We start from the raw sequence: 72,089 nt of genomic DNA, 5'->3' as shown, positions 1-72,089 counted from the left end.
AGCAGTTGGCATAACATTTTGCAAATTTGTCAGCCTTAACTCTTTGTAGGTAGAGACCATTGTGATGACTGTGGCAACATGCCATCTGGAACTTTTCTGCACTGTGCACTATGTAAGATAGGGTACTTCTCTCTTACCACGTCTGTTTTGCTTCTCTTTGACCACCTGTAAGTTGGATTCTTGACCTTCACACATTCTAAGGGACCTGGGGATAGTACCCTAGTCTGAAACTGGAAAGTGATTGGTGCTTCAGTGCAGAGGTGGTGATGCTAGCAATCCTTAGGACATCACCTTTGTAACTCTTGTATTTGATAACTATTGGTCTAGTCTCTAAGTTCACTTTTTGAAGAAGATAATAGAGACTGTATTCAGTTTTGATCTGAATCAGAATATAATGAGATTATAGTAATGTCAGTGTCCTGACCTAGGTTTCCTTAGAAAGCAAGAGCAAAGTCTTAGTCACAACAAAATCAAACAGTCTTTCAGAGCAATATTTATCCACACGCAACTTATCTTGTTAGGAGCGCTGCCAGATAACTAGTGTTCAAACACAGAGCAAAGCAAAACTTGGCACAGAGTCTCTCACAAACAGAACTTCCCAGACCAATGAACAAACTGTTCCCTGCAAAAGCCCACTCCCCGTTCATTCCTCTTTTGTTTCCTATGGGAGGGGCCAATCATATCCAAGGTGTGGCTTTACTCCTGAATCAATCCTGCTTTCCTAATGGTTCTTGTCTTCTGGCAGCTCTGTGCAAGCTCACACTGGGAACAGGCTCCAGCTATTCCTCTGCCTCGCTGCTGTCTAGCTCCCTCTCTGCCTTGACATAGAGCCCTCTTCTGAGATTCCCTCAGCCCTTGGGGAGCCCCTGTTCCTCCCTAACCTCCTCACTGTCCGACTCTGCTGCCAGCTCTGCAGGCCGCCAACGGACCACAACAGTCAGATCTCTTTTCTGTTAAGACAAAGCATTGAAAGAACATTATTCATAGGACACAAATAAGTGAATTTATCATAGGGAAACAATGGATGAAACTGTAACAAAATAATTCAAAACTCCATTGTACTATACAGAAATGATCTAGAATTCCAGGAAAATAAGTAAACTGAGTGATCAGGGCCCAAGACTTTAGTGACAAGAAAAGGGGAAGCAAAGGGCTGCAGTTGTGATGCTATTTGGAGACCAAACAAACTCCATAGAGCAGGGCTGTCAAACTCCAGGCCTACCGGCCAAATACTTCATACACTGGCCACAGCCACGCCCAGTTTAGCGAAGGGGGAAAATGTCCTGATACGTCATGTGACAATGCCATGACGATATAAGTTTTTTTTTCTCTTGTAAATGTGTTTTTATTTTCCATTTTCATTTCGTACAGTCACATATATACTGTGCATAACTGGGGCCATATAACAATAAACACAGCCATTCCTCTTGTCAACAATACCCCCCAAAATAGAAACCCAATGTACCTCTTCGACCCTCCATATACCCTTTCTTTCGCCCCCCTCCAACTTTCCATCTTCCCTCCAACATTCCCCTCTACCCTACTTCCCCTCCCCCTCTACCACTCCTCTCTCCCAGTACACTCCCTCCCTTCCTTCTCACCCTCCCTCCCATCCTACGTGACGATATAAGTTTGACATCCCTGCCATTGAGGAAGAAATAAAGGTAGGCTTATTCTAAACAACCTGTGTGCACTTTTCTCCTTTACAGAGAGAAGTAGGGGAGAAACAATCCTTAGGCAGCATTATTATCCTGCTTTGAAAAATATGACTGTTGCCTCTGAGGTAAGTTTCAAAATATAACTACTGAAAAAACAGCCAACCAAATGATCAGCCAATATTTAGGTCAACCTACCCATTAATTTAAAAAAAAAAGTGATTGTGGAAGTTTCTGTTCTGCCTTACCCTCTTGTTTTGCTATATAACTGAAAACTATTTTCCCATATCTGTAGTGCAAAACTTCAGTGGATTATTTCTTTTTGTCTGAATGTTGCAGTTGGTTTATTTTTGAGTTCAAGTCTTCTTGGAAAAGAGAAGCATGTTTACTTAGGATAGCACAGAAGGCTCTGTAAAAATACATTATCAAATGGAGAAAAATATAATTTCTTAACAAACAAGATGTCACTGCAATAGTACAAATGTCATATTTAAATTCATTCTATTAAGATGTATGGCATTTAATGGTGGGGCCTGGAAATGACTTTATAAATTGAACATTATTCTCCTACAAAAGGGATGGTATATTTTTAAATCAAGCTTGTAAAAACTCACTCATCAGTGGTTTGTGAAACTTGAGTACACTGATGCTTTAGTACTCAATTAATGTCAAGCAATATGGATTTCAATCTGGCCTGAATATATTTAAACAAATGAACTAGAGACAAATGTTGGCTCTTCGGCCAGCCAGAGTTAAAAAATCCATTTTCTAGCCCATTTATAATAAGAGCTAATTTGAATGTAATTTATCTGAAGCACAATGGGTTTCTTAATTCTAACGTGCATCTATTACTTACAGTTTAAGGAATGGTTATATTATGGATTTGAGGGCATTTAAATAAATTTCATCGAAGTGAACTGCGTCATCCAACCCTTCAAAAATAAAATGTTAGAAAAAGCTAATTTGGTATAGAAAGCATTTGAGGGTGCTAGAATTTGAAATATGTTCACAATCCATAAAACAGGTATTTGAAAGCATTGTAATGGAGGAAAATATTGTGCTAGTCTAGGGCCAAAATTAGGAGGAATTTGGTAGAGCCTTTTCAGTTCAACCAATTATATTAACGGCATAGGTTTTTGTGAACTACAGCTTATTTCATCAGATGTAGTGATGAAGCAATAGAGTTTGTGATAGTCTTTGACTTTTAATAAAAATGTTCATCTGGAAGGGTACTTACCAGACCTTCTGGTGTTTGAAAGGAAACATTCTCCCTATTCCTATTGTTCTGGAATTAAAATGAAATTGTTCCTTGTTCACTTTAACCTATTGAAATTATTAGAGTTTATGTCTTACTGACATATGTGAGACAGTGGTGGGTTCTGGATTCCATTCCAACTGGTACGGCATCACCCCCATGGACGTGCGCAGCATACACGGACACACGTGTGGTGTATGCATGCGTCATACTTTTCTGTGACGCTTCTGCAAACCTCCGTGATGCTCCAGCTCCTCGGCGGAGCGTCATGCAGGCACCGTACACGCCATGCACGTGCATGGAAGCGCCAAAGGCTTACAGGACAGGTAAGGAGCTTGGGCAAGTGGGTGGGCCCTCCGGAGCACCGTACTGGAATGGTACCCGGTGCTCCGGGCAGGCTCCTGTACGCTCATACCGGGGCGTACCTCCTGCAACCCACCACTGATTGAGATTATGGTCCAGTCCTGGTTCAATAAATCTCAAATTATTATACTGACTTTGGACATCCTTCTTAACATGTCTCTTCTCAGCAAAATGCAATTATTGGTTATTAGTGGTAGAACAATCCTTTCAGATAATAGCAGTCTAAATGAAGAGCGCTGTTCTCAGATAGGTTCTTCTACTGCTTAACTATCTTGTACTCAATAAATCTTTGTTTCTGAACTTTTCCACACATTTAAACTTTGAGGATACAATTCAGATTTAGTCTTATTTAAGAAGAGAACTATTAAAATAAATGGTTTATAAGTTACTCATGATACACTTAGGCTAAATCAAAGCAACTAAACTTGTCCTATTTTGGTTGTATTTTAATCTGAAATTGGCTTATAAACATGAGCTTACAAAAATCATTCTTTGGCCATACGGTAGATGTTCTTTAGGATATGAGCCACGGTAGTTAGAGGGCAGTACTGCAGGCCACTTCTGCTGACTGCCGGCTGCCTGCAATTTAGCAGTTCAAATCTCACTGGCTCAAGGTTGACTCAGCCTTCCATCCTTCTGAGGTCAGTAAAATGAGGACCCAGATTGTTGGGGGTAATAGGCTGACTCTGTAAAACTGCTTAGAGAGGGCTGTGAAAGCACTGTAAAGTGGTATATAAATCTAAGTGCTATTGCTATTGCTATGTGAACATTTGCAGCAATAATGGATAAATCTGGTCATGATACAGTTTTGGAGGAGGAGGAGGAAGAGGAGGAGGAGGAGGAGGAGCGGCAAAATAACTAGGAAACCATATGGAAAGGAGAAATCTAGCACTGGGTTATTGATCTGTGTTCTTTGTCAATAGAAATCATGCATTTTCAGGAGAGAGAAAAAAGACAAAGAAGCTGTTAAAAATTAAGTGTATAAAAACTAAAGTGATTGGGTTTGACTGGGAAGATGGAGTGAACAATTATAATTATACAAAACTCAGTGGATTTTCTACTCCTCCAAGTGTATGAAACGTGAAAAAATATTTAAACATTTAGCCACAAGTCTTGATTCCCCCTCCAAGGCAGAAAAGGGGTGTGCAACAGATCCAACCTAGCCTATCCTGTGACATCTCTTCACTGGGGACTTTTCAGGCAAGAGTTTTCCGATTTGAGAGAAAAGGCTGGAAGTCAGAAGGGATCTGATATCGGCTGTTCTGTGCTGGATGATTTTTTTTCTTTTTAAAATAAACTATGTAGCAGATAAAAGATAGATGACACGAAGCAGGAATGCTTTTTAAAGCACAAAATTGATTCAAATAAGAGATATGAAATCAGCTATTTGCAATGGAAGAAAAATCCTCACTGGTGCTAATGTGAGTTTTCCTTCCATTGTTAATACAGATAGTTACAATGAACCCCCCAAAGGTTCTTACAACCCGATTTCAAAGTTATTATAGTTGTACCCCACTCCCAAAGTAACGTGATTGCATTTTGAGCATTTGGCAACCGACTTACCTTTATAGCCATTTGCAACAGAGGTGGGTTCCGAGGTAATAACTTGGCCACCCATGCGCCCGAACCCGTTCTATTGTTGACGGCGTCATCTTTATTTTTGGTTCTGTGCATGCGCAGAACAATCTCCATTGCACAAATGTAATTTCCCCCCCTTTTCTAACATTCTGTGCACACACAGACCGTTTTAGGTGTAAATGCGCACACACCACATTTACAAAAAAATTTGCTCACCAAACCGGCAGTAATGCTGGTGGCAACCCACCCCTGATTTGCAGTGTCCCACAGTCATGCGACCACAATTTTTGACTGCTACATTTGGAACCAGCTGTGACTTCTGTAAGTGCTCTTGGCATGGGTGATGGTGACAAGTCTCCCAGTTTGGGAGAAGAAATTCTTGCTTGCAATAATATCAGTAACTTGTTCCTCAGTCTAAGCTGCAATGATGGCAGAAGCAAAGAACTAAAACCCCATTTTTCTCTGGTCATGATCTAATTTAAGCTTCCATATGCTGGATTTTTATTTTTTTGCAAATGAGTCATGGAAAGAGCTAGTGATATTTGGAAAAAATTAAAATTACAAGCTGGACAGCATTATGCACTCCTAACATGCCAAGGACATCTGCAAAATACTTTTGAAAAAAATGTGTTGTGTTGCCTTCTTTCAGGGTTGTATTTCTAGTTGATGTTCATTGTGCTACTCAGAGTCACTTTGTTTGAGTTGGGCAGTGATATAAATGCTGCAAATAAAGGAACCAACCAACTTCTCTTATCCTCTGTAATCTCTGGCTACCAGATGCAGTAATCAACGTTTAGATGGCTTTCAAACTCACCAGGGGAGAATATTTTGATCTCTATGTAGAGCGTCAGTATTTATGTTCAGATTAATTGTTTGAGGTTGGGTCTGGCCACTTTTAGAAAGATGGCTGCACTAACCTTAGTCTCCTCTACTCTAAGTCATATCCATGCCAACAGTCTTTTGGTAATTCAGAAGAAATATAAATTATCAAACCCAGCAACTTTGTGGAGCCCGTCTTGTTTTTATATTAACTACAAACTGTATATAAAAACAAAGAAAACAAAAACCCTACATAAAAAGGGTGGCGGGGGGGGGACTGAAAGAAACAAAAACATACAAGATATATATTTAGAGACATCAATAAATTGAAGCCATAATTCACTGCAATAGCTCATAATTAGTTCTGAAAACTATTAAATAGCTGGACCTATATATTTGCTTTTGCAGGGATAAACTGTAAGTATTTTGATCCATAGGTCCATTTTGTTTGTCCAGAATTTAAAATATTGAATCCCAAAGTTGAGTTAATACAGATAATTGCTTTTTAATTTAATTTAAAAATTAAATTTTATATTAACTTATCTACATCTCTAACAATGTAAATGGAAGATATTATTTCTTGCTGGGAATAAAAGATATAATCTCAAAAAATCTATTGCAGTTATTAACATTTCTTCTTTTTTAACTGGTTAAGTAAAACATGAAAGCAAAAATAAAAAATAAAATAAAAATGCACATATACATACCTAATGAGGTGGAATATGAGATATATGACATATTTAATTTTAAATAGTTGTTACACAAAGTTATTTGTTACTTTACAAAAACATTCTGTCTAAATTTGATTTGGACAATTATATTTTGTGGATTGAATGAATTTAAATTAAAAATGGTTTAATTTCTGTTACAGATGAATTCTAAATAATATGTTATTTTTATCTCTTTATTTTAAACCTAATAATGAAACCACGAAAAATACTAATTAAATGTGAAAAATAATCCACATTGCAGTTAAATAAAGATTTTATCTGTGACTTTTGTTTTCCATTTATTAACAAGATATAAAAAGCATTGTTTCTTTTCTTTTCTCTCCTTTTCTTAACAAAGCTGAGAATAGCAGGTTGGAACAAGGAAGAAAACAAGATTCAGAATGTACTTTATGCCACCTGAAACATTGTAATCAGTTTCAATTTTTGAGCCATAAATCTTAATAATTTGTACTTTTTCTGATTTTTTAGCATTTTATCATTTTCATAGGCATCTATAAACTGAAGCAAGCTATGCATTTTACCTGTCAATGTAGCACTTGATTTGTTGTAAGCATTTCCAAATACAGGCTAATTTCTTTTATATGGTAACTATTTTATGTCATTTAAAATAAAACTATTAGGAGAGATTTCTTTTTCTGTCTTCCTGGAAAAGAAAAGAAAAAAAGCCCTCAGGAAATTTCTTTGTAAACTCAACAGTTGGAAGAACTGTTTAAAAATATTCAAAGTCTCCAAGTTATCAGTTTGATATGCCACTCCACCAGTTTTTATAAAAGTAGCTCTAGAATCAAAGGTACTACTGTCTCCTGTCTGGTGGTTCATCTGCCCAGAGGGAATATACAATCTGTACCTAAGTCCCAAAAATGTTTTTCTTTGATAACATTTCATTTCTCATCCAAGAAGCTTCTTCAGTTCTGGCTGAATGGTGGAGAATGGAAGGATTTATATTCTCTACAGTCATCTGGTTGTTAGTACTCTCTGTGAGAATTGTTGAGGACACTTGGCGGTTTAATCCATGTTTTCAAAGTCACCTGAATGTGAGGATGTGAGTGTGGAACTTTCTTGGAACTTCAAAGAGGAAAAAAGAAAATCCAGTTGCCCCAAAGGTGCTTTTTCAAGAGGCAACTGGACTTTCTGGTTTTTCTTTTTCTTCTCATCCAAGAAGCTTCTTCAGCTCTGATCCGATGGTGGGGAATGGGAGGATACATCATCCAGTCAGAGCTGAAGAAGTTTTGAAAGGTCTTCAAAGAAAACCCAAAAAGTACAGCTGCCTCTTGAAAGAGCACCTTTTGGATAAACATGACCTGGATGACTGAGACAATCCATAGACAATCTGTTCCTAAGGTTGGGATGAACTACTGATAGCCCACCACTGCTCATACCTGAAAATTATTTTGCTAAACTTTAGTGGCAAGATTGTATATTTTAAGTTACCTGTGATTTCTCCACTGTACCTGAGAGACCGCCTCCTGCCGATTACCCCCCATAGACCGATTAGATCTCACAGGTTAGGTCTTCTCCGGATCCCATCTGCCAGCCAATGTCGGCTGGCGACTCCCCGGGGGAGAGCCTTCTCTGTCGCAGCTCCAGCCCTCTGGAACGACCTCCCCGTGGAGATCCGGACCCTTACTACCCTCCCGGCCTTCCGCAAAGCCGTTAAGTCCTGGCTGCTCCAGCAGGCCGGGGGGCTTTCGAAATATCCAGCCCCACGGAAACGGTGACTGTTGTGTATTTTAAAGTGTTGTTTTGTTTATTTATCCCCTTCCCTTGTTTATTGTAAGCCGCCCGGAGTCCTTCGGGAGTGGGCGGCATACAAGACCAATAAACTCAAGACCAATAAACTCAAACCCCAAAACAGAAAGCAAACCATGCACATGCTTTCATTCCCACCCGTGAAACCTCTCCATGAAATTATGAAAAATTGACCACATGAACAGCACAGTTCTCATATTTTTGGTAGGAATAGAAGCAATTTTCCTCTCAAAGGATTCTCATTCACATTTAACAAATCTGTCGAATCTCACTGCAGTGATATCCCTGTAGCTCCAGCCCTTAGCAGCTTCCCTGCCCCAAGGAATGTGGCCCAGAAGCCAAGGATGTTCCAATTTCAGATGGGTAGGTGCTCTGGTACGTTCTATAGCAATTGTCTGGGTATAGGCTGCCTTTGAAGAATAGATCAAAAACTTAAATTAGTCCCAAATGCAACTGCCAGGTTACTAAATGAAACTAATTAAAAGGTCTTTAAAGTATCTCATGGTATTTATAGCTCAAAACAGAACCCAAAAACAAACAACTGGTACAGATTAGACAACAAAAAATATCTCAGGTCTAGTTCTGTTGGTCATTGGAGAGCAATTTCTTGCACTAGTTATTTTTTTAGGATAGTTTCACACCACTTGTGTTACTTATATACTATTAAAGCTTTCTTTAACATGATCTTTAAATGGGTGAAACGGTGCCTCATAGGGCAACAATTTTTAAACCAAGGTTTCTCAAATGGGCTAATTTAGGAAATGTATACAAAATCTGGGACACATGGCTTCCAAGGAAAACTGCTCAATGAAATTTGAGGCTGTTGTGGCTGCTTCAGTGCTATTGGCTGCTGCTGTTCTTCATTCTGAATGTTCCATGGCAGTTTCCCAACTAGTCTTGCAATCTTTTGCTCTGTCCCCACCCAGCAGAAGCTACTTAACTGCCTGCGGGAAGGGAAGAGAAGGGAAGGGAAGGGAAGGGGGGGAGGGAGGGAAGGAGGGAGGTCAATGGGGAATCTGGCAGGAAGGTAGAAGTTACTCTTGTTCCCATTGCTTGTGCCAACCTATGGTCATTCTGCTTCTCTGTTTAGGCAAAGAAATATGTCTGAAATGATGACCCAACAGGGGCATAGGTTGTTCAGTAGTTTATCTAAAATTCTTGTTGGCCTTGTGCCAGAATCTCTTGAACCTTGCAGATTTGTACGATGTGCATCAGCACTTGCTCCTGCAACAAAACACAGCATGTTTCATACAAAACAATATTTAAGATTAAGGGAAAAATCACATAATAAAAGACAGGCCAATGACAACAAGGTCGACTTCATTATCCTCCTCTGCCATGAAAAGCAATGGAAAGGTAAAGATTGAACACTTTGCCATGCATAGCAATTATTCGGCTTGATTACCTCCTGCCCAGCAGCACCGAATAGACACTTGCAGAGGTTACATTCAATGTTGATAGATATAGAAATGCAGGGTATTGCTGTTCCCTTTCCAGCTGCATCTAGTGGAAGCTATTTGCTAGCAATCTAATTTTTTCCCTGCAATTTGAAGAAATGTAGCATAATATTTATTTCTCAAAAAGAAAGAAAATGAAACACGGCTCTTTTATTAGCATTATGAACAAAGCACTTTCCATTTGAAAGCTAACTTGTATAAACAACTAGAGATCATTGTTCCTTTACCTGCTATTATGCTCAATATTGTTGGTTATAGTTTATATTCTTTGTAATACACGGAGTTATCTTGCTGATATTTTTCTTTTCTTTTTGCCCAAACAAATGAACTTACCAAATCACGATCAGATTAACCAAATGGCTGAAAGTACAGAAATGTAACATGTTTTTCTGTCCAAGGTATATCATAGTGTGGCAATTTCTATTTCCATTTAAACATGAATTTATATTTTATAACAGATGTGTGTATACACACATATACACACACATTTATCAGGAGTAGTTCTTTCTTTGGTTCCTGTCTGTAGTAAATCTGTATTTCCAATGCCCCCCCCCCCATGAACACACTTTTTTCTATTATGAAGGGAACATTAAAATTGGTTCTTTGAATTGCAAGGTGGAACTCCAAAATTTCTATTAGCAACATTTCCCAGCATGCAATCTTCCAGATTTTCCAGATCGCCTCACAACTGAGGCAGTTTTTATACCCAAAATATCCCAAGTTAGATCAACTTGCACTCCAAAAGCACCAGAGTGAGGTTGGAATAAATGTGGTTTTTAGTGTGCGAGCTTCTGTGCACTGAGCTGAGAGTAATTCCTATTTAATTCAATGGGACTTATTTCCCATAGAATATGCCTAGAATTAAGTTGTAAAGTCTTGCAAAACCAAGAGCAACCAACCAACCAATTTGTCCCAAATCATTAGAGCTTTGCATTTATAGAAATGTGTAGAATTGGTGGAAACCCTTCCCCCTCACCTCAATTTTCCTTATGAAAATCAGAAGCACAAATCAAAAAATCAGAAGCTTAAATCAAAAAATCAGAAGCTTAAATCAAAAAATCAAAATTTGATCTAGGTATCAGAAAATAGTTTAAAAGAAAAACTCCTTGCAGACATCTCTAAAAAGGTTTGTTGCTGTTCAATCGCTAAGTTATGTCCAACTTTTTGCGACCCCATTTCCCTCCTCCCTCTGGCAGTGGTGGATTAAGGCTCACTGGTGCTCTAAGCACTGACAAATCTTGATGCCCTCTCCTTTGTACATAGTGTACAAATCTTCGTTGATTTTTCTTCTTTCTCAACTTTGTGGTGCCCCCTTGGGCCTGGTGCCCTAAGCACGTGCTTAGTCTGCTTAATGGTTAATACACTACTGCCTCCCAGCCTCCACTGTCTCCCAGTTTGCTTAAATTCATGTTCACTGCATCACTGACACTATCTAACCATCTCATCCTTTGCTATCCCCTTCTCCTTTTGTCTTCAAATTTTCCCAACTCTAAAGAGGTAGTATATTCCAAACCTGAAAAAGAGAGAGAGAGCCCAAAGAAGAGTATGTATCATCCCATCCACTCCAGTTGATCCAAGATTAGACTAATAACAATTGTCAGTATACAGAGCTATATGTTTAAGTTGCTATGTTGCTCCTCATCATTGTCCATTCGGCTGATGCTATTGGGAGTTTTCATTCATTATTACAAGGCCATGGGAGTCTCATTTTTACAGAAGATACCCAATGAAGAATAAGTAATTATCTTCTTTCAGTTTACCCATCTCTAACCTTTAATTCAACTGCTGCCTATCATGCAAGGGTGAACATATTGTCCTACAGCTATTTAAGATGATCTATCTGCCAGTAGCCAGTATAGCTATTAAGTTAGTGATTGGAAATTGTAAAAATTGTATTTCCAATTATCTGGAGGGCACCAGATTTTAAAATAGTGGTTTGGGACAACTATTTCATATTTCCAGTTCCCATACTTTTTTTTTTCAGTCCTTTCATATATCATGTATGAACTCTAGCTGAAGTTTTAATTCAAATGAGAAGTTTCCTGAGTTTTCAGATGCATCTATTGGCAGCTCAGGGAATTACTCCTATCAGTATATCACACTTGAAGCCAATTGCAGAGTTTAAAGCTTGATTGCAGAATTTAAAGCTATGCGGAATATGCATTCCCAAATGATTCCTGGCACTTCACAATCGGTGGCACAAGGAGCAACAAAGCAATATGCTAACATCAGGCCAGAACACTGCCTATTTTAAATGACGCTCATCTTACCACCAGCAGCAGGCAAGCAATGCGATGGAAATTTAGTTAATTGCAGTTTTGTCATTTGCCGGTCTTCTCTTAGTCTGCAATGATTTTATTTCAGCTGTTGACTTATGTGACCTACTTTACAAAGTGCGCTTTTACTGGTGCAATTTCAAAGTGATGGGAGCATGTGATGTAATTTGGCCACATGCAGAACACAACGTGGAGATTTCCAACATTCCAGGAATAAAACAGAGTGAATTGCATGCTAACAGAGAACAGGCCTATTAAATTTTAAGAGTTGATAGGAAGCAGCATCATAAAGTCATTATACTTTTAAGAAAAAAAGTGGGCATACCAGCCCTGTTAAGTTTTCCCAGAGTTGCTGCACTTGTACTAGCCAACACAACTGAATTAGTAATTCTATCTTAATGAACCTTTTGTAATGAACCATAATTTATAAATATTTCATGTTTTTGGTCCTTCAGATATTGCTTGACTTTGGAGTAATTAGACTTGACATTCAGGGAGCTGAAGGATCCACTTCCTCTTCTTTTAAAATAATTGAGCTTCAGAACAGCAGTCAAAGCGAGATCCATGTGTGGAACAACTTTATACACAGTTCAGCTTTATTTCCCACTGAACTAAATCCAAACAGAAAGGTAATGGCAAGGAGGTACGTGTGTGTGACTAAAGCCTTCAATTAGAAGTGGTATTCACTACCCACACGTTGTCTACTTCCCTTCTCACCTTAAAAATAGCAAGACAATTTATAAACTAACCACTGCATGATTACTAATTCCATTAGACGGCGCTTTGGATGTTTTTACTAATAATTGTGATTACATAGATAAACTAAAGGAAATACTTTGGTTTTAGCTAGGATCTCATGTATTGGATTTCCTAAACTAACATGCAATTTTATATTCAAAGTGGCTTTTTCCCAAATGAACATAGATAAAATTGCATCCCTGGTTTGCTAAGTCTTTGAACATTTTCAAAGCAACATGGAAAACAGTACTGAAGGCTGCCATTGCTAGTGTTGCAAACATAACTGCTAACTACCATATATTGGCTTTTTGCTTTAATAGCCTTTTAACCAACTTTCTTAATGGACTGAATACAATTTAGATATAGAACTTGGCTAAAACGTAGCTTCAATTGGCTATTAAAATTTAAGAGCCAACTTAGCTAATTACAAAAAATAAGAGGAAGAGAGTGAGCTCTGGTGATAATGCTAAGCAGAGTAAGTAATAGCAAATGACAGTCTGTCTAGTCTTATTCTCAAGAGGAGATAAAACTTTTAACTGAGAAGTCAACCAGACAATACACAACCTTCTCCCTCACCACCCACCCTCCACCAGTTCTAATTGTATTAATGGTGTTATGGCATGTCAAATCTGACAGCTCATTCAAACTTGAATTTTAGTGTATCACTTAAAGTAGCAAACTGAATGAATTTACAAATACAAACACTGTACATGTGTAGTCTGTATATATGCAAAATTACTGTTTGTATAATGCCATACAGCTGTACGTATGTTTTAATAATCGTTAAGAATCAAAAATAAAGAAAATACAATTATAAAGCAAGCAGGTTTGCACATAGTTAAAAAAAAGAAAAGAAACTAAACTATGTTTACAATGAAATTGGATTCTCCCTGCAGATATTTTAGATTAGAGGGTAGGAAAGTAAACAAGGATCTGCTGAATGTTTGTGACTAAAAAAACTGTTGAACGATTCATTATCAATACTCTCATTACACCATCAGTTGAAGAGCAAACTAGCTCTCCCGTGAAAATGTCTTATGTATGGTGACCACTATGAAAAGGGACAAGGGGGAGAAAAATCCCAAGTATGTGGCGTTGTCTTTAATATTCCCTGACTCAAGTGTCTCCCTGCTGTGCCTGTAAATGTCAGTCCGGTTTTTTCATGGCTGCGTGCACAGATTAGAAACAGCAGGAGAGCTTGGGAATATGACTACAATACCGGTAAGGACTCTCGTCTTCATGGCAGTGCTCAAGTAATTCTTGGAATGCAGGACCCTGCTGTTTTCTAATATTTACACACAACTGGAGTCATCAAGAGCAGTAAATGCACGCTATAAGGGAAGCTTACTTTCTTTGTGTAAGGGACTTTGCATTCAAATCAGGAGTCCCAAGAATTGCCACCCCTTCTCCACCCCGCCCTCAAAAATGCCAGTTATTGCAATATTTTTAACATTGTCAAACACTTTCCCATTCTCTCCTTGCTTCTTTAAAGCATCACAGCTCCTAGGAAACATACTTGTTTGTTCTTGAAGCTTCTCTGCAGATAGACAAACTTCCTGGTCTTTATCTTCAAAATCACATTTCCTGCCTGGATCTATATTCTGTTCTGACCCTCCCTCCTGTGTCCAGTAACGACTGCCGAGACAAGCTTAACTGGAATGTACTTTAATAGCAAGAAATCAAAACCTTGGTGGCTGAAAGCCAAGCATAACAAACAGATAAGGACCTTGGCAGCAACTCAGACAAACTCAGGAAGCAAGAAACAGATAAGGACCTTGGCAGCAATCCAGCCTGCCAAGCTCAAAGTTCTCCGACATTCGATTCTGTGTTGACTTCTGCAAAGAGGTGTGTGTGCACAAGTAGCTTTTTATAGTCTGGAGAGGAGCCTAATGACCACCAGCTAAGCGCAATTACCTCCTGTAATTGTTCCTGACGCCTAGTAGCTCTTCGATGGCGTGCATCCAGGAACAACTCACTACTGGCCTCCGGCTCATTCTCCCTTGTCTCCTCCCCACTGGTTCAAGGCTCAGGTGCCTCCTGGTGGCCAACCAGCCTCTCTGCGCCCTGCTCGGAGTCGGAACCCTGTCCAGGGTCCTCCACATCCTCCAGAGCCGACTCATAGGGCCCCTCGCTGTCGGAGTCTGGTGGCAGCTCCAACAGCTCCTGCTGGGCCACAACAATCTTCTATCCCAACATTCCCTTTCTTATGATTTCCACTCATCCAGTTGTAATATAGTTTCCCATCCAATGGTCTTCTGTTCCTTGAAATGATATAGAGATTTGTCCCTTGCTAATCCATGTTTAGAAGTACCTCGATTTCTCTTCTACCAACCCACTACTCAAATCTCACATTTTCAAGGAAGCATTGGGAAAGTTGATGTCCTATTCCAATTAAGCCAAAATATTATCTTTGAACTAACAGTACATTATTCCTGTTCCTCTGCCTCTTATCTAGTTATTCCTTTTTATTACTTTTTTAGATGATAAATATAAGTATAGGTTTGAGCCAGACTGTGATTACACACACATGCACACATATGCGACCAACAATTCATAATTACATTTTCCAAATTTATTTTGCAGACATTATTTCCTTTTTATTCAAGTCTATACAAAATAGCTGAATGCAAGAATGTGCAAAGAAATGCCAAAACACTCTCAAAACATTTGTAAAATTATACTAAACCATACATTCTACATATAAGATTTAAAAACTTTTTCAAGCTAGCACTACATGGCAAATTTAGATGTATGTTTAAACAAAGGTACAAAAGAGGAAAAAGCAAAGTGCTTCTGTAATAAGGTAAAATTAAAAAAAAGAAAAAAAAACACCATGGACCCGCTACTCAGTGCAAGTAGGAAACTCATTCTGGGCTTTTTAACTTCTGAACTCTCTTCCTTGGTTTCAAGTTTGTCTTGGGTTTGGGTGAGATCTTCTGTAATTTGGGTTTGGTGGCTCCAATCTCTATAGTTATTATGAATAAAGACAATTTCATTATTAAAGACAGTTCAGAGAAATTCTGAATTTAATCAAATACTTTTTACTTACTAATACTTTACAATCCACATCAAATTCAGGACATTAATAACTCTGAAAATGGTATCCCTAGCTGCACAAATTATAATTGATTGGCGCATATGAGTTTCTCCATTCCTTCTTGTACGTCTTTGCCTAAAGAAATTTGCTGAAATTATTACAAAATAAAATTGCCTATGGGTATACTTTATAAAACTAAAACTGAATGCAAACATTATTGGGTGTATGTTACAATGCCATCCTCCTGAGAAACACTCGTGAGTGTATAGTTCCAGCAAATGGCATCATCAATTAGAGAGGGCCAATTTCTTAATATCCCATATAATATCCGCTTCTGCCCACATTCCCAGGAAATTATAGAAGATTTTACACAATGTTTATTGTACTGTACTATTTCTGCTTCAGCATGCAGAAAATTTTTGGAGCCCCTCTTGATAAAAAAATGATTTTGGCCTGAGTCACATCAAATTGAATATTTAATGAATTTAGACAAGGAACTATCATTACGGAGGCTAGCAAGCTTTAAACAGGCTGCTGCTAAACAGAGATGGTTTTATTAAAAGTTCCCAATGTTTCTTCATTTTATCTGCTATAATAAAGATTTAATATTGGCACTGGTTTTTGCACATTATAATGTATATTATTAAAGTATGGATACTTTTATGTAGGTTTTAACTTATTTGGTATGGCTGGCAATCAAAACTATAAACATATTGAATTGAATTGAATATTTGATTGGAACAAGGAACTGGCAACCCATCTTGAGTAAATATCTAGCCAACTTTCTCTGGCTCCAGCAAAATAAATTTCCTGAAGGGACAAAAAGTGTGAAGAAGGAAAAAATGATTTTGAAGACAGAAGCAATAGTGGAGTTGCTTGTTCTGACTTACATTGTTTATACTCAAGTTTTAAGTCTTACTCCAGCAACTGATGTGGAAAATGAAGTAAACAGCTGTGCTTTCAATTTGATTGCTCAAATGGAAGCATAGGGAACATTTGTCTTTAGCCACAACAACAAATGTGTGCTTTCCATGCATCCACATAAACTACCAGCCTTGAAATTGAGGGGAAGATACACTTACTGAAAAAGTATAATCCATCCTGGAGCAATGCTGAAATACTTCAGTTTAGCTTGCTAGCCTTAAGTGACCTTTGCATCTAGTCAGAACTGTCTAGTTTTCCATATTTTATTAACATGGGATAAATACAGAAAAATATACATTTTACTTGTAGCTAAGAGAGATTCTTCTTCAATCTGATTTTAACCATAATGTACTTCAATAATAGTTGTGTTAACTCAATATCTAAATTACTTTACTATTCACTAAAATTCACAGGCCTTTCATGCTGCCAGCTATGAGTTTTACATGTAATTCCAGACCTTAATCGGAGTCCTAAGTTAGAATCCAGTTCAAATAACATCTTGGCAGTTTTTGTATAACTTGTGACTAAAGCATTAAACAGTTTATTCCTTATGGGTTGGGAATGAAATAATGCCTTGATAATATATTGCCCAAGATTGACTATTAAGGTCAAGCAAAAGAGGACTGATTTATATCTAGAGTGTGATAAATTTCTCATTTCACCAGGGGAAATTTCCATCTGTTGAAAGAAACAGTGCTATAATCCTAAAGAGAACTTGCATCGTGAAGTATTTTAGAATGATAACCTAACTATACAAATATGATGGATATGACTGCTAAACTGACTCTCTGGGATTGGCGTAGAAGGTGCTTTTCTTCACTGGTTGCACTCATATTTATGATCAACTCTTGAGAATGGCTTTCAGGAGTTTCTACTTGGTCTCATGGCTGCTGAACTGTGAGATTCCACCGGGATCCATCCCATCATGTTCAACATTTTTATGCAACAACTCCTTGAGTTCATTGGATTCTGGGGTTAAGTGCCACCAGTAATATCCATTTGAGCCAGCTGATTGCCAATAAACTGAAGATGTTATGCCTGATAGACAGTGTTGTGCCTGGTGATCAGAAGGGCAGAAATTGGGAATCAGGGTAGGGGGAGCACCTATCCTGTAATTGTAATTTCAACTTCAGGTGGGCTGCTAAGCAACCAAATTTTGAACAGTTGACCATTGGGGGAGGGGGAGGAGTACAACAGCCATAACTTTACATACCAGTCATTCAGCATTATTAACTACAAATGGTTATTGAACAAATATTGTTAAGTGAGGACCATTTATTTTAAATGATATTCAAGGGCTTTAAGGCAGGAGTCACCAACCCCTGGGCCACAAACTGATAGCAGGCTGCATCCCGTTCAAAATCAGGCCACACAAGTGATGAGTGAGTGCATGCAGCACAGAACCATTCCCTCTCCCCCCCCCCCCCAAAATGCTACCAGCGGTCTGCAAAGCCGGAAAGGTTGGAGACTGCTGCTTTAAGTGTCAAGTGCTGATACTTGAAAGAGCATATCTCCCAGTTTCTAAATGTTTCTCTCTCCCAGTTTCTAAATGCTCAAATGTTAAGACCTGGATGAGGCATAGTGATATATGGCTACAGGTATGCAATGCCATTTCCCTTGAGGCTAGGCTTGTGCTGATATTTTGTGTCTTTTAATATCAGTTGCCATTACTATCACAGCCTGTTTATGCCTTCTGACTATTAGCTGTATCTTTGTCTTGGTTATTGTGACTGTGTCTTAACTGGGCTATAGTTATAGTTAACTTTGTGTACTATTTTTCCTTGTTTCCTTGATAAATTGTAGCTTACCACAAGATGTTCTGAATAATAGGTTGGCTATAAATGTTTTTTAAAAATAAAAATAAGAATGCCAATAATATTTGCTGTCCAAAGCAACACAGCTTCATTTTGTGGCGCCAACTCAGTCAGATCAAAGAAGGAATATAATTCAAGACAAGCTTTAACTCAGGAAAGCAGGACGCTATACTTCAACATTTTTAATAGAAACATTGAGGTGGGCTGGAACCGCCAATCCAAGTGTCTTCTGGGCATGAAAATTGTTGCAAGCCTTTGAAGTGATTGTTTTGATGTATACCAGGTGCCACTACATTTCACAGAACTGCCTAAAAAGTGCGCCTTGATTGAGGTTTCTTTCGAAGAGAAGCAATCCTTTGATGCTCTGCACAGTCCTAACTTGGAAATTATACCATCTGCCACAGTGCCTTTTAGAGACGGGCTATAACTCACAGGCAGCGAATGTGTGAGGTCCAAACTAATTCCTGGCATTTCCTGCTAAAGAATTGGCAAGCCTTCCTTTCAGTCGTCCTGCTGATGTGCATCTGCTGGTCATAAACTACACATTATGCCAAAATACTACCAAGATTTTATAGTCTATCTGCATAACTCCCTTTTCTTAAAGTAACTGCACTCACTGTTGCAAGTGACTGCTGCTGTTGCTGCTGCTGCTACTACTGCTATTGCTGGTAGCCTCTGGCTGCAACCTGCTGTGATGAATTGGTTGTGGGGAGTCAGCACTTCCTGACAGTGAATTGGACAAGATAGGTGAGGATAAAAATGAAAACAGAGAGGAAAATAAATGGTGGGAAAAGGGGTAGGGAGCCGCCGCCAACAACTTTCATCAACTAACTGTCATCAGTTTTATATGATGAGCAATAAATATATTTCACATTTGCTACTGGCAGATAGCTGACAATCTTTTCTTTTTCCATGTTACCCAACAAAATAGTTAACATTTATTGTACAATTTAAACATCTTTGAATTTTTCTACAGCGATAGATCAGTGACAAATACTAATAAGAATCTTTGACTTACTCGGTGATGCAGGCTTTCTTTTTTTGGCATTTTTCACACCGTCAACAGCTATTTCGGCATTGTCCTCATCAGCAGTAGCTGTCCCTGATGCAGCAACTAATTTTCTTTTTGTCTATCGTCCAAATCAAAACAGAAAAAGTGCGCACAGGCAAGTTAAACAAATGATAACGCCATACATAAAATTGCTAACCATATTTCTCTATCAAAGTTTCCTATCTTCAGAGTAATTAACTCAAAAAGCTTTTAACAGAAAAAGCATGTTATCTTAGGAATCATGCTATGATTTTTAATATCTTATTTTGTACAGGTTCCTCCATGAACCTATTTTAGTATATTCAGCAACAAGAGTATAGTTTACAGTAATCAGGTACAATTACAACAGCATATTGAGTGTGGGGGCCTTACATACAACAATATTTCTTATGCATACAAAATTTACTTCTTGAAGCAGCTCTCTTTATATTGAAATTTTACTTTAAGTGATTGGAGAGATTCTTGTTTTGTACAAATTGCACTTCTCTGCTAAGAAATTCAGGTTTTGCACACATTTCTGTAAGAACTTAAGATATTCATTACATTTCATATTTTCATAATAGTGAAATATAGTGCTAAGACAATGAAAAAATACATATTCCAGTACTATTTTGAAATTATTGTTAAAAGAATACAGATTACTATATAATTAGTGTAGAATTATAGCTCATGTAAAAATCATAGAAATTGGAAGCATTCATTTATTATTTAAGATCAAAATTTAAGCTACAGCCAGTGAACCCCAAAAGTTGAATTTCAAGCAGCCACCATTGCCAGCCTCCTTTCCATTCTGATTTAGAATAGTTTGAAAGTATTCCAATCAGAAAAGAACATAAATAAATAAAATTCTGACTCTTCCTTCTAGAAGTGATTTCTAAGAGCTTTCAGACTTATTTGGTTAAAATGTTGTTGTTATGCCTCTATCCTCCACAGCAAGAACTGCTTCTCAACCAGACATGCATCAGATTAGACCTTTTATAAATGGTGCAGCGAGGACAATATGCTTCAAAAGAAACTGGAACTGTGTATATATTTCCCCAGTTTTACTATGAATGTTAAGAAGCCAAAATATTTTTCAATGTTCTTAGCCTATCAGCACAAAAATTACTATTAAACTTCCGCTCACTTTTTTGGTAACTTTGATCAACGTATATCCAGAGTGAAATAGCTCAAGTGGCTACAAGCTTGTATAGCCAACGAGAAAAGGGGAGAGTGCATTACATCTTTCCAAAGTGTTGCTTCATGATTACTATCTAAACCCTGCTGGGCTGAACAGATTGGTTCGATAATTACATACAATAACTGCAGTGGGCAGGTAACCCTCAGCTGGCACAGGGCAACTCCCCTGGGAGAACTTCCATATGCAAACGGCACTGATGGAGTGCATTAGGTACATCTTTCTTGCCGGTGCATAGGCCTGATTAACACCAACCCAAACTCCAAGGTTAGCATGTCAGCAGATTTGTGATGCATTAGGCAGGAATAAACACAGACATTTTTTTCACGTTCTGTCCAAAATTAAGACGGAATAGTTCACCACTGTATTGCTTCTATATACAGGATATAAATGCATTCTTCCTGTCTAACTGAAATAGAGCTGCTCTTTTTTAAAAGACTTACTGTTAAAGCAGCTGCTCAATACTTTCCACACACTAATATAGTTTCCCAGCTTATACACTGAAAGGCACATTTTTAATCTTGATCCAGCCAGCTAGATAGCAAGGAAAGTCAGGTATTGTTCTCTGACAGAGGCAACACTGAAATATTTATTTCAGTTCAAATGTTTTCTAGCTGTTATCAAATGTCAGAAATGGGCTCATCACTAAGCATATTCCATGGCTTGAGTAGTTTACAAGCTCAATAATGAATATTTTCACTGCATGAAAATGAAGGAAACTTCTTTTTTGGCAGAAATTAGCTGAACAAATGTAAATGTTACAGTAACATCATCCATTTCATATGAAAGTGAATTAAATTTAAGCCTAGTAGGGAATGCTCTCTCATTAATAAATCCCAGAACCAGAATCACTTAAAATGCACAATAGAGAAGATGAATAACTCCCTCTGTAACCAATTTCAATTAGCTGGGCAGCCACTGTTTCTACTATTTCTCAATTTACTAGCCATTATGATATGGCATCATCATATGTCCCCAACAGAATGCAGTTTTGAGGTTCAACTTGGAATCAATTCCTAGCCAATATTGAAATTGAAAAATGTATTGTGCAGTTCTATGCATAATCAAAAGTATGTTGTTACTGGAATTTGTTCCCTAGCAGGTATGCAGCTGTACCCCAGTTAAAAACATAATGGAACTCATTTGGAGGAGGGGGGGAGAGAAGGGTAGTTCATCTTATACTTGTCTGAGAGCTAAGAAATATGGCAATCTAGCCAATCTCTTACTGAGTTAGGAGCCTGGGCATCCTTAAACCTGTACACTCCTACCCTTTCCTTCATATCCAGCCATTGTTTGAGAACTAATTAGTTTGAAAAATGATGGCATACACATATAAAACTTTATACAAGATCTTCTCCAAAAACAAAAGGGACGAGACCTTTGTTCAGGTAAGGAAAAGAATATGGGAACAAACCAGAGAATTGTTATGCAAGTCTTTATGGGATCGCAACAGATTTAAGCAGTAAATCCTTGGAATCATCAGAATCATCAAAATAATTCTTTCTAATGAAACGCTACAAGGTTTATCAATCCTTTCTACATACCTTTGTAATAGCCTGCCTCATTTGAAAAGGAACATTCATGACACATAAGGCAGGTTTTTACCAATGCAGCATCATTGTAAAGAGAGTTACATTTTATGCATTCAGAACTAAAGAATTCTACTCTATTTTTATTAATTGAGTCTCTTTTCCAATTATAAACTAAATAAATGCTTTTAGGATTTTTTTTCTACAAAGCACTACTAAACTGACACAGTAGAAATGAAAACCTCAGTGCACAATATCTATCAAGTTAGACCTTGGAACTATATTAAGACAACCATTTCTATTTTTTTTTCATTTCACATGCTAATCAAAAAGCCCAAAGCATAAAATAAGAATAGGAAGCAAGCTGCAAGTTCCTTGAAATGTTCAAAAGGATTCATGTTTCCAGTCAGCTCCTTGTAAATCAAATTTTCATCTGAAAGACATTCTATTCATTTGGCTGCAGAGCTGCAATCCCATTAGGCTCACAAGGTCCTCCTTGCTTTAACACCTACAAACAGTAGTCCTTGACTTACGAGCATTTTGTTCAGTGACTGTTCAAAGTTACAGCAATGCTGAACGCAGGGACTGAGAACTGGTCTCCAAAGTTATGGCTGTTGCAGAGCCCCTGTGGTCACATGATCAAAATTCAGGCACTTGGCAGCCTGCCATGCTGACACAAGGGTGCTTCAACTCTCCCACCTGCCTATCTCTCCCCCATCTCTGCTCTCTTGCCCCCTACACTCTGCAGCCTCTGCCATCCTAGCTGACTTTTGCCATATTATTGTCATTGGCCACATAAGACTGTTGTCCAAGTTACTGTTGGCAGTTTCCTTACGGCACTTTGGGGAGGATGGGATGGCCTTGTGTGGCCAGCAGCTGCCTCATAAAGGGTCAGGCTGGGAATACTTTGCCAGCAGCGGAAGCAAGAAGATGGCAAAGATCACTTTGGGTGGCAGAGCACAGAGCAACAGGGGCCTCAGAACGCAAGGCAGCAAGGTGACTGTGATTGGGACTGGGCTTCACACGGCAGCTCAGGGGCTTCTTGTAGTCCCAGAACTGCAGCACATGAAGAAGCCCCAACTGCAGTGTGACAAGCAGCCCCAGGACCTGAGAGTTTGGATTGCGGTAGGTCCTATGTAATCAGTGGAATGCCATTAACAACAGCAATGTGGAGTGCTGGGATTGCTGTTGCTAAGCGATGTGGTCACATGATGTCATGCTTTATGAGCGTATCATCCAGTGACAGAAACTCAGCTCACAATTGCAGTCATAAATCAAGGACTACCTGTTCATTTGAGTTAGGCATCTCCAAGTGGAGATATTCAGCTCTTTCATCTGGAAATGGCTGTATTAAAAGCAATGTTACTTTGGCAGCCTAGTCTAAGCAACCCATTTGCTATAAATCCTAAGGTAGGACCTTAAAATGTATTTATAATGCTGGTCTTGAATATGGCTTGGATTCAGCAATTAATACAAAATAACTGAGCGGCCATTAGCAAAAATAGGGATTACCATTATTTTACAGCTGTACTTTTGCCAATTTCCTAACTTATTTGAGGTTTCAGACACCTCAACCATCTATATCATTAAAAACACTATTAGTAGGGAAACTGCTTAGTGAATTTACAATCTTTTTTTCATTCCAAATAATATTATTTAATATCTGTGTTAATATATTTACTATAAATTTCTCTCTTTATGAATAAAAACAAGTCTTGGTTTCACACAAATTGGTCACATATTAGCAGTCAGTATGCCAGATAAAGACAGAGATATGTGATGAAACTTAACTTAGATCAGTGTTGATAATGTCTTCCTTTTAAAAAGAATGACCTACATTAAATGTGCAGCAGTATTTTTTTCTATCTGAGGTGACCAAAGACATTACATAAAGAAAATTTCAATGCAAAAATGCTTCATATTTACAAACTCCAAATCATAGTTACATAATTATCACTGTCCTTGAAGAATATATTTAATAATTAGGGCGATCAATTAATCCTGGCATCCAATACAAATACATGGATAATATATCTGGATACAAAATGCATGGACAACTTGAACAGTTAACCCTGTCAAATTCTTTGAAAGCTTAGTTTGAATGCAATTGGGGATGATGACTCATTTCAAAATTTTGTTGTAATTTCTGCTTTTCAGTAATGAACTGGTTACCCACACAATTAAGTACTACATACAAATTGCATGTACTATGCTGTTTCTACAATTTCGTGGCAAGTGCTTTTGCCACCCAAGTATTCCTGCTCAGTGGGATTTCAAAAACAATATTTGATTTGGTAGAGTTCTCCCCCTAATCTTAAAATATTTGAACCAAAGAACCACATCAAAGTGGTTCAGTATAATAGCCAAATCCAGATAAAGGTATGTGCAACTCTCAACCATGCTTAAACTAATTCTTTGGATTGCAGGTAGCTATAGGAAATTTAAATAAGCCCATGGCCCAGTCAAATCTCATGTGCACAATTTTTCTTTCTCTTTACTGTCTTGATTTAACCATTTATAAAACCATTCTCTCTTATTTCAACTGAAAACAAGATACATTAAATATAGATCTGAATTAAAAAGACCTTAGGCTTTGCTGGAATATCGCCATTCAATGAAACTTCAAAATCCAGTATGCCATCATCTTTGTGACCAATGTTTTGCAGACCTTGAAGAAATATTTCCCGTAATTCCTGATATGGTGGTTTTTCAGTGTAGGACAGAGCCATCACTTTTTCCATATACCTGGCTATTTCATCTAAAGAAAGCAATAAGTCCCAATAAGTCAATTACATTTTCATGTAGCAATATAGTGATACGGTATAAAATTCAGCTACTACTACACAGTCATAGCTATTATCCAATATGGTAAGAAAAATATTTTCTTCTTCTCTGCTCACAGAAACTATTTTGTTTCTGGAGACAGAATCTATAAAATACATAAAATTCTGCTTTGAATAATCAGTATAATAGCTAGATCCAGATAAATATCATAGAACAAAAGAAGAGCTTTCCTGACAATTTCACATCTTCAAAAGAAACTATGGAGGGGATAGATTTGTCAAATGAAGATGGCCATCTTCTCCCACATTTGTCAGGTGCTAAACAGGCCTGAGGCAGTCATTTCATCTTTCTAGATTCATTTTATTTAGGAATATTGAAGTTTCACAGAAATATCACATTTCATAGTACACATAACATGAACTTTGTTTACAGGCACAAATATGTTGGAGAATCTGGATGTAACAGAACAGATAAACAGATCCCTCTTTTAATAATTTATCTTTTAACAACATTTGAAAATGTAATCATTGTAAATAAATAACCACAGTAAATCTAAAAACAGAACTGTGTTTAATGGTAATGTACTTTTAAAAATAAATAAGATCAGCAAATAGATTTAAACAGGGAAATTTATAACATTGGTCAGATTTTTTTGACTGATCTTTTCTGAAAAGAAAAAGATTTCCTAGCAAACAAACTATCTTTAGTCAATTTCATGAGAATAGTTTTATTTATAACTCTTTTCTCTGCAGTAAGAAAACCTGCAAGCATATAGACCATAACAGCATCAGAGTGCTGGTGAAACAGATATTGTTGGCAAAATGGGTTGCTTTTTCTTTCAACTTTCTCTGAAACCTCAAATAAAGTATATGGTGAGGGAGGAAAGAAAAATTCTGTTTCCAGGCTGCTCTTGTATCATCCACAAATATTAGGCATGTTTGTTTTTTTTATTCTGCCTGTAAACTGCACATCAGGACTTTTGGGGACAACTTATTCATGTGCTCCCCAAATAAGGGACACTGGTATATTTTGTTTCAATGAATTCCTCTACATCTTTTTTCTTTCCTTACAAATGCATTTGTTTGATGAAATAATTTAAGCAAGCTCTTACTTACCTGGCTTATCTTCTTTAGTGAAACATTTCAACATGAATTCTGAAATGTTATCGGTATATCTGGGAGAAAAAACAAGATGCCAAACCATGTTTAAGAGATCAGTAGTTAAATTTTGATCTGTTAGGTTTCCTTCCTTTCAAATATACAATATATATATGCAGCACATGCAATACACACATATACTGATAGCAATAATGAAGAGTAATAATAGTATCCTAGCTTTTTAAAATTACACTCCATCATTGAATAATATATGTTACAATCCTCCTGTTATGGTTAAGGAATGAAAATATTCTGACAATTAAAATCCTAGCGTAGAAATTTCTGATGAGAACATTAAGAGAAATGGGAATCTGTAACATGACATCTTGTTTTTGATAAATAGAACTACAATGATTGCCAAACTAAAATGATATTAGCATCTGGCTTTTATATGTGGAAGATGGCACAACACGATAAATAAGCTAGGGGTCATAGACCATGGGGTCTATGACAATTCACCACAGCCATTTCACCTCAGGCCAACTCGCTGCGAGGCAGGAGTTACACTAATATCAAAGAAATGGTGGAATAGAATCATTAAAGAAAGGATGCAGAATGAGGGACAAAATTAAATGTGAATGAATGATAAAAATTAAAACAATTGTTCATTTCTTTTAAATAATTAAATTGAATTGTTAAATTGTCCCGCAGCACGTTGGCCTTGGAGAGCTGTCCCATTTCAAAGACCATGTTGGTCCTTCTCATGTTTTCATCTCTCAACACTATGGTGTTTATTTACGGCCCAGGTGGATTCAGCCGAGCTAGTAAAAATAGCATGTAGTGAATAAACATTTATAGTTCTGTTCATATTAGAATTCTGTTGCAAGCTGATGTTAAATAAGCTTTGGGAAGGGAAGACAACAAAAAGCAAGCACCACTTAAGAATAATATAACAACATTTAGCATTAACACTTTACGGGATTTCTAGTTTCATTGTTTCTGGCTTTATCTCAGACTGCAGGTAAAACAGTACAAAAATCAAAGTGTGCAGGTGTGTATTTGTAATAAAATCCTTACATTTCAACATCAAAAGTAGAATCATTTATGAAAAAATTCTGTTGTACTAGTTCAACATGGACTCTTGCTTATTTGCTTATTTTTCTTTCACATTAAGCATTTCCGTCCCTTCTTGTAAGCTTCAACTCTACCTTCAACCCCAAACCAAAGGCTCACTGGCTGATTTTGGGTCAACTGCTCTTTCTCAGGTCAACTAATCTCACTAAATTGTTCGTTATGGGGAAAAGGGAAGAAGAGTGATATGTACACCATCTTGAGTTTCAGAAAGGTGGTATATAAATCCATCAATCAATGTTGGAGTTGCAATACAGCACTGCAATATCTAACTGTATAGCTGAAATAAGAATGTCATCCAATTTCCACCCAATAATTCAATTTCAATTAAACCTGTCAAGTCTGTCTCACCTGGATTTTTAAGATGAAAATATGATATTTAGTTTCATCTAAGCACATCTACATCAAGCAGCTTGAGTACATCAAAGTTTTATTGTTAAATACGTTAAAATTACCTAATTTTTGACAATTTGACATAATCTGGATTTTGCAGGTTATCTTCCCAAGGCAGACTACCGCTGAGCCAACAGGTCATACAATAACCCAAAATTTCCAAGTCACCACGTCTTGATGGAGCTAAAAAAGAAAAAAGTGCTAAATTCATAGTGAAGATGAAAATAGTTATATTGCATTGCAATATTAGTTACAACCTATAAAGGCAGAACACTCACTATGGATTATAATTTCAGTTACATTGGAAAGGCGTTATTGGTTGGAGAGTTTCAGATTGCCATGACAAATTTAAGACCACAGGGAAAGGTAGTACAGTATATAAAAAGGGAAAATTTAAATGGAATGACACGATTGGAGCTTTGACCGAAATAGCTACCCAAATTACATAAGAGAACGCTTGTGCTCAGCCGCAGAGAAACATGGATTAACTAAGTCTTTTCAATCTGGGTTCAGGCTAGGGTATATTCCTAAAAAATCATGTGCCACACTTGTGCATATCTTTTTGAGAGTGAGAATTGATGCAACCATTATAGTTGCATTATAGCTCCTCTTAATATCAAAATGAAACTGCTGGGATGATCATTCAATGGCATTTAGTGTAGTGTCATCAATATCCTGATGAAACCAACTCACACATCTCCACCATGAGCCAGACCGATGATGCTATTGCTGGGCTGGCCCAGCCCCTCAATATTAGGAAGATATGGATATCAATAGCAACAACACTTACCATATTTTTCGGAGTATAAAACACACCTTTTTTCCTCTATAGAGGCTGAAAATCTGGGTGCGTCTTATACACAGAATACAGCATTTTTTTACCTCCTGAAGCCCCGCCCCTTCACCAAAATGGCCATGCATAGCCTTATGGAGGCTTTCAGACAGCTCCTGGGGGCTGGGGAGGGCAGAAATGAGCAAAGAAACAGGGCATTTCCCCCCCCCCCCAGCCGCACTCTATAAGCCTCCCTAAGGCTATGCATGCAATTTCTTTGACACAAAAATGGCCCATTTTCGTGAAAAACGCGCCATTTTTTCCTTGTTTTTGGCCCCCTCCACCTCCCCAGGAGCACTCTGCAAGCCCCCCCCCAAGGCTATTCATGCCTTAAAAAAAAAAAAACAGGCCCATTTTCGTGAAAAACGGGCCATTTTGGGGAGGTTTGCAGAGTGCAAAAGCTTTTTTTTCCCCTTTCGGAAAGCTATTTACTTAGAGTGGTTGATGAGAATTACATTGATCAAGTGCTGTCCCAGCAGAAACAAAGTTTTAAGTGCTACAGGTTGTCAGCTATTTTCTTCTCCAGCACATTGATAAATACACCTGGAAACATCTACCTACCTATCTACCTACTCTCTCTCTTTCCCTAACCTACTGTATTTCTCTCCCCCCTCTATCTACCTATATACGTACCTACTCTCTTTATCCTCCCCTACCTATCTACTGTATTTCTCTCTATCCCTCTACCTACCAACCTACCTACACTCTCTCTCCTAACCTATCTACTGTATTTCTATCTCTCTCTCTATCCCTTTATCTACCTAACTACTCTCTCTCTCTCCCTACTACCTACTGTATTTCTCTCTTTTTCTCCCTATCTATCCCTCTATCTACCTACCTACTTTTTAAAAAAAAATTGCCTCTTCAAAACCTGGGTGTGTCTTATACTCCAAAAAATACGGTAAATTTATATACCGCTTTACAATGCTTTACAGCCCTCTCTACGTGGTTTACAGAATCAGCATATTGCCCCCAACAATCTGCATTTTGCCCACCTCGGAAGAATGGAAGACTAAGTCAACCTTGAGCCTTGGTGAGATTTGAACTGCCAAATTGCAGGCAGCCGGCAGTCAGCAGAAGTAGCCTGCAGTACTGCACTCTAACCACTGTGCCACCATGGCTCAATAGGGAAGAACTGGCCCTAATTCAACCCTGGCAAGAGAGATTGGCTGTGTTTGGGCATACCAGAGTCCGACGATGAGTAATATTTGATTCTGGATGCAATGGCACTCCATTGGACACAGTGTTGGTGCACAATTGAGAGGTCCTCCTATATTTATACCTCCTACTTAAGGAACAGGTTGCAACTATGACCAATGAGTCTTTTGTTCCAATGGCGCAGTTGTCTGAATTGAAATACCTTGCTTATGGTCACTCATACTCTTTCTGGATTGTGGTGAATGCAGGAAGGTCAGGGAATAAAGAGAATGGCAGTCAGAATGCAAGAAAGTCGAGGGGTGGAGGGTGCATCAAAGCATGAAAAAGTGCAACTGTCCATGACTGTGGGGGCACTGCAATGGCCCAAATTTTGAGGCCCAGTTGCAAGTAGCATTTGCTCAGCACTGTTGCAACTTCAAACTGTTGCTGAATAAATGCTCAGTAAAAGAGAACTTACCAACGTACCAAACAACTTTGTTACCTTTTATTGTTACCTATAAGAAGAATGAATATGCATAAAAACAAAAAACATCTTACCCACTCCCTTGTGTGCATCTATACTAGTAAATTCAAGAGTTCCATCATGACATCGTTTGGGGTTTTCTTTGTAATCCTTGTGATTGCCTTCTGGAGAGTATCGAAAAGCAAGGCCATAATCTACCAAGTACACCTGTGCCGGTTTCAAGCACAACAAAATCAATCCAAGAATTAAAAACAGCCAACCAGAAGATGTACTTTATTTATATAATACTGACTTCTCATTATATCATTGTCAGGAAATGTCATTCAAAATACCGTGTTTCCTCGAAAATACGACCTGTCCTGAAACTAACGCCTTACCACATTTTTCGCGTGAGCAAAAATATAAGCCCACCCCCGAAAATAAACACCCTGGACAACCCCCCCCCTCCGGCCAGGCAGAGCACCACTCACCTACATAGTGGTATCCCGAAGGCGCCAAGCCGTGGGAGCTGGGGGGAAGGCGTTCACGTTGCTTGCCACCTTCGGGATACTGCTAGGTTGGGGAGTGGCATTCTGCCTGGCTGGAGGGTGGAGTTGCCAGGCGGCTACTCCCTTGTGAGCGGGCTCCTGAAGAGCCGGGCACAGCCTCAGGGGTGAAGCAGCCATGAGTTAACCACGCTCAAGAGCAGCCGCCCGGCAAATCCCCTCTCCAGCTGGGCAGAGCACCATTCACTGACCTAGGGGGTATCACTTAGGCGCCAAGCCACATGGCGCTCTGCCCGCCCCCCCAGCTTGGCACATTCGGGATACCCCCTAGGTCAGTGCATGGAGCTCTGCCCAGGTGGAGGGGGGGGGTTGCACGAGCGCCTGTTCCACCCCCAGCCTCACCAAGCCCTTGTGCAGCTCTCCCAGGGCACTGCCGCCACCGCCGCCACACACTGAGCATAGCTTCCGAACTCCAAAACCTGGGGCTGAGTCTTCCAGCATCGGCCTCTCTAGGAATGCTCTCTATGGTGGGCCGACTGCCAGACAGAGTCTCTTCCAGACAGAGTCTTCCAGCAGCCGGCCCACCATAGAGAGCACTTCTAGAGCGGCTGATGCTGGAAGACTCGGCCCCGAGTTTTGGAGTTTGGAAGTTATGCTCGGACCGTGGCAGCGGCAGGCGGCAAGCAGCGGTGCCCTGAGAGCGCTGCGCAAGGGCTTGGTGAGGCTGGGGGCAGAACAGGCACTTGCGCAACCCCCCCTCTCCAGCCGGGCAGAGCTCCATGCACTGACCTAGGGGGTATCCCGAATGTGCCAAGCCGCGGGAGCTGGGGGGCAGGCAGAGCGCCACGTGGCTTCGCGCCTTAGTGATACCCCCTACGTCAGTAAATGGCGCTCTGCCCGGCTGGAGAGGGGATTTTCCAGGTGGCTGTTCATGAGCGTGGTCACCTCATGGCTGCTTCACCCCTGGGGCTGTGTCCGGCTCTTCGGGAGCTCACTCGCAAGGGAACAGCCACCCAGCAACCTCAAAACAATAAGCCCTCCCAAGGCTTATTTCATGGGGCAAAAGAAAATAAGACCCTGTCATATTTTCGAGGAAACACGGTATAAGTATGTGTTTTCTTTTTGTACCAAGATTCTTCCTAATATTAAAAGCTTAATTATCTATCCTATATACTTCAATAAAAATAAAACATTATATTATTAAATTTAACAGGACTCCCAAGCAAGTTAAAGTAAGCCTACCTACAATCCAATAACATTAATCTAATATTGATGTTAAAAGAACCAAATAGAAAAATATTATCTGCACCCTACCTTAATAATTAACCAACTCCTGATTGAACTGATGTAGAACAAATTGTCTCAGGGGTATAGATTGTGATTCTAAATATCGTATTACCAGCACAAACCTAATTCAGAATTATTTTTAATAACCAAGGCTCACTATACCAGTGGATGCTTTCAATTCCCACCTGAAGCCTCATGCTGCTTTTACCACCAGTTTCAATTTCATTTACATCTCACAAACTGTTACAGAAACAAGTCAGCACCAGTCTTATCCTCTTTCTTTTCCAATTCAATCTGCTGGGCTATATAAAGCCTTTTGTGGCATTGGATCAGGTTATTGAAGGGACCACCTATCTTCATCATTTCTGCCCTCCAGTAATATCGGAAAGAATTGGTGCTCCCTCCCTCAAACAACTGCATCTATCAAGACCCAGGCCTTCTCTGTTGCAGCCCCTGTCCTCTGGCAGCTTTGTGTAGCTCCCATTCTGATGACCCTATGACAGGCTTTTTAAAAATGGCCTTTCTCCCAAGCTATGGGCTATGGTACTTGTGGATTCTGTTGGTTATAGCTTTTTGATACATGGGAGTATCATGGTTATATCATGGGGGTTTTTCTTTATTGTTTTCTGTTTTTAAAGTATAAGCTTTCCAGAGTCATCCTGGAATTTGGTGGCTTCTAAATCAAATAAGTATGTAAACTCATTTCCTGGCTCCAAATCTGGGTAAGTGAATATTAATATAGGTTGTAAAAAGTCTGTGCTTACAGAAAAATCTTAGACTGGGCTGCTAAAATTTCTGGCTTGATGAGCATGTCATGAGTTCTTCCAAGAGTTACCATGTAAGAAGGGGTCATCTTTTCATCAACATAGGATTAGCCAACTACAAAATACCTATTAACCAGGAAGCCATTTCCCCCAGAATTCTAATGTGCCTGTTCTGAAGCTATTGGAACATTTTTAAAGAAAACACTAAATTTTGTTCCCACTAGGAAAAACTGTAAGACTCACTATCAATCACTCACTTCCTTGCACTATGTCGGCTTCCATTTTACCTTCCTTAGAAAAATCAGATGAATCCTTCCCAGAAATGTATTATACAAGAAATAAGTCAATAATCCTAAGAATATTTGCATTGTCAGATATACTGTAATTCTGTATCAAGCTAAGAAAGTTATGGGAGCTTCATCACTGGAGGCTTTCAAGAAGAGATTGGACTGCCATTTTTCAGAAATGGTATAGGGTCTCCTGCTTGGGTGGTGGGGGTTGGCCTAGATGACCTACAAGGTCCCTTCCAACTCTGTTAATCTGTAACTAAGATGATATGTCAAACATTAAGATGGGAAAAGTGTCTTTGAAGAGTGAGCTCCTATGCTACAAATTTATTTCTTGATTGAAATGCAAAGTGTCAATTTAAACAACTAAAAAATTATGTATATGTATATGTTGCTTTGTTATAGAAATTCTACTTTAAAACCAAATCAATCATTTTCCTTTGATTTACGAAATTATTTTCATTTTTAGATAATTCTCATCTTCCAAAATAGTATTTTTATCAACAATTCATATAATGGTGATAAAAAAACTGTGGATGTAAGACAAAAACTTGACCTCAGGTTTACAAACAAAAAAAGAAATCTAAAGTGATGGGGTGATCAATCAATCACATAATAACTGAAATAATGTAGTAAACAAATGAACTATTTTATACAGATGAATCTAGGAACTGATCTTCTACTGCCATCCCTGCTTGAATAAAAGCAATGCAACCATCTAGTTACTCTTGGACCTCTTGCCAAAGGAAGGGACAAAATAACCTGCACAATGTTTCTATCAATTTACATGGGAATATGAAATTGTCATCTCAAGAAAAGCACCTAAACTTAGAAATTATTCATTTGCTAATGATGACTACTATAACTAAATGATAATAATAAATAGACAGCTAGGGATATTTCTGTAAACCATTTGATTTGAACTAATACGTTAAGAAATCAGGTTTTCAAGTAACAGAACACTTATGGCTTGATGGATTCTTCAAACAAAGGAAATAAAAAATTGACAAAGCTGACAAGCAAACGTAATTCACTGGTGTAGTATATAATTTTAAACTTCCACCCCCAAACAGCTATTTGAAATTCATTTTGTATTGCAAGCATTCTCTTGAATATTATTCAGGGCAGAATAGCCAATTTGATCAGCTGCCAGCAAAGTGAATAAAAAATGTACAACATTAACTAGATATAAATGTCAAGCAGAAATATTAACGCTGTACACATTCATAAAGGCAAGATTTCTGCTGAGGTTCACAGCAGTTCCATTTTCTTTAAAACAATAGGTTAAACACTAAAGGAAGAAAAGATTGAAAGTTACCTGATTTGGAATCTCGTGGCCCAGGAGAAGATTTGAGGCCTTGATATCTCCATGTACATATTCATGTTCATGAATATATTCCAAAACATTAAGCTAAAAAAGAACAGAACATCAGGAAAAAAACTTCAATAAAATTAATTTCAATGAGGTCTCTACTTACATTAACATAGAAAAACATTAACTTACTATTCTCAATCCCAACTGTAACACTGTTTTGCGTGAAAACTGCTTTCCTTGTTCTTCAAATATCTTCTGAAGATCTTTCCCTAATCTGTCCATCACCATAAATCTATAACTGATTTAAAAAAATATATTTAAGGAAATTGAAAACAAACATACAAAAAATAACATTCAATCTTGAGGATTGTACAGACATGGAATTTTATTAGCACCGATTAACAATCATGTGCCATTGACCTCTTCCAGGTCTTTATTTACTTCCCTGTCTAATTTCCAGACCTAGTATTTCTTAATGGTCTCCCACCTACATACTAAGCAGGACTGATCATGATTAGCTTTTATGATGACAAAGGTTCTAGATACTACTCCCAAGCAATGCAGTGGCATGAAAAAAAGAAAGAAAAGTTTAAAAACTGATAAAACTTACTAAACAACCCTCTTCCATATTTTCTACGATTTCAGGAAAGTATGCAGGAATAAATGAAATCAGAACAGGATAGCAATTCAACTGATACTAAAGGCAAATTTCTGAAGTATAACAGAGAAGAGATCAGGTGTGTCTCCTGACTGAAGGAGATGAAGAATCTGTGCTGTTCTAATTAACCAAACTTCTGTGCCATAATTCTGTGGCACCTGAAGCATAATCTCATTTAAATACCCCCCTTAGGAAACAATAAAAACAGTTCTGTTTTCACTCATTAAATAACTTATTAAAAAAAATCAATAGAGAAGAAAAATGTCTTTTCAATTTCTTTAAACAAATCCTTAATGTCTGTCACTAAACTACAAGACAAAGAGAAGAGTTATCTCATTAACATCCCTTTCAATTAGTATATCTCCTGTTTGATATTTTCTTAATGGTTTAATTTTAATGATAGTCGATTATCTTTACCTTTTTTGTTATTTCACATATCTAGCAAGATATTTTTGATTATCTCTTTGGACAGATATTTTTGTAATTTAATTGCTAGGCAATACTCAAAATGGACTATTGCCTATTTACTCTGTTCTGGCCTTGGGGTGAAAAGCAAGAGAACGATAGCTGATGTTGAAATCCTACTACTTGGTCTGAATTCTTTAAACATATTTAGTTTTATTCTGATGGAATAAAGTTAACTTGGAAAGTTTAAACACCTTATCTTATACTTCCTTGAGAACTACCAAGCACATATATTAAATTTAATAGAATATCATAACATTACTTAAGATTCACTTAATACTGACCACCAAGTTCTGTAATAAAATACACATAACTGTTCTAATTCCTCAATATGTTGACATGATAAACTTAAATGACAAAGACTCTCATTCAAAATTATTATGACTCATTTTAAGAAATATTGGTTTGGAAAATTGAAATTAAGGAAAGTTACATTATAAAAAGTATTCTATATTCTAAAATAACAAATGTTTTATACCTTTTGCCATTCTTTTGATGCAAACCAGAACCCCAATATTTTGGTACGCCTAAATATTTTAGTTTGTGAGAAGAAATCCATTTTTTAACTGAAAAGAAACAAATATTCAATATACATTTGTTACCATATAAGGTTGAAAACTATTACTGTTTATTAAATTTTAATACAAAAAGAAAAGGATGGTTATTTTTTTAAAAACAGGGAACCTCTCCACTGAAATTAATGGCACTGAAAAGTTTAGAATCTAAACTGTAGATGGACTGCACTTTCTTTAATGTTTATACATTTTATCCTCAATTCCTTCTATAGTTTTAGCAAATTAAATATAACAAATGCACCCCACAAGAGCAAAAAATGAACAAACATGCTAGCATGTTTAACATATCATTTAAAGTTATTTATTATTCCTTCCCCCCTTTTCAAGCAATTTCAGACTCTTAGAATTAAAAAAGGATGAGTTTTAGGATCCACTTTATAAAAATTATTTCCAATAAATACTCAACACTGTATCATTACATGGCTTTATTTAATACTCTTAAAATAACCATTTAGAATCCTATATGAATTACAATAAATCAATACTATATATTTCTCATAATTATCTTATATTTAAAAATGATTACATTGTTTTATTGAATAAAAATGGATTCATTTACTTACTTAGTTCTGGTTTAGCAGCTCGCATGTAGAAACTTAACTCAGTAAAGAGTGGTCCATTGTCACTGGGCTCCTTTAAATATCATTTTATAAATAAATGCAATGTTTTAAATTTATTTATTCACTTTTCAAGCAAAGCTTTTACTAATATATAAAACATTCTTCTATTTTCCTATAACTGTTCTTTTAACCATTTAATTTTCTTCCTTGTAATTCAGTTCCTTGATAATTAATTGTTATATAATTGGGAATGAGATATATAATTTAAAAATAAAGCATTCCCATATATCACAATAAAAAATGTTTACATCAATATGGGATCTAAAAGCCAAAATATTACACAGTATCGCTAGGTAAGTATTTGAATGACCCAAACAAAGCAACCCATGTAATATGGAGGCATCTACATCCTCCAGAATGCTTACCACTATTGCTCTATAAACATTCCAGGGTTGTATGCATACTTCTGCAGGTACAGTGAATTAAATAAAGCAGCTGTCTAGGCACATATATGGAGAGACAACTTGGAAAAGACTTTGAGGCAGCCATAAATAAAAAAAACTTTATGGAGCATGAGGTGGCCTTGTTGCTTTGTTCCTGTCAATATAATTCATCAAACACTCTCATTTTCAGTATCCAAAATAAGACATATATTAACCTAGTTGTCTCATACCAAGTCAAGCTAAGCTAGTAGCCCATCTAGCACTGTGTATTCTATTCTGCCTATCAACAACTTTCCAGGATCTCAGACTGAGTTCTTCTCAATTAGGGACTAAACATGGGTTCTTAAATAACTAGATCATGAGATATAATAGTTAATTATGGTGCTTCCCATACATATAGATATTTTAATCAGAACATTCCTTATTTAAAAAAAAGAATACCGTCCTTGCCATTAATGGAAACCAATTTATGCAGCAAGCAATCTACCAGATAATTAAATTGGTATACATGGCTTATGCAATATTTTTCCTGATCTTCTCATTTTGAAATTGGTGTCATTTTTTAACTAAACCAAAATATGATTATAACAAGACTAAATCATTAGTTTTATTTTTGTTTTATAGAACTGTTAGAAGAGTTTTTGCTCATGGACAATCAGTATCCATTTGATAGTCTTTTCCCAGTATCCATGTGATAGTCCTTTCCCAGATGATCCTGACTTAAGTGACTGTAATCATAATGCAGAATAGACTTAAATGTCTACATATACTGTAGTTAACTCTATTCTATAAATCTATAGCTAGTGTCAAATGTCACCATCTCCAAGAGATATTTTTTTCAAGCTAACTATTCATGCATAAATATAATTTATCACCTTACATTTAAATTCTAAATTATATCACAAAGCAGATTCATATAAATATTTATCAGTCACCTCTTCTATTCATGCAGATCACCTCATATACATCACCAATATGAATCACTATGCAGTAATACTTTTTAATATATTTAATAGTAAAAAATGTGACATATGCATTATTTTACATCATAATTGTAATTAATTAATAGCATCTATAATTCTATACTGCAGATAAAAAGTAGCAAGAAAAAGGCAAGTCCACCTGGTGCTACTATCAAGCAATAATATTTGCAAACATTAAAATGCACTCTATAATTTGGCTTTTTAAATCAGTAGTCTTCTCTGATATCATCACAGTATTCAGAAAGTCAAAACTGAAGGGCCAGGAAATCATGGTCCTATTTATCCATTCACCCATATTGGTTAATGGGAATATAAATGGGATAATGAAAGACAGATGCGAGGAAAACAGGGGCAGGACATACCCCAACTTTTTTGAGGCATCCTGCATGCACTATTATTAGCTATATGGAAATGATTGCATGATCCCAATTCCTTCTATTAATGAACTCATGATCAGAATGATCCTTAACAGTTCAAAGATTACATGGCACACGGTGTCTTCAAATGTCTTATATGTCTATGTTTACCCTCCTTAAGAACTCTAATTTTCCACACACAAAATTCATGAGGGTACAATGATAAATTCTTCTGCTTTACCACATATCTCTAAACTAAAATAGTTCATAATTGCAATTAGTTATAAAATAAAATATACGATTGCCCTAGAGAAATATATGCAAGCTACAGGTCAGATTGGATTGTCTGTCCCAAATTTACAGAAATTTTATTTCCTATGCAATTTCAGAACACCTCAAAGGGAACCAGTGTAAAGCATGTATGTCATTCCACTACTCAACACTCAATCCAAGGAATATAATAAAATTAGAAATTATTTAAGCAAGATGACAATAGCATGTTATTTTTATTAAAATAATTAGCAAAGCTTAAAATACATTCTAGTTTAATTTAATCTACTAAACAATTCATATAACACTAGTTGCTTGAGGATTTTCAAGAATTTTACAAACGTACAGGTGGAAAAGTTTGTATTTTCCATTTTATTTTTCAAATGCAGACTATTTCAAAAGAAAGAAATTTTCTCCAGAGTCAGTCTGGAGTCAGGCACACCAAAAATGAGTGAGTGAACAATTAAACAAACTTACCACTTTTATAACATAGGGTGCATCACTGGTAACTGATTCAGATGAATTAACATCAGCTGTTAAAATATAAGTAGTTTTTATCAACAGGATTTAAAACTATCTTAATATATCAGCAGCAATTTTTACATAACCAACAGAGTAATTGGATGAAAACCAAATACAAATTCATGAGTATATTTAACAGTATTGTATGATGGAGCCTTATGCATTCTTTGCACAAATCCACCTCCATATCACAGACCCATACAATAATATAAATTGATACATTTTACATATAATATTTCAATTTTGCATGTAAACAATGAATGCTACATTCCATTTTTAAAAACTGTAGGAACTTGCCAAACCTAACCACAGTCAATCAAACATACTATTCTGCTTTAAGAGCAACCAGCTGGTGCTGCCAGATGTAAATAAGTCAATTTAAATGTCCTAATAGTGAAACATTCAGTGATTTTGGTGGGTGAATTGAAGCAACAAAGCCTTTCCTAAAGAACAAGATTATGAACACCAAGTCCTTATTAGGAACATGGTAGTAACAATCGTAACAGATATTTTAATTAGCACTGAGTCCAGAGCCTTGCCCTCCAAAAAGATTTCATGTTCTTATATTTATCTGCTGGAACAGATTAGGGAAGATAGAAGAGGGGGAACCCATTCTGTTAGAAGAGTCCGTTCTAATGACAGCATCACTGGATAAAATACCAACAAAAAGTATGGTGACAAAGGCCCAGCCCTTCTTGTAAGGGGAGCATGAAGGCAATGAAGAAAATCAGAATAAGCAATAGAATCAGGCGCACACACCCAACTACTTTCTATTCAGTTCACCAGATGCTGTCACCAACCCCGCAGTCCCCTCATCAATCTGCTAATCAGCTGAATGGCAGAATCCCAAGAACACTATTTGGCCTGTGGACATCCTTTCCGCAGCATGATAACCATGTATTCTACAGCAACTTCTTGTCAATTGATTGGCAAGCTGGCTAGAGCTGGAAAGCCTTGAGGAGTGCTATACAACAACACAGCAAGCTTTCTACAAATTGTTTAAAGGGAAAAAGATAGTCTTATTGTCCCTTTTCTAAGGTCACCCATTTTCTACTGTTACAGGAAGAGAGAACCTGCAAAAAATCATGAGGTTCTCCAGCCAATTCTATTAGTTGAGTATTTTGAAACAAAAATGTTTGTTCTGTAGGAAAATATATCCATTCTGTATGTGTGTTAAGAATACACATTCTAAAATAATTATATGCTGGCGGCTATATTTTAGCAATCTTGACACTATTCTTACCAAGGTACAGACAGCCAAAACCACCTTTGCCTATAACTGGACCAAGCTTCCATTTTTTCTTTAAAAGGTCAGTAAAAACTTCTCCGGGAGGAAATTCTTCAGCAAGTTTACGTTTTCTTGGGCCTCTTTTTCCTGTCGACTTTTTGATATTAGGCATAATCACTAAAGACAATTAAAATAAAATAAATTAGAAATAGGATAAATTTGACTTATTTTTAAATCAAAAAAATTTTTATTGCCTTTTTCCATTTGTCACCCTGTTTTACAAAACAGAAGAACGAAATCAATCCCAAACAAGTTCTGATCATGGAACTTTTGATGATTTAGTACTGAATTTTTCTAGGACAAAATGATCAAAATGCAAATATGAAAATGTATTATTTTACTTCCTACATGATACTCACACCTCTGATAAAGGTGTAAAAAAGGCTCTACAGTTTGAAAATATATATTCTTACCAATTTCTCTTATCGTTCATATTGCAGCAAATAATAATTATATGTTAAAAGATGAGCATATCTACAGAACCATTACTAACATAGACAGTTTGTATCCTTCCAGATATTGCTAAGTTACATAATTATTCATTCTGGCTATGGTTACTGAAAATTGTCATTCAACTATACCTAGATGACCACAGTTTACCTATCTTTTGATATATGTCACAGAAGTACAGCACAAAAGTAGTGTCCAGTTTCTCTTTTTTCAATCTCCAAAAAAAGAAATCTCACTAATTGTGCTCTTCTTTTACAATATTTTTATTTTGATGTGCCATTTAATTAATGGGAAATTAGCAAAAATTGTCTTCCCTCGTGATTGTTTTCACTTTGCCATTTTTGAGTTGAATTTTTTTTAAAAACTGAGAGTCAGTGATTAGTTTTACTCCTACTATTGCCATCAACTCTTCCAAAGCATAGCTGATAGTCTCAATTCAATCATATGCAATCAGGCAGGCAGATGATGTTTGCCTTCCAGATTTCATAAGGTTTCATACTTGCACCTCTGATAAATATGAAAAATTACTCATCATAAATAGCAAGACTTAAATTTTGGCAGAATTATTCATCATTTAAAAATCAAATGTTTTGTTCTAATATTATTTATGACAATACTAACCATTATTACTATTAAAACAGGAGTTGTGCAACAGAGACCTCTTGATGTTGAATTGATACTTCCACAATCTCACCATTATATTAAATAGGTTGATAAAAACAAGAATTCAACCATATCTGGAGGGCCATATATTGCTTAGATTTTCTTTGTCATATCACATTATGTTAAGCATTTGCCATTCCCTGCTTCTTTGTGGAACTTTCAACTTCTGTATAACTTTTGCATTTAATGTCCAAGTTTCACAATCCTAGGTAAGCACAGACACTACATATTTAAACAATTTCCTCAGAAATGCAGTGGGTAGCCATATTTTATAATGAGCAGGATAACAATCAAAACAGGACAGCAGCAATTCTTTGTTAAATATTGACACTTTTTAAAAAAACCATTAAAATATCCAAAGAAATACTGAGCAAATGTAATGCAATTTGAAGGTGTTAACTATTTGCACTGCACAGGTGAAATTGAAAAACAGTTAAGAGTCATTCTTGCAATGAACTCATTTGACTAATGAAGATGATACATTTATCCCTAAAAATATAAGAATATAAAATCTGTGCAGTGACAAATTTTCCAAGTACAAAAGGCCACACTACTGACATCTGCATGTATACTACACCAACATATTACTACATCCTGTTTTGGAGAAGAAACTGATGTGTATGAAGGCCAATACCAGCTACACAACTGGCAGCTTTGATTTCACATTGTTGTGCACATTATATTAATATATTAAATTTATAAGCCCCTGATTTTCAACTCTGAGCACTTTACAAATTGTTAAAAAATTTAAAAATAAGGATCATATAAAAACAGATAAAGAACACAAAAGAGCAGAGGAACGATACCTAGAAGTTAGCAAGGAAAAGAAAGGGGTAACAATTGTACTGGACAAAGGACTGGACAAAGAACCAGGTCTTTATGGTCTTTTGAAATACCAACAAGGTGGGAGCTCTTCAAACCATAATTCCACAGGACAGCACTTCTACAGGTAAGGGGACTTCTGGGGCCCTGACAGATGTTATTCTTTAAATCAATGGAATCTAGAGGGCGCCAAGTCTGCCAAAGTGGCCTTATCCTTTCTGCTTTGAATCTATTCAACAAACAATAAGTAATAAACTGAATACCTTATTCATTTATTTGTATCTAAAATACGGACATAACCTACTAACTTAGTGTAGTATCATTTAGATCAGAGTTGTAAAACTCACGGCCCACAGGCCAAGTGCATCATGCACTGGCCACACCCACACCCGGTTTAATGAAGGAGGGGAAAGTCCCACTGTGACAACGCAAGTTTTACACCCCTGATTTAGACGACATGACATTAATTTGATACATAAACATTGTAAACTTATCAATGCTTGCTTAGGAGTTAACAAAAAAGCAGAAAAAATAGGTGGAACCTATTACACATTCCCTCCCCTTTACCCTCTGCTCTCCACTGAACTTTTCGTTAGCATATTGATGCATTCTCATATTTTCTTTTTATTTTATTGTTCCATTATTTTACTTCTATTTTCTTGACACTCTTTTCAATTTTTCCGTTTTATTATTTTAAGCCACTTAAGAGTAGCCTCACGGCAAGATAGGAGGCAAATAAATTTAGCAAAGAAAAAATTAATACAAACTGAAAAGTCACACAAGCTTAAATTATATTCAATGGGCCACCATTTATCACTTGAAAGTAGCCCAACTCACCTCACAGGGTTGTTGCGGCAGGGAAAAATAGGAGGTGGAAGATGTGTTGGATATGCATGCTGCCTTACTTATAAAAATAATACAAGGGATAATGAATAACCCTGGGGGGAAAAACAATGCAGTAGATATGCAGATTGGGGGAGGGGGATATGGGGAATATTTAAGGACCAAATGCAGCTTTCACCAATCCTGTAACTTCCAGAAACTCCTAACCTACAACTATAACGTCCTAGAATTCCTTGCATATGTGATAGGAAGTGGTATCAGTAAAGCCCTGGTTATTAACAGATGATTCTAAAGGTAAATGTTAAGACTGTGAATACCAAGGGGCAGGCTTAGGAGTAAACAAACAATAGCAATCTTAATAATTAAATAGCTGAGTGTGTGTGTGTGGTATTTCTTGTACCAAGAAACAGTTCTGATCACCATCATTAGTAATAACTAAATTAATAATTATTTAGCTGGTCCAAAATAAGGCTATCAATTTCATTGTTATTGTACATTTTTTTTCTCATCTCTCCTTTTTTCTTTACAGTTCCCTTCCTATTAAATGTTTTCAACCACATTGTTTCTACATTGTGAAATGTAGAACTTAACTCCTTCATTTTCTAATACAAACTGTTATTTATGCCAGCTCCCTTCTGGCAAACCCAAGATACTCCACTGAACAGAGCACATACTACCTCCTCACCTAAAAAGGAACATTTGGCTTATATTTTACTTCAGCAAGCATACAGTCACAAAGGCCTTCTGAAAAATCCTAAGATTTCAAACTATGATTGTTGAAAACAACATCATTAACCTCAAGTGGGATTTCACCATTTCCAAAGCTCAGTTTGTATTGTAGACCTAACTCGCTTCTCCCGAAATGTTTCACGTTGTCCATAGCATCCAAAGGCTACCTTTATTTTAATAGATGACAAAACAAAAATGTTTGGAGTAGTTTTTCCCCATTTGGACTTCTGAATTGTAACATTAGATCTCCTACTAGCCAAACTGAATTAGGCCTTAGGGGAGTTACTTTCAGTTTGAACTAAATCTTCCGTCCTGGATCGACTTAATCCAGTCCAATGGAGCGGAGCCAATAGAAAGAGGCAATGAAAGACATATCAAATCCCGAAAAATCCACCTGCGTAGATATCTCAATGATATTGCTAATTGACTAATTTTTTACGGCGACGTGCTAACAACTAAGGGCGGAAAAGGGAAACACGCAAAGCGTTTCTGTAGCCAACGGCTCCTGAAAGGGGCTGCCAAACAGCAGACTCGGGCTACAGAGGGGGTTAGGAGGAGGAAGGTAGAAGCAACAAGGTCCACCTTGGAGGCAAAGATAATGGGCATCACATGGCTTCCCAAGCTCTGCTCCCCGGGGAAAGGCGGATGCAATTCTCGTCCTCTCCCAGAGCCATAACAAGAGAGCGCTTCGGGGCCATACCTGGTTAGCCAAATGGGACTCTAGCGAGTCCTTTCACCAGGCGAAGAGCGCGACCACCCCCGACTGCGTCACGCACCAAACTCAGTCCACACCGGAAACGGGACGGCGGAAGTTCGGAGTTGCCGCGCAAAGAGAGCTTCCGTTTTCCAAACGGGATATAGTCCCTGAAACTGTCAAGGCGAGGGGTGGCCTCGCCTCCCGCGCGCAAAAAAGTGGGCGTGGCTTCAGCTTGGCGCCGGGGCCGTTTATTCGTGGCGCGCGCGCATGGGCAGGCGTCGCGTGTGGGCTGCCCGAGTAAAAAGGCTTTTATTTAGCGGCGTTTCCGTGGTTGCCCCGTCCGCTCGACGCTTGATCTCAGATAAAGCGCCGAGGGGGCTAAAGCCGGGGTTTCTTCTATTGCGAGCACGAGAAATTCTGATTTCATATATTTATTTCAGTTGTATGTCTTCACCGTGCTTTTTTAGTTCGCGAATTAACCCATTCTTCTTTGGCACAATCAGAAATAAATCATATTCCTTTCAATCGCGTTTGATCCTGGCAACTTCGGCTGTTCTTCCAATTTACACTATATTGCTGCGACCTCGGTTTCTCCACTTTGCTCAATCTTGTTTGTGAACGACAATAATAACCGAAATGTAGATTTTTTTCATTAATTTATCCTTGGAATCTTCGTTGTACTAACCTCTATTAACGGCGGCTTTTTATTACTGTTCAGAAAAATTGCATTGACCTGTTGCCAGGCAGATGAGTTATCTATTGTTTTTCGTTTACATTCGTTTAGTGATATTATACTTATCTTCTTACTGTTTCCCCCCAAAGATAATAGTTTTTGGTGGGAAGACTTATTGTAGGTTTAACAGTTAAACTAACATTTTTTTAAAAAAATAGTATACAGTGTAGTTTAGGATGTAGAAGTGGAATAGGACATCTTTTAACAACCATGATAATGATTGTACTAATGATTGTTGGAAGTAATGTCCTTCTGGGTTCAGTTCCAAGTGGGGGAAAAGACTGGAAACGGAGGCTGCTTAGAAAGATGGTTTAATGGTGGACAGGACCACATGGCTTGAGGTCCTGGGGGAAAAGGTGATCACATGCTTCCAGGTGTTGGGTGAAGAAGGGTTCGGCCCCACCTATCTGCCTCCTGCTGCTGTGCAAGAAATGTATTCTGATTGGTTGTCAGACTCACATGAGGCCATGCAGGGGCAACTCTAGGCTGAGTCCAGGTTTGGTTGAATTCCCAGATGCATGTGGTCAGTTGGGTGAAGGGCTTATACTAGCATGCCTTGATTCCATCACCCTGGAGTTCATGGGGTGGGGTTTTTGTTATGTGAATAGACTGGCTTAGCATCTTAATGGCCCATTGACAAAAAGCGGGGAGGCAGGAAGCTACAGGAAGTTTCTCTTTAAAAGGATTCTCCTTTTTCACATCCAGGGAAACATAATATTCTGCCTTTTCAATATTTCCTAGGATATTTCATTTTTCTAGGAGAGGGGTGGGTTTTAACTTCCTACATGATTATCAGGTAATTCAGTTCACTGTATCATCTTACAAAAATAAATTCCCTCTTACTTTACTGCCCATCCATGAATAACCCCCATTAAAGTTGTAATTTTATTTTTGAAGTCAACAAAAACTTTAGATTCCTAATATGGAAAAGGTCCTAACAGATATAATGGGCCTCTTTTATAAGTACAAATATGCTTTGAAGCTTATTATCTATCAGTGTTCTGTGTGCCTTTGGCGTATAGTCACGCCAGCCACATGACCACAGAGACGCCTTTGGACAGCGCTGGGTCTTCGGCTTTGAAACAGATGAGCACCGCCCCCTAGAGTTGGGAACAATTAAGATATATGTGCGAGGGGAACCTTTACCTTTTATCTATCAGCTGACTATATGCTTCAGGGTAGTGTATCTTCAAAGTATCTAGTACTAAACTGAGAGTTGCTATGAACTTTCAGTCACACTACAAGTTACTGCTTTTCTGTACTGTCATTCAGCAAAGATGATCCTCTTAGTTTACTACAAAAGTCTTTTAAAAATTCTGTTGTTCTAATATCTCATTTTGCATTTTATAATAAAAGGTTCCTACATGGAATTTCTATGAGGCCCTAACAAATTTTCATATTTAAACTTGGTGATACTCTCTGAACAGCCTTGATGCAAAGTCTATGAAAAAATAGCCAGAGAGCTATGGAGTTTATGTGTAGGCAAGATTAAGCAGGAAAAGTATGTGCATCTGCCCAATACAAAACTAGCAAGGTATTTAGAGACCCCTCGCATCCTGGACATAAATTGTTTCAACTCCTACTCTCAAAACGACGCTATAGAGCACTGCACATCAAGACAACTAAATGCAAGAACAATTTTTTCCCCCAAAGGCCATCACTCCGCTAAACAAATAATTCCCTCACCACTATCAAACTATTCACTAAGGCTGCATTACTATTACTATTAGTCTTCTCATCATTCCTATCACCCATCTCCTCCCACTTATGACTGCATGACTGTAACTTTATTGTTTGTATCCTTACGATTTATATTCATATTGATTGTTTCCTGATTGCTTATTTGTACCCTATGACTATCATTAAGTGTTGTACCTTATGATTCTTGATGAATGTATTTTGTCTTTTTATGTACACTGAGAGCATATGCACCAAAGACCTGCACCTTGTGTGTCCAATCACACTTGGCCAATAAAGAATTCTATTCTATTCTTTTCTACAGTAGATAGAGATTTACAATACTGGTATTTTGGATATTGGCTTGGAATTTTCTACTGTTTTTATAATTTCATCTTTGTACTTGCATTTCCCCCAGAGTCCTTTGTGATGGGGGGGGGGTGTTATAAATTTGGTTAACAAGTGGAATTAAATAATTTGTAGTTTGGCACAATACAGGAAATATTGGCATCATTTGCTCAACACTCTTGATCTGGATAAAATAGAATTGAGTAGTTTGTAGTTCATTATGTTGTAGGAAACTTAATCTTAGTCTTATATTGTATAAATCATGCTATCACATTAGGATGTAATATGATTTATTCATAAAGAATAGCACATTATGTAAACACAGCACTTATGATTTTATGGATAGATGCACCTTTTAATCATCTGATGAAATAAAAGAGGAAGTTGTTTATAGAAGGCTACCAAACAAGGGTCCCTGAGCAACTCTGGACAAAGAGAATTAGAATTAGAATTATTTATTGGACAAGTGTGATTAGACACACAAGGAATTTGTCTCCAGTGCGTAAGCTTTTAGTATACATATAAGCAACAAGTGATAAATCATTATTATAATCATAAAATACATTCATAATAAATCATAAGATACAACACTCAGTGATAGTCATAGGATACTAAATAAGTAATCAATATAAATCATACTAGGATACAAAATAAAACAATATAAATCATAAGATACAAGCAACAAAGTTATAGTCATAAGGAATAGGGAATAGGAAAGATAAGGATAATAGTAATACCACACTACTAGATAGATTGATAGTGTTGTGGGAATTAGTTGTAAAGAGTACCATGGGGAAGGCTTGCTGCCTAATCCTGTCCACATATACTTCTCTCAGAAGTGAGAATGGTCAGTGGTTCACTGAGAAGCCAAAGGAAATGAAGCAATTAGAATGATGTGCAGAATATCTTCTTCAGGAAAGAGAAAACCCTTTCTGTTACTGCCTGCTTCTTTGAAAAGTATTTATAGGGGATGACCAGACTGAGCACGAGAGAAGAGTCAAAATGCATCATCAGTCTCAATCCCTTTGTGCCCACAACAGATCAAAGTACAGCTCACCTTCAATTCCCTTTTTATCTACCACCAATTTGCATTGACCATTAGTAGCTCAGATTCTTGATCTTTTATATTTTATTCAATTTTCAATTTTCACATTCCATTTGCAATCATTTATACACAGGGTATTTACTATAAGAAAAGAAGAAAAAAAAAAAAAGGAAAAAAGGAATAAAACGAACAGATAAAAAGGAAACACAACTCATCATTCCCAACCCCACCTAACCCTTGCCTCCATACACCCCATCTACCCCCTCCAACTTTCCTTTCTCCCTCTAACACTCCCCTCCTACTTCCCTTTCCCCTCAAACCTTCCTTCTCCCCTTACTCCCCAGACACCCTCCTTACATACTCCTTACATTCCCCTTACTCCTTCCTTACTCCTCCCTCTTCCTTCCCTCTACCTCCCTCCTTGGTGTATGCCTTTATTCGAGTGTTGTTTGATCTAATAAATGTAAAATGAACCAAGGAAAAAAAAAAGATAATAATAATAATAATAAAAAAAAAAGGAACCACCGTATATAAATACATTCTTGTTCTTATTAAGATTATGTTAACCCCACCCCACCCCACCCCCCACAATCCCCATCCCTAATCCTCCCGGCTTCCCAGGGCCCACACCTGGCACTACCTTCTATCTAAAATATATGGATTAAAAAATAAAAGTAAAAAAGAAAAAAAAAAAACCACTCTTTGTGTTGATCTCAGCCCCCCATCTTTATCTATGCTTAAATAGTATAAATCATTCTATCTATATTTTATTCTCGTCTCTTACTTCTTTGCTATTTACCCCGATCTTCTGTAGACTCTCCCGTTCCCTTCCTAAACCTCATGATCCCTTCCAATAAGATTTAGGCAGCATAGTTCCTGCCATATATTCAAATATAACTTTACAGACAAGTAATCAAACTTTCCCTTCTAGTAAAATTTAAACAACGTGAATGATCTTTCTTTACCCCTTTTTCAAACCGTAATTCAAAATAATCTAACCAGATTTCCCCTTCTTAGTAAAGTTAAGCAACATAGATCAGATATTACTTTACACAGGAATCAATTTCTATCTTAAGATAATTCCAACCGACTTCCCCTTCTAGTAGAATTTAAATAACTTAGTTCATTCCACATGCATTTTACTCTCATCCCCCACTTGTCTGATATTTACCACTATCAAATTTATGCTAACATTTGTTTAAAATATAGCTCAGAGCGATTTGTAGCATGAATCATTCCACATATTCCAGTAATACTTTCAACAAGAGTCAGTTAACCTTCTATTTTAAGGTAGTCGCTTCTAACAAAGTTTAAACAACATAAATCATTCCGCATTCTTTTTAGAGTTATCTTAAGATAATCCCAAGCGGCTTCCTGTTCTAATAAGCTTTAAACAACGTAAATTTTGCCCTCTTCCCTTGCTTGTCTGGTATTTACCACAAATAACATAATTCATTCCACATACATTTTACCCTCATCTCTTGCTTGTCTAATATTTACCACTATCAAATTTATACTAGCGTTTATTTAAAAAGTAGCTATAACAACCAACTTTCCCTTCAAATAAAAGTTAAATAGCATGGATCATTTTCAAATAATACTTTCAGCAAGAGTCAGTTAACCTTCTATTTTAAAATAGTCCCATCTAACAAAGTTTAAACAACATAAATCATTCCGCATTCTTTTAACCACTATCAAATTTGTGCTAACGTTACTTTAGAATCTAGCTCAAAGTAGTTTCATCCAGCTTTCCCTTCTGATAAAAATTAGTCCACTTTTTCTACCGGAGAGAGGTCTCAAACCCCCATTCAGTCCTCAACTTTAGGAAGTCTTTTGAAGTATCTAAATTCTCGATCTGCGTTCTTCTGCTTCTCCGAGAGAGGAGGGGCTACCCCCTCCATCTTGCAGCCGCATGGCCAGCCGTTTGCTTTCTCCTTCCGCTTGTCTCTCCTCTCTTCCGAGCGCGTCAGGAAGTCCCGCCTTCAGAATCCTACAATAGAAATCTTGAGCCTCCGAAATAGAGTTAAGACGAAATCTTTGATTCTCAAATGTAACCGTGATGCCGGCAGGGGCCTCCCATCTGTATCGAATCTGTTGACTCCTAAGCTCTTTAGTTAAAAAGGCGTAGTCCCTTCTTGCTCTCAATATCTGGAAAGGAATCTCTTTGAAGACAATCAGGTCCTGGTCATCAATTCGGAGCCTATTATTATAAAAATTTTGCACAATCGCGTTTCTAGATTCTTTTGTAGAGAAATATATAATTATGTCCCTCGGGAGCTGTCGCTGTTCCGCTATCAATGAGTTCTGGCGATAGATTTTCCGAATCTGCCAATCAAAGTTAAGTCCCGGGCTTCCCAGCGCGTGGCTGAAGGCTTCAGCAAAGGTCTGTTTTAAATTCTCTTGCTTCTTTTCACGGAATCCTCTGACTCTAATTGCAAATGCCTTCCTATTAAAATTTAGTATCATAAGCTGTTCTTCGTTATTTCTAATTTTTTCTTGTAAAATTTGAATATTGGTAGTCAAATTAAAATTAGCCTTCTCCAGACTTTCCAATTTGTTTTCTATTTCAGCAGAGTAATCTGACAGGGCAGACACAGCTGCAAAAGTATTCGCCTTCATTTGATTAACTTTAGATTGTAAATCATCAAATAATTCCAATACAAATTCCCTGATTTCTTTCTTAAAAGCGTTAAGCATTTTAAGGAGATATTCCTGTGTTAAAAGTTCCTCAACAGAAGACGTAGGAGACAAAGGCTGTGTTTCCAATGAAAATTCTTTAAATTCTTTTGTAGCAAGACGCTTCTTTGATTTGGATGGCATAATAAATAAGCAAGTAAGCAGAGCTTCGCTCCCCTCTATTTCCAAAAAAGAAAAATTTATTTTCTTAAGGAGCAGTCTGCAGGAAGATAACACCGGCTAAGTATATCAATCATCCACGGAGAGAAATCGCCATTTTGAGGTCTAATTAGACAAAGAAGTCTCTAAGACGAATGGTGCTGGTATTTACGATAGTACTAAAAACATAAATCTCACAGGGGTGGGACCCGCCCGTATCAATTCTAGCTTGAAAAAAAAACTTTGTCTTGTCCTGGGGGGGGGCTAGCCTGTCTGGGGCTGCCAAAAAAAAGGCAGCTGAGAAGAAATGGCTGGAGATAAGAGCTCCGCTTCGGCCGGAACTAATCTCTTTCCACAGCCAAAAAAAGAAAAAAGGCTGTGGTTTACGATTAGATCCTAACCTACGGGGCTATTCTCCCTGCCCCTTTCTTAGCCAGAAAGGGGTGCTATCTATGATCTTATTTAGATATACAGACCAGATCTCTGAGGAGCTCGGTGGAGCCCTCCTCGGCAACAGGCCACGCCCCCCGGAAGTCCCTCAGATTCTTGTACAGAGCTTTAGCATACAACAAACTTATATATTCATTTGCCTGGATTCCTGGTTTTTCTGTGCCTGACATTATTCCATCTGAGATTACATTCACTCCCATACTTGTTTTTCTGAAAGTCATTGAAACTTGGCTTTTCTAGAGAGACTTCAGAATAGACCAGTGATGATGGGAGAGTTTCTGGATATGGATTTGTATGTTGTGGGTTGTTACCTGAGGTACTATTGTATTACTTTTAACTATGTTAAATGATTTACATTTACCTATTTAAAGAAATGCTTTATTTTGTAGAATGCATGTACAATCACAATTAATATACATTAAATGCAATCTGAAAACTACCAAAATTAATGTTACAATAGTTAGAGTGAAATAGTTGCAGTGAAAATGTGGCAACATATGCTTGTGGCCTCATAGTTTTAGAGGAACTAAAACTTTGTGGCTTGAATATGTCACAACTAAACACCCATGTGCATCCTATTGAAATCTTTGAATCTGTTTGTCCCAGACTGACTGAGTCAAACACTAATATTTTGCTTTTCTCACACCCAGATATAGTCTGCAAGTAATCTTATGTTGTTCTATTTTCACCCATAATAATTTGTATCCCATGTAAATAAAAGTACTCTGTTCACTTATTGTTCATTTCATTTATTTCCTGATTCTCTGATTACCAAATATGTTTCTTGGTGTCCTTGTATTTTACTTTTTTCAGATAAGCCAGACATGAAACCTGCAGAGTTCATCCACAGGTGTCCTACTGGTACAGGTTATCCTATTCAAAATGTTAAAATACAAGCTCACTCAAATACACACATGCTTAGTTAATCACCACTGACATCCTCTCATTTGTTCCAGCACACTAAGGATTTAATCACATGCACTATTGTAATCAACTTGCCAATCACATGTTGAAGTGGTTTTTTTTGACAGAATTACAATACAATTCCCCCCAACCCAATCCATCTAAAACATCAAGATAAAAAGATTGATATTGTGTTACAAAAATGAAAAGTGACAAAAAAAAACATGCTTCCCTTCAGAAATGCTAAGATGATTGGGAAGTATTAGTATCTTTGCCCTATAAATAGGCAGCTCTGTAAAGATTACCAAGAACTTTATCACATTTAGTTCAACAGGAAGAAGTTATATTCCTAGCTAGCCCATCTTTTCCAATTTATTTATATCTTGACTTTATTAGTTTCGCCTGCATTATATTGATTGAATGATCACAGCTTTCCAGGGTTTCCCAAAAAATACGCTGTATGTTTGTGTCTTCACTGGCAATACAAAATCCTTGTGCCCCAAACCCATATTCTGTCACTGAGTCAATTATTTCTTTAAAAAATAAAAGTTTCTAGACACTAAAGTGATCCCCTCTTATATACAGTAGTTTCAATAACTGTGGTTACTTTGAGCTTATCCACAACCAAGGTCAGCCACCAGGTTTTGAGGGCAGAACAAACGATATTGCTGTTTACTCAACTCCCTCCCATCACAGATACAACCTCTGAACAAAATTTCAAGTACAGTTTTTTCCCCTTATGTCACTTCAAGTATTCTGGTCCCTTTGGCCTGGTGTGCTCTACAAGGCTAACTTCAGCTGAATGGAAAATGATGAAATGATGTTGCACTAGCATTGAAAACAAACAAACGAAAAAGCTCTAGGAAAGAAATAATAATAATGATCCTGCTAGATCTCAAACTAGCCCTCTTCTATTTACAATGAATGTATTCTAAAATAGTTGGGGGTTTGGGACCCCAGGGTCAGGAAAGATGACATCTTTGATTTCTGACAGTGTAGCGCTCCCACTTGTTCTTTAAATAAAGATCCCAGAGCTGGTGCACAATTCAGGGGAGGGAGGTCCTCCTGGACTCCCGGCTGCTGCTAGAAGAGCAGCATAAGGAAAGAAGCATTAGGGGGAAGATTAGGATTAGGGTTAGTCAGGGGTCATCAGTATGGCTGCTTTTAGCAGCATGAGGGAAAGGATTTTATGTTCTTCTTTCTTCTAGCTTTTCCTGTTTTCTGTGGTTCTTTCTGGTTACTGTACAATCTTATACAATCTTATGCAATAGCAGAGTTGGAAGGGACCTTGGAGGTCTTCTAGTCCAACCCCCTGCCTAGGCAGGAAACCCTATACCATTTCAGACAAATGTCTATCCAACATCTTCTTAAAGACTTCCAGTGTTGGGGCATTCACAACTTTTGGAGGCAAGCTTTTCCACTGATTAATTGTTCTAACTGTCAGGAAATTTCTCCTCAGTTCTAAGTTGCTTCTCTCCTTGATTAGTTTCCACCCATTGCTTCTTGTTCTACCCTCAGGTGCCTTGGAAAATAGCTTGACTCCCTCTTCTTTGTGGCAACCTCTGATACTGTGAACAGACTAGGATCACTATGTGAGATAAATGGCGATGTAAGTTCTTTAAATAAATAAATAGTACTGGTATTGGCACTAATGATAAGAACAGCTGTAAAGGACACTTGAAAGAAAACAATTTTTAAGCTGTTTGTTGTGCCTGGCTGCATGTACATTTTGACACTTTAACCTTAGCAATGTAGGAAGATATACACACACCAGATTAAAATATTCTTTATTCTTAATATTAAAAACAGGCAGCATAGAATATTTCCCCTAAAGAAGAAATGGAGAAAAATCTTAACAAGCAGCCACCAGTCTTCCTGCCATAGGAAAATAGCCTCAAGCAGAAGCTTGAAGAGCATAGCTCTGGAACACCTCAAGCAATTTCAACCAAACTTGGTACAAAGATGACTTACTCTCTCGAAACAAATAGTGTGGGGGTAAGACATCCCAAACACCCCTCGGGATTTGTGCTCTGTTAAGATACAGCCTGTTGTGCCTTAAAATGGCTTCTACTGTACTGCCATAAAATGGCTTCTACTGTACAGTGCAGTGGAGTTGCCATGGTAATGGCTTCACAGTACTTCACAAGGGAGTTGTCTCTGGTAAGGGGGAAAATCCAACATTAGAAATTACATTTGGTCCGGACACTTTCCCCCTATAAATAAATACTCTGGCAATGCTGGCTTATCAACTAGTCTATTCAAAAGCAAAGAGACTCCAAATAAGCCACACACTTAGGCAAGCCAAAGCTGACAAGATTAGCTCAGACAATCACCTAGGAAATGCATTTCCCTTTTTGCCTGTAAAGCCAGACATGACCCCTACATGACACCATAGGAATCTGGCAACAGCCATTAAAATTTTAAAGGACATATTCTTACGTAGGAACAGGCATCCCAATCACAAAGCCCCAAAGAATGTATAAAAACCCACCTACTCTCAACCCCATTTTGTCAGCCACCCCAGAAACATACTGCTGACACTAGTTTCTGGCTACCAAATAAACAGAGACTTCCTTTCCTGCAGCCTGCCTCCATTTTATTTCCAGCATCTTTCTCCTGGCTTGGAATTGGAACCGATTTTTCTTCCAAGAGTAAGTTTAAATTTAATGCACATGCACAGGTAGAAATACAGAGTCCAGGAAGACTTGCCTACAGGAAGAAAAACAATTAGGAAGGTGGGAAACAACAGCAGCCAAGTGGACATGTAGCTTGTAGACTGAATCCCTTGCAGCTATTACTAAAATATTTCAGCCCAGAGTCAAAATTGAGCTGGCAGAAGCAGTTTAAGTAGTCAATGTGGATATGCCTAAAAAGATTAAAAAGTTTGGAGAGAGCGACAGAAATGAGAAAAGGGAACCTCCAGATAAAGTAGGGATTTGACTCAAGAAGCAGAGAGGCAGGAAGCAAAAAGCCAAAGGTATGAAATCATTGAAATGAGATTTGGAGCAGAGGTGGTATTCTACTGATTTGGACTGGTTCACCCAAACCAGTAGCGGAAATTACATGTGGCCCCGCCCACTCACCCTAGCTCTACAGCATTCCAGTTAGGCCCCTTTTTTTGCCAAATGCGCATGTGCGGAAGGCTCTGCGTACTCACATTTGCGAACCGGTAGGGAAGGTAAGTCAATACCACCCCTGACTTGGAGCCATGTTTGAAAGCAGTGTGGAGGGTAGGAAGGGAAAGGAATGGGGTGGACTAAGCTGATATCATCAGGCTAAGGGAAAAAAAACAACATCTAAAAGTTTGCTAGAAAGTGGAAGCCTAAGGAGATAAGGGGAATTAAAGAATATGCAAGGTGGCCTGTTCTCTAACCCAAAGAGAAACTACTTCTAAGCAAAAAAGAGGGGGGGAGGAAGCACAGAGGTTTTCTTTCTCTCTGCATCACATCGTCCAGCCAGGAGTCCCCTCCCTGCTGGGATAAAGGAGAGAGAGGCAAAGGAATCAGGAGATCAATTGGCAGTGCTCTGGCAATGGAAGAAAAGAGGCTGTAAATCACCCAGGGAAGCCAGTGGGAAAGGGCTGGATCTAAGAAGCCAAGAAGAAGTAGGCAGGATCAGAGGGGTCAAGATGTGGGAGAGCCGATTCAGAAGGAAAGATTAAGCAGCCAAACAATGCAGAGGGTAGGATGGGAGGTGTTGTTTGTTTAAAATGTACTGCACCTTTAAGGTGACTGTTATTCTGTTGTGTATTTGGGTCTGTGTGAAAGGATTGTTAATTTCTTACAAATCCAACCCAGGATAGCTTATGCATTAAAGCAGCGGCTACAATGCTAATATATAAATTATAGTTTGATAATTGCCTTGATTTGGTTAATACGGCAGGCTGAGCTTAATATAAATCAATTATTATTATTTTTCTGTGAGAACAGCTTTAAAATGTGTTTTCTTTAAATACGGGCCTTAGGAATTTTGGATCTTGCTTTCTTTCTTGTTCTGAAGAAGTGAAAAGTGTGTGTGTGTGTGTGTGTGTGAGAGAGAGAGAGAGAGAGAGAGAGAGAGAGATTTGGCTCTGTCTGTTTATTATTCTACTACAGTATTTTTAACTTTGTTTTGAAATGAGTGAAATATACATGTAACCAAGAAGGGGGCCTCAGAAAGAGAAAACAACTTAAATCAAACAATTTACTTCCTCTTTACTTAACCGCAGTTTTTGTAACAAGGATTTCTTGATTCAGGATACCAAGTATTAATAGTGTAGGAAGTTAGCACCCACCCCTCTCCTGGAAAAATGTAATATTTTAGGAAATATTAAAAGGGCAAAATATTTCCCAAGTTTCAACCAAACTTTACACACAACTTACAAAGCTAGCTATGACCTCTGACAGCAACCAATCAGGATATTCTTCCTGCGCCCCAGGAAGTTCAAAGCCCAGAGGGGGCATAAAACCCAGGGACTTTCAGCATCTCTTCCCTTTTTCACCCAGAAGCTCCATGTGATCCTGTCCACCATTAAACCATCTTTCCAAGCAGCCTCCATGTTTCCAGTGTCTTTTCCCCCACTTGGAACCGAACCCAGAAGGACATTTCTTCCAACAATAGCTTGTGAAAGGGTCTCATATCAGGATATTTCTGATATGACAAGCCAGAATTCACATCCAAAACAAGAATTTGCATGCCAGAATTTTTGTTAGAGTTTGTGTGGGGTTTTTTTTTCCCATAGTGAAATTTATGGTCCAAAATCTTTTTACATACTTACATATGCCCTACACCTCAGAATACATGGAAAAAATATAGAAGCAAAAAATTGTTGACATAGCTATTCATCTGTCAAGAGAGGACTGTCCCTGTTAGAATTTTTTTTTACTACACTATGTAGTACTCTACACTTTTCAGAGAATTAGAACAGTTTCTCCTCTGATATGGCAATAGGTTACATCAGAATCAAGCTAATGATATGAAGAAGTTATTATAATATGATGACCATTTTGGTGGCCTCCAGGAAATAATTTTTTACACCCCACTCCAGTTTTCTCTGCAGACAGATGTCCCCTCTCACACCAGCAACTGTCACTGTTGGCAGAGGTGTCCTTGCTGGCACTTCAGCCGGTCCCCACTTAAGAGTCTGGGTACTGAACAGACTGGGAACTGATGTCCTGCATGAAGATATTTGTCCTGCCTGTATGATATTTGCAAAAGCTGGTTGAATTCTCTTCTGGAAGATTCCAGGTCTTTTCCAAAATGCTCAGCTTCCTTTTTTTCTTTAAATATCCAGCCCTTTTTAATTTTAAAGATTTTAAGTAAAAAGATGCAAAAATAATTTGTTATGCTATAGGAACTAATATTTGTTCCCTTTAGATCCTCCGAACTAATTGATAAGGTGTTATAAGCAATGACAAATAACTACCATATTTTTCGGAGTATAAGACGCACCGGAGTATGACACGCACCAAGGTTTTGAAGAGGCAAATATAAAAAAAAGTTTATGCACTCTGCAAACCTCCCAAAAACAGCCCGTTTTTCATGAAAACGGGCCCTTTCCCCCCCAAAAAAGGCATGAATAGCCTTTAGAGGGCTTGCAGAGTGCTCCTGGGGGGGGGGCAAAGACGAGCAAAAAACAGCCCGTTTTTCCTTAAAAAGGGCATGGATAGCCTTTAGTAAGCTTATAGAGTGCTCTTGAGGGCTGGGGGGATAGAATTTCTGCCCTCCCCAGCCCCCAGCAGCTCTCTAAAATCTTCCTACAAGCTGTGCACAGCCATTTTGGTGAAGGAAGCAGGGTTTCTGGAGGCAAAAATGCTGTATTCAGTGTATAAGACGCACCCAGATTTTCAGCCTCTTTTTTGAGGGAAAAAGGTGCATCTTATACTTCAAAAAATACGGTATTTAGGCACATGGCTCTTACTTATTCAATTTATTAAGTTGTAATTATTTAAAGTTACAGAAATAGGCTTTGTTTTTTGTTGGATTCAGACTTTGTTATATGAAACTCACTGTAATCAGCGGATCTTCTATTGATCATAACCAGATCCCACAGATTTTTCTGAGTTCACTCTAATCCTGGATCTATTAAGTCACGAAAAATGGGCACCAGTAATAAAGATTAGCACATCATTTCTCCATCTCTAGTAAGGTCTGGAGAAGACTTCAGACATCAATCCCACTAAACGGAAAGAAGCAATCATTTTGAAATAGCCAGGATTATTATATAACATACCAGAAAACAGGATGAATAGTTGATAAATATAAGCAAATCCTATCTCTTTTTCTCCACAGCAAGTGGCAGCACGCTAAGCCATAAACTAAGATTTCCAAACCACAGTGTTCACACAAATGAAGACTCCAAACATCTTTATATGTGATGTATTAATTAATGCATTGATACATGTAAAGTTCCTCAGTACTTTAATAATTGTCAACCATAAAATATTTTGTTAAAACAATGAAGGTTCTGTTCTAGAACAATAGAGTGGAATTTTAGAAGGGTCTGTTTCTTTTTTCTTTTTTTTGGTCCTCCTTTTTTTTTTATTAAAATGTTTTTATTTTCCATTTTTCATTTTCATACACTCACATATATACTATGCAGAGCCGGGGCCATACAACATTAAACAATAATCACAGCAATTCCTCTTGTCAACAATACCCCAAAAAATAGAAACCCAATATACCTCTTCCACTCTCCGTACACCTCTTTCTTCCGCCCCCCTCCAACTTTCTATCTTCCTTCCATCATTCCCCTCTACCCTACTTCCCCTCCCACTCTACCACTCCTCTCTCCCGATCCACTCCCTCCCTTCCTTCTCACCCTCCCTCCCATCCTCTCTCCCGCCCTCTCTATCCATCTTTCTTCTATCCCACTCCTCCTCCCCTTGGTGTATTTCTACTATATGTCAATGTACTCAACTTGTCCTATTTTTACAGAGAAATTAAAGAGAAACAGTATACATGTGAAGTCGCATTACATTGAGATCTAACACATAGTATATATCCCCCCTTACCCCCACCCTCCCCCCCCAACACCCCACCTCCCTCCCCCCCCGACTTCCCAGAGCCCGTACACGGTATAGATTTTTAACAAACAGTCTAAAATATATTGAGAAAAAAGAAATAAAAAAAGAGTTTAATAACATCTCTACATTGATCTTAGCTTCTTCCTACTACACTAACTTTGAACAGTTTAAATCATTCCTGATCTTAAGCATAGGCTATCTGGAATTTCTTAGTCCCGTATTTGTTTTGTATATAGTCAATCCATTTTTTCCAGTCTCGTTTATATCTCTCATTTGAATGATCTTTAAGATATGCCGATATTTTAGCCATCTTGGCTAAATTTGTAACTTTCAATGTCCATTCTTGAGTTGTAGGCAAGTCTTCCTTCTTCCAGTATTGCGCCACCAACAGTCTTGCCGCTGTTATTAGGTGCAGAATCAAGTTAGTCTCTACCACTGTAAAGTCAGTACATATACCTAGTAAAAATAACTGAGGAGTAAACTTTATCCTTCTTTTAAAGATATTTTGCATAATCCACCATATTTTTATCCAAAATGCCTTAACCTTTTGGCAGGTCCACCATATATGAAAATATGTAGCATCAAGAGAACCACACCTCCAACATTTAGGCTGTACATTCGTATACATAGAAGCCAGCTTTTTAGAATCTAAATGGCATCTATAGAACATCTTATAAAAATTTTCTCTCATATTTTATGGTTGACATAAAATGGGGAAAACAGGAGTAGGAATAACTATTCACCTTGTTTGCTGCCTTATTTGTAAAAATAATAAAGATTGGATAAAATAATAATTGTCAAAGTACTTTGATAATTTGTGTTTGTTGTATACAGTACTACCATAGCTCACTTAGGGGCCTCATTTGTCATTCCTGTGCTTTGTAAGGGTGACTTTGAATACAAGATAGCATTTGGATATTAAAAATAGGTGAGTGAGAACAGTTAGTGTCTTTTTAGAAGAGCAAGGTAATTGTCTTGCCTTCACTTTTTGGGAAACTAACATACCAGTATGGCTGTGAAGTATTGTAGGTGCCAGGATCACAAGGAAAGGCATTTTCCCCCTGTTATGTGGCAAAACATAAATGGAGCTGCAAGAAGAATCAGACTCCATTACACTCCCAATGACATCATCACAGTGAGATGTTATGAGTCCAAATTGCCCCAATATTGCCTTGCAATGAACTGAATTATTTTCTGGCTAAAATAGTCAAGCCTGATAAAATCTAATTCAATGAAATGACTCTGAAGCTATAGGTTACAATACAGTTCTTCCACAAGTATGGAAAGAAATGGGCCCAAACCAGCTGAGATATTCCTGGCATTATCCAGAAACTGGAATGCGATGGTGGAACCTTTCATATAAGTTTTATTTTTAAGAAAAATGTTTTGCATAGGCAGTTCCTATAATGTAAAATAGCTGGATAGTTTCACAATGCACTAACTAGTTTGTAGTGTAGTTATTAATATTTCCTTAAAAGATTAGAGAATATTATGCTACCATTTTTTAAACAATTTCTATTTCATTTTTGACATGGGATAAACAAAGCAACTGGCGATATTACAAAAGTGGCCCCCTAAACATTTTTTCATCCCCCAAGTAATATCAACATATTGCTGAAATTCAAATATCACTTCCATCTGTGCTTTTTTCTTTGCTAATGATCAAATTGCAGCCATCAACATGAAAAAAGGAAAGGAAAGGAAATTAAAGGAAAGGAAAGGGAAGGAAGGAAGGAAGGAAGGAAGGAAGGAAGGAAGGAAGGAAGGAAGGAAGGAAGGAAGGACTTAGTTAGTTCTTAAAAGTAGGCTTATGAGTTTGAAACCATTCTGGAGTGAACTAGAATATAATTTCAATCCTGAAAAGTGTAAAATTGGCATCATTGCCATCATATAAAACCTGCCATATTGTATATGGGTCTATTTTAGCAAACAGCAAAAATAATAACGTACTTTGAAAAGGAGTGCATCTGCCAAGATATAAAGCTGCAGAGAAGTAATATGTGAATATGGCAGATACTTATCTCCTGCCTTAATGAAGGCTTTTGAGCTCCACACCACAAGAACCGGCAATCCAATCTTGACTATAAGGAACACTGGAAGTATTTCTTCTTTTGTAATATACTTTAGAATAACAGAGTTGAAAGGGACCTTGAAGGTCTTCTAGACCAGTGGTTCCCAACCTTTTTATCGCCGCGGACCAGTCAGCCTTTGATAATTTTACCGTGGCCCGCTGAGCGCGCGCGGGGGTGGAGGGGCATTGTTCTGCAGCGATCATGGCCCCCAGCCATTAATGTCTAAACTGCTGCAAGATATACTTAAATATTGATAAAATGTGAGGGGGTGTACTCACTTCTGTGATATCTATCCATCCATGTCTGTCTCTGTCTCTGTCTCTCTCTGTGTATGTATGTGTGTATGCGTGTATGTGTATATATCCTCTATCTATCTATCATCTATCTATCTATTTATCTATTTATCCATCCATCCATCCATCCATCCCTCTCTATCTATCAATCACCTATCCACCATCTATCTATCTATTCTAGCTGGCTGGGCAATTTGGGGAGTTGAAGTCCAAAAGTGTTAAAGTTGCTGAGATTGAGAAATGAGGACGAAACAAAAGGGAAGAGAATGAAACAAGGTTGTAGAGAGAGATTGCAAAATGAAAGGGCAACTTCTCTTTTTATTTCCTTCCACCCCCACCACCCCCACCACCCCCACCGTGCCTCTCTGGCAATTGGCTGCCCAGGAGGTGGGGAGGGGAAGATGTTTCACAGACAGCTGCCACCCGCCCATCTCTCTCTCTCTCTCTGCCTCCCCATCTGACCTCGGCTGCTCCACTGCGGAGACCCCAGAAGGCAAGCAAAAAAAAAAAAAGGGCTCAGGAGTGGGGGAAGAAAACAAACCCCATCACGTTCCTATCTGTGAAAGCTCCCCACTCCCTTCCTGGGCAGCCAATTGCCAGAGAGGCAGTGTGTGTACGTGTGGGAGGGGGGGTTGGCAGCCCGCGGCGCGCCTAGTCCGCTGTGGAATGCGCTGCCACCCGCCCAGCGCTCGCTCTCTCGCTCTCTCCCCCCCCTCCAATCTCCCGCTTCTGCTTTGACCGGCCAGCAACTTGTCCCCGCTTGCCCGGGGACTGGCCTCTGATTGGCTGGCGGGGAGAAAGCCTCGCCAGGGAAGGAGGCGAGGACTCCGCGGTGACGTCATGGGGACGGCGCCCCCAGGTAGCGGCGAACCGAACGCGCTCCGTCTCCACGGGCTACCAAGGCGGCTGGGCGGGCGGCCGGGGTGGGAGTGGGGTTTGGACCGGAGAGGCGGCTCTCGGGTTCGAGTCCCGGGGTTGATCTCAGGCTGCGCGTGTGGGTGAAGAGGCAGCAGGGATCATGGCCCCCGGCCGCTGCAGCGATCATGGTCCCCGGCCGCTGCGCGGCCCGGTGCTAGGTACTCCACGGCCCGGCACCGGTCCGCGGACCGGGGGTTGGGGACCACTGTTCTAGACCAAGCCTGTGCTTAGGCAGGAAACCCTGCACCACTTCAGACAAATGGATATCCAACATCTTCTTAAAAACTTCCAGTGTTGGAGCATTCACAACTTCTGAAGGCAAGCTGTTCCACTGATTAATTGTTCTAACTGTCAGGAAATTTCTCCTTAGTTCTAAGTTGCTTCGCTCCTTGATTAGTTTCCACCCATTGCTTCTTGTCTTACCCTCAGGTCAATGGTGGGTTTGTACCGGTTTTACTACCGGTTCACATGTGTGCGCGCAACGCTTCTGCACATGAGCAGAAGAGGCTGGGCAGGTGGGTGGAGCCTCCCGTCGCCACCACTACCGGTTCGGCTGAACCGGATCAAACCGGGAACAACCCACCTCTCCCTCAGGTGCTTTGGAGAATAACTTGACTCCCTCTTCTTTATGGCAGCCCCTGAGATACTGGAACACTGCTGTCATGTCACCCCTAGTCCTTCTTTTCATTAAACTAGACATAGGCAGTTCCTACAACCGTTCTTCATACGTTTTAGTCTCCTCTAATCATCCTGGTTGCTCTCCTCTGCACTTTTTCTAGAGCCTCCACATTCTTTCTACATCGTGGCGACCAAAACTGGATGTAGTATTCCAAGTGTGGCTTTACCAAGGCATTATAAAGTGGTATTAACACTTCATGTGATCTTGATTCTATCCCTCACCCCAATCTCTGCCAATATAGTTCTAAAGCATGCAAAATGCATATAGATAAATAGGTACCACTTCAGTAGGAAGGTAACAGCGCTCTGTGATGTCATGCTGACCACATGACTGAGGAAATGTCTTTGGGCCGTGCTGGTTCAGTGACCTTGAAATGGAGATGAGGATCAGCCCCTATAATCAGTAACAACTAGTGGACTAAAATTTGCAGGAATTCCTTTATCAGGAATTAATGGAGTCTAACCCATCACATCATATATTGTATCATATGTGTATGTGGCACATACTGTGTGCACACATGTCTGCATAGGCTATGCACCTAGTAGACACATACTTAACTAATTTATCAACACAATTGTCTTTCTGTAAGTTCTGTCTCTTAATAGGGATATATATATAATATTTTTTTTGCCAAAAATCCTGCTGAGAGCAGATTTGGTTTTCACTTGTAGCAGATTCATAACAGGTTGAACAGTAGGAGGGATCAATCCAGCTATTGGTGGGGGGGGAGAGAGAGAGAGGAGAGAGAGAGAGAGAAGAGAAGAGGAGGGTGGGGAGGAGATGAGATAAGATAAGGTAAAGTAAGGTAAGATATGGTAGTGGCATGTGATTGTGGCATTTAGAAACCCATCTCACATAGGAATTCTTCTGGGCAGTGTAGAATAAAACATATAAAAAGCATCCATAGGTGTAGAACTCTACCATACAAATTGACAAAATATAGCAAGACCGAGGTTTACAACCAAATTGTTTTCCCCATCTTGTGAAGCCTTTCTTATCCCAGATGCTGTTTTTCCTTTTTATTTAGTGCTATCTCTTGTGTTCTCATAGTTGGCTAACGCAATAGTTCTATGCCTTATAGCAGTTCACTATCTCGTGATAAGGGCAATCTGGTATAATGCAGTATTGACATTATCTACATTTCTTCAGATTAGCATTCCCCAGTCTGGTGCCCTCCTTCACCTCCAGATTCGTAGCAGAATTCCCAGGATACCTTTCCTCCACTAATGTTGGCAGCCTGGGCATTACATCCAGAAGGCACCACCATAGAGAAGATGGCTTTGCTCATATCTTCTGTGAAGCAAAGCACCCCTTCAGTATTTTATACCACCTGTTTCATATTGTGCTATTTTATTAAAACAAAGCATCATTGAATTAGATTTTATTAAAGTTAATCCTTGCCATTTCTTTGTATCGGTTTTACTTGCAGCCTACAAGACACCCCTATCAAACAAATTGTACCCACAATGATATAGGTCCTTTTAATGTGTAACTTAGCGTGCTTTGCAAACCCAGTTCATTCACATTATGGTTAAATAACAGTTACAATTTAAAATCAATCAGTTCATTACAGTTTTAGACCAGAGACCAGAACAAATAAAAACGCTCAGTAAATATACAATTTAAAATTCTAGTATAAAATAATAAATAGCAACTAAAATCTATAATAATGTCCAGTCTGTGACTTATACATGGTCTAATTATACTAAAATTACAATCCATAAACTGTGTGGCCCATTGTGTAGGCTAAAAGGGAAAGGACTAAGCAGTGCAAAGGGTTTGCCACATTTGTTATATAACATAACTATGGTGGAGTAGACACGTTGTCAGGTGTGCCTCACTCAAAATCCGAGAATGAACAACCCCAACTCCATTTGATTAGAGAAAGGTACTTTTACGGGACATGAAATGAAAACAGTGAAAGCGAAGCAAGATCTGAAGCAAAAAAGCGCAAACTTGTACATATCAAACATTTGCCCAAAACCCTCCCCCCTGTTACCCCAACCCAATGTCCAATCTCCAGCTCCCAAAGGTGTCATGTGGGGTGCATCTTCAAACGGCCTCATTCAGTTGGTACGCAGAGACCGTTGACCTTGACCAAACCCGAGCCATCAGCATGCACAGAAGATGGTGAGAACAAAACTCCCTAAGCGATATCTCCTCCGGTACCTATTCCCCTCCCCCAAATACCATAAGCCCCCACCCTCCCTGTTCCTATGGCAGCTGATAGCAAGCAGGCAAAGTAGAGGCTGGCACACATGTTTTCGACAAATCCCCAGTGCTGCTGCACAGAATCTGGCCACCTGCACTGTAGTTCATCTTTAAGCAGCCACTGAAGCTAGGTAGTATTGGAACGGCCAGGATACCTAGCAGTTATTGGCAGAATGTTTTTTTCCTAATCGCTGTATAAAAGGAATACCTAAGGAGCATGTGACCCACAGTCTCCACCTCTCCTGAGCCACAGGAACAGAGTCGTTCTGTCAATGATATCCTTTTATACTTGCCGTACAGGACGACCGATGGAAGTACATGGCACCATGCAAGTGAAAATGCTTTCCAGTGGTTTGCTGACTCCAACCGGCTAAAATAGTTGGCAGGAGCAACAACACATCTAATGGCATCTGGAGCCAGAAACAGCGGAGCTTTCCCTAAGTCGGCCTACCTCTTGATGTCCTCCACCCTTTGTCGCAAGGGGTGAATGGATGAGGCAGACTCAGGTTGACAGTAACAACAGCTCTTTATTAGTCAACACTATGTACAATCCAGCAAAGACTGTCTGGTAGCAGCCCTTTTATAGGGAGCTGTCAGACGTCTTAACCAATCATCTTTGAGTATTTTCCCGCCGGATCAGAGTACCTTGGTGGAAACTACCATACTGTTTATCAGTATGTAACAGCTTGTCTTGCTAGGTCCTAGTCCATCTTGAGTATTGAAGCTGGGGAGAAGCCTAGTTTAGCAAGTTTGGACTTGACAGCCTTGATCCATGATAAGGAGAATTTATCTTGGAGGATTAATGGAGCAAGACCTTGCAGAAAGAAGTTAAGCTTTAACCAGAGATTTAAGGACATTATACAGATTCTTGCTTTGACTTTTGTCAATCCTGTCTCTAGGTGCAGAAGTGCATTTGAGACACAACATGGCATAAGGAGAATTGCTCTAATGAACTTTTTCTAATGATGTAAAATACAAAGCTGACGGTCCGAGCAAGATCCCATAAAGAAGCTGTGCTAGCAACTTGGCCAGAAAAAGCTTGATTGTGGCAAAAACATAATATCCTCCCTTCGTGTAGAAAAATTTAAGGATGGCGCTCACTGATCTTTGGTCCAAGGCATATTGTCCATGTGCTTTTCTTGAACCATTGGCCTGAATGACCACCACTAGGTATTTGAAGGTGGTTACCTGCTCTATTTTGTGGCCATTTAGATACCATGAATAAAGTTTTGGCCTTTTGGCAAAGGCCATGATCTTTGTTTTCTTGTACTTTATATCCAGTTTATTGTAACTACAATACTGGAAGGTCTCACAAGATTCTTTTAAGGCAGTGGGTCTCAACCTTCCTAATGCCGCGACCCTTTAATACAGTTCCTTATGTTGTGGTGACCCCCAACCATAAAATTATTTTATGTTTTCCGTATTTTTTCAAAAATGTGTGTTTTCTGAGGCGACCCCTGTGAAAGGGTCATTTGACCCCCAAAGGGGTCCCAACCCACAGGTTAAGAACCACTGTTTTAAGGCCTACTGGTGTCCTGGAGAGGATCAGAGCATCATCTGCATAGAGCAGCAGGGCGATGCTTCGATCACCTATTTTTTTGGGGGGATGTACAATTTAATACACAGGATCAGTCCCATCACTGTATGTGAAACAATCTTAGGAAAATGGAAAGACTGGGCTAAAAAATGTAATGGAAAATATTAGCAAAATGGAGCAACACAAAAATTAAATTTTAGGAGTATGGTTTTTATTTATCATTATAATGTTTTATATTGTATTTTAATTATATATGTCTGTAAGCTGCTTAGAGCTGCCTCAGTGAGATGGATAGCAGCATAGAACTTTAATAATAAATAATTGAAAATAAAAACAAAAATAGCATTGGATCACATCCTACAAATACAATTCTTAAGAGGTATCAGTGATATGAATGATGAACATTTTCTCTTGAGGCTTAAAAGAATACTGAGTCACTCTTTTGCAAATTTGTGAGTACTGTAATTATCAGTACAGGACAAGCATGATAGAATATACCTTCAATCACATATTGATTTTACATTTACATCACAAATAATAGGAATTCACAATGATGTTTACTAAGCTCTCCACTGATGTGCTGCCTCTTTCCTGAGTAGTAAGTCTTAGGTAGTAAGGCACAGGACATAGAAAATGTTTAGAACAGGGGTGTCCAACCTTGGGAACTTTAAGACTTGTGGACTTCAACTCCCAACCAGTCAATTCTGGGAGCCAGAATTTCCCACCCAGTCAATTCTGGGAGTTAAAAGTTCTTAAGTCTTGAAGTCCCTGGTTTAGAAGTTCAAAGACAATGCTGGCATTATAACGGTGTACAACTTGGAGCGCAGCTTCATAGAGAGTTCTTAAAGCTGTTAAAAAAAAATCATTTATATTGAAAGGAGCCAAAAAACAGTGCTTGATTTTTTGTCTGTTTTTCCTTTTCTTCGTACCCTCCCAATAAAACTTTTTTTTCCACTTTGAAAAGTCAGATGTTTAAAATAATCCACTACTACTCATTAAAGCAAAAGTCAGTATCTGGTGCTGCTATGATTGTTGGATCATGGAGTTGGCAAGCTTACGGATTTGCTCATCTCTCAAAATTCACTCCAGGACCATTTTGCCTCACCCATGCAAAACAAGAATGTCTTTTGACTGCACTCCCATATTTTCTGTGCAAAGCGGCCCAGCTTTAAACCCATGTTGTGGGCCCTCCTCTAAGTTACTCTGAACTTCCAGAGTCATGATCTACACAGTTTGAACTCCTCTGATGTTAACGTGTAGCTAAAATAAGCCTACTGTGGTTTTTAAAAGCAAACTCACAAAGAAAAATAAATAATTCTTAAAACTAAAGAAAAAGTGTTGTTGTTTTTAAAAGCACTTTAGATTCACCCCTGAGATGATAAGAGAACACGAATTCTTTCTTCTTTATAGTCCAAAATTTATCTCCAGGAAACCAACCTTTTCCACCTGAGTGTTAATTCTCACCAATTGAGCCTAGAGCTAGACTAGAGCAATCTTGCTGAGCCTTAGGCCGCTAGGGGGCGTGCCAGGGCCATAGCAATTTCCTGCCCTGCTTAAGAAAAGAACGCCTTGTAAGCGCGCAGGGAAGGAGAGAAAACGGGCGGCGTGTTGCGTGTTTTTCTATTCTTAAGAACAACACATTCTTACATAACCGGTACATTTGTAGGTCATATGTCTTTGCTTATTGCCTCGGTTTTAACACTGAACCTGGAGAGGAGTTTCAGTTTAACACTTTCTCTTGCAAAGAGGCAAAGGAAATGAAAAACAGAAACAAGCAAACTAGAGATAAGTGTCTTAAGGCAGGCGTTTGTGGGTTGTGCATGTCTATTATATACTATGTATATACTGTTTTGTGTTTCTGTGTTTTTAATTTCCATATATATATATATATATATATATATGGAAATTAAAAACACCTACCTCAAGGGATCACCTAGCAGGGAAAATACAACCCATCTGCTCCCGCTCCTGTTTTTGTTTTTATATTTAGAAATGACAAAACAGGGATTGTAAATGGCATCTAATAGCTGAAGTCCACATTTGTGCTGTAAATATGAAATTGGGATGGATGCTAAGAAGCTTTGCAAACTCGGGAGATGAAAGACAGGCATGTAGTGGACTGGAAGCAATGGGGGAAATGGGAAATGCTGAGCCTCTCTTAACACAGCTGATGAAATAACTGACCCCTCTGCATTGTATATGTGGGTGAGGTGGGGAGGGGAATTTTCCACAGCCACATCCTTCTGATAAATGAAATGAAAAAGCAACATTATTGGGCCACCTGCTTCTAATTCCTAATTGTGGCAACTTAATTCTGAAATTGTTTGTTAGCTGCATAATATTGGAGCCATTAAATGTATGAAGAAGCCATTACATTCTTTAAAACATTGCAGTGGATTAGAGAGAGTGCAGTTTAATATTAATGTTGTGTTTTGATAAAATAACTTTCTACTGAGGAGATAGGCTAAAATTAAATTTTGGTCTGCGGGGAAGAAAAAGAAATCCGAGAGATAAAGAATAGGGGGAAAAAACAGCAGGGGCATGGCATTATTGAAACATCCTAAAAAAAATAACATCCCAGCTGTTTTGGGGAAAGTTCAGCTATATTTTGACAAAGAAAATATGGTAAGAAACTTTTTTTTACAAATCAAAGACGACCGTGTTAACACTTCGTAGGGTACATGGATGTGCTGAGAATATGTAGGTATTTTCTTTGGAGATTTCTCGTGTTTGCTTAGTAATACAGAGTGAGAACAATAAACAATGCCAACACAAAATGCCTGAGATACATTTATTGCTGTGAGAGAGATAGAGAGTGTGAGCATTTAATCTCTCTTGGCAAAGGATGTTTGAAGTACGTAAGCAACCTATGTGATTGTTCTCATTTTACTTAATTTCATTTATTTATAATATTTATTGGTGTATGAGAATTTTAAAGCATACAACGTCAAGTATATAAACATATATTTCAATGTTTATTTCCTGTGCTTGGCTACATGGAGGTTTGGTTCTTCATTTGCCTGTTTGCCAATCAAGAATTAAAACACAGTAGGAATTCTAGTTTATTGGATAACTAATCTGAAACTTTCTGATTGATTAACTTTTTTTTAAAAAAAATGAATCTTTAACATGAGATTTGCTGGAGTATTTAGAAAAATGTGGCGAGCACTCATGAACATCATTCCTATTTTCTTTATATACCGGTAAGATGGAACGCCTCTCCTAAGATTATGCATTCTGCAACATGGGTATGCAAGCAACAAGTGTAAACGCAAATAATGCTCTCTTTAAGAAATGAATTAATTTGAAATATTTGCCCTTATAACCATTTCATATTGGTATGTCAATATTTCTGTACTTTGTCTCTTTTTTTAGTACTCGCTGCACATATATTACATGTTTTGTCATGTAGGCACAGTGCAATAGTTTACTGACCAGACTAGAGAAAATTGGGTTCAGGTCACCTGTCTCACTGGGTGACTTTCAGCTGTTCATTCTCAGTTCATCCTACCAGAAATGTTTGTTGTTCTGGGAACAGTCACAGGACGCCCCCTCCCCATTAAAGCACCAGGAGTTATCAGAGGAAAAGCAGGATAAAAATTCAGCAATAAAGTTAGTATGTTTGTATAATGAAAAAATGTACTTCGCATAACCATTTCCATCCATAAATTTAAAAATTCAAAGTAATTATGGTATGTCATAATAACAAATCAATTTTTAAATTTGAACTCAGTTTAAATATTTGGTGCAAACCTAGTTTTCCTGTTAGAGTTTTCCTAGCATTCTTTGTAATGGACTAAAAAGATAATATAATATCAAATAAAAATTATGTTTCTTTAGAGCAAATTTATTTCATATATGTCTGTTTTATTCATTTTAGTGAGAAAGGAGATATTCTCTTAAGAGTCCAAATCTCAGCATGAAAAATAAAATAAAGTTTAGCTTATCAAGGGTTGAAACTGCCCCCTGGCCTTCCAACAGCAGCAAAGCCCTGTCAGTTTGAAACCAGACAAAATTGAATAACTTTTCTATGATGTTTTTCACTATACTGTGGTAGCCAAATCTCTATTTCCACAACTTCCTTGATTTGTTGGGAAGTAATTGAATTGAATTGAATTGAATTTATTGCATTTATATGCCGCCCTTTTCCCCGAAGGGGACTCAGGGCGGCTCACAATCCAAGTCAGGGAAGGGGGTACAGATAAGGGATAAAAAAGACGAACAAAACAATACACAATTTAAAAACACACAACAACCATACCATTCGAGGGGGGGGGCAAAAGCTCTTTAGCCCCAGGCCTGTCGGAACAGCCAGGTTTTAAGGGCTATGCGGAAGGCCTGGAGGGTGGTGAGGGTTCGAATCTTCACGGGGAGCTCGTTCCAGAGGGTCGGAGCAGCCATAGAGAAGGCTCTCCTCCGGGTAGTCGCCAGTCGGCATTGGCCAGTGGATGGAATTCGGAGGAGGCCTAATCTGTGGGATCTAATCGGTCTATTGGAGGTAATTGGCAGCAGGCGGCCTCTCAAGTACCCAGGTCCAATACCATGATTGTAAGAGTATACATAGAATGAGTGATAAAGCAATCTACATAAAGGAGAATTTAACAAACCTTTGGGCATGTGAGCTCCTTTTTCCTTCTTTGGTGAAAACACAGAAAGGAATAGATGTCTTTATTTTGTTCAATAGGAATTATGAACATGTAATCCTGTACACTGCTGAGTTACAATTCCCAGCACCTTTCACCATTGCCCATCATCATTTCTATCAATATAGCAGATTAAGCATATGAAGAAAAACTATGTGGCAAAGGTTTTTAATAGGGACAGAGCAAAGTAAATGAAAAACAAACTAACAATCCTAGCTAAGTCAATTCAATGCTGAATTTCAAAAGTGAATGAGAAGGATGCCAAGTA

At 38.2% G+C, this 72,089-nt stretch overlaps 1 protein-coding gene across 1 annotated transcript; it reads right to left on the bottom strand.

The window, feature by feature from the left end:
* Positions 1–15,178: 15,178 nt before the first annotated feature.
* VRK1 (VRK serine/threonine kinase 1) lies at positions 15,179–44,626 on the bottom strand. Its single transcript, XM_032233916.1, has 13 exons — positions 44,477–44,626; positions 40,225–40,386; positions 38,937–38,992; positions 36,411–36,480; positions 35,751–35,838; positions 34,339–34,447; positions 34,153–34,245; positions 30,086–30,218; positions 27,621–27,741; positions 26,053–26,111; positions 24,739–24,911; positions 19,415–19,526; positions 15,179–15,586 (listed from the first exon to the last, which is right to left on the bottom strand). The coding sequence occupies exons 2-13, from the start codon at positions 40,379–40,381 to the stop codon at positions 15,486–15,488; spliced, it is 1,272 nt and encodes a 423-aa protein (XP_032089807.1). The 5' UTR covers positions 40,382–40,386; positions 44,477–44,626; the 3' UTR covers positions 15,179–15,485.
* Positions 44,627–72,089: the final 27,463 nt, after the last annotated feature.

Source organism: Thamnophis elegans, chromosome 1 (assembly GCF_009769535.1).
Source record: "Thamnophis elegans isolate rThaEle1 chromosome 1, rThaEle1.pri, whole genome shotgun sequence".
Lineage (NCBI taxonomy): Eukaryota > Metazoa > Chordata > Lepidosauria > Squamata > Colubridae > Thamnophis > Thamnophis elegans.
Note: the sequence above shows the minus strand (reverse complement) of the source record. Positions and strands in the feature narration are given on the sequence as shown.

What these genes read in the sequence shown, in the direction of transcription:
- VRK1 (XM_032233916.1), bottom strand. Translation starts at nt 40,381, where the DNA reads ATGCCTAATATCAAAAAGTCGACAGGAAAAAGAGGCCCAAGAAAACGT. An exon ending in CACCCTATGTTATAAAAGTG is followed by an intron (nt 36,481 to 38,936) that starts GTAAGTTTGTTT and finishes TGATATTTAAAG; the next exon opens with GAGCCCAGTGACAATGGACC. An exon ending in AGATGCACACAAGGGAGTGG is followed by an intron (nt 27,742 to 30,085) that starts GTAAGATGTTTT and finishes TTTCTTTTTTAG; the next exon opens with CTCCATCAAGACGTGGTGAC.